General features: G+C 39.5%; 3 protein-coding genes across 16 annotated transcripts in view; 2 read left to right on the forward strand and 1 right to left on the reverse strand.

The window, feature by feature from the left end:
- Nucleotides 1-2,938: 2,938 nt before the first annotated feature.
- Nucleotides 2,939-36,358, reverse strand: LOC111862699 (phosphoglucomutase-2). Of its 10 annotated transcripts, none has more exons than XM_023848303.1 (11): nucleotides 36,275-36,358; nucleotides 34,518-34,617; nucleotides 28,727-28,986; nucleotides 27,217-27,409; nucleotides 25,057-25,326; nucleotides 21,238-21,425; nucleotides 18,665-18,845; nucleotides 16,616-16,839; nucleotides 16,069-16,174; nucleotides 11,061-11,287; nucleotides 2,939-5,248 (listed from the first exon to the last, which is right to left on the reverse strand). In XM_023848303.1, exons 2-11 carry the CDS (start codon nucleotides 34,602-34,604, stop codon nucleotides 5,146-5,148), a joined length of 1,839 nt encoding a protein of 612 aa, XP_023704071.1. In that variant the 5' UTR covers nucleotides 34,605-34,617; nucleotides 36,275-36,358; the 3' UTR covers nucleotides 2,939-5,145. The 10 variants fall into 10 exon arrangements, with proteins under 10 accessions (XP_023704071.1, XP_023704075.1, XP_033606652.1 ...); XM_023848307.1 differs by having other exon boundaries at nucleotides 34,518-34,610; nucleotides 36,275-36,310; XM_033750761.1 differs by having other exon boundaries at nucleotides 36,270-36,298.
- On the forward strand, nucleotides 36,317-57,554 carry LOC111862700 (START domain-containing protein 10). Of its 5 annotated transcripts, none has more exons than XM_023848310.2 (7): nucleotides 36,317-36,742; nucleotides 43,714-43,874; nucleotides 45,097-45,244; nucleotides 48,035-48,217; nucleotides 51,249-51,370; nucleotides 52,865-52,987; nucleotides 56,552-57,554. In XM_023848310.2, exons 1-7 carry the CDS (start codon nucleotides 36,610-36,612, stop codon nucleotides 56,654-56,656), a joined length of 975 nt encoding a protein of 324 aa, XP_023704078.1. In that variant the 5' UTR covers nucleotides 36,317-36,609; the 3' UTR covers nucleotides 56,657-57,554. The 5 variants fall into 5 exon arrangements, with proteins under 5 accessions (XP_023704078.1, XP_023704081.1, XP_023704083.1 ...); XM_023848313.2 differs by having other exon boundaries at nucleotides 36,319-36,677; XM_023848315.2 differs by having other exon boundaries at nucleotides 36,319-36,592.
- Nucleotides 57,555-70,113: 12,559 nt separating this feature from the next.
- The window catches only part of LOC111862652 (protein mothers against dpp), a 29,896-nt gene continuing 27,920 nt past the window's right edge, over nucleotides 70,114-72,089 (forward strand). The window contains exons 1-2 of the mRNA XM_023848185.2: nucleotides 70,114-70,292; nucleotides 70,895-71,221. Coding sequence (XP_023703953.1) covers nucleotides 70,949-71,221 — 273 coding nt within the window. The 5' untranslated portion in view covers nucleotides 70,114-70,292; nucleotides 70,895-70,948. The remainder of the gene's footprint in view (nucleotides 70,293-70,894; nucleotides 71,222-72,089) is intronic.

The raw sequence follows: 72,089 nt of genomic DNA on the forward strand, positions 1-72,089 counted from the left end.
ACATAGTAATGACAGTTATAAAATGTTATCAACATAAATACAACAGAATGGTCAGCCTTTCAGAAATTAAATAATCCACAGTTGTGTTATATTTTAGCGTCCTGTTGCACTGATTTATGTCCATGATTTAGTCTGACCGTCTTACAGTGCATACATTTATTCACCTTACTCTCCTTTCTTGCACTACATGTTTCAGCACCAGAGTGCCATCTTCAGGTACGTTGAACTACTTCATTGCATGCCCTGTTGTCCTTACACTAAAATAACTAAAATATATGTTCATCATATATAATGATAAATTTAAATATTAAAATTATCATATATGACGAATATATATTTTAGTATAAGGACAACAGGGCATGCAATAAAGTAGTTCAACGTACATAGAAAAGCACCTGAAGATGGCACTCTGGTGCTGAAACATGTAGTGCAAGAGAGGAGAGTAAGGTGAATAAATGTATGCACTGTAAGACGGTCAGAATAAATCATGGACAATCCACAATTGTTTCAGTGCCGTGCCAAGTCCTAAGTAACCGTATATCATCCTTTCCTGTTGCACAGTTAATACCTGTTCATAAAGAAACAGTGGTTGGTTTCTAAAACTACCATTTAAAAGGATTTATTTATTAATTTGACTCTGCTTTAATAATCATATGTGCTGTATAAATTTTCAAAACTAAGCCATAAGAACGCCACATACAGGCATCTTCAAATGTAACACAGTTTCAGATTGAATTAATTTTGCATTAATATGTTTTCATATGATTTTCTGTTGCTGTCAATTTAACTTTTCTAGTGAATATCACAAAGTAACATAATATTTGTATAAGGTAAAGCAATCCCTGTGACAGGCCACTGAGGCCCATAGGGTTCTGAGATAGCGATGCTCCCACATTCTCTAGACCAAGGGTCTCCAAACTACGGCCCGCGGGCCACATCCAGCCCGCGATGTGATTTTATCCGGCCCGCGAAAGAATTGTGCAGAAGTGGACCAATTGAACTAATTTTCCAATGAGTACTGGTAAAAAAGTACTTGTTCATAGATTTCAAATTCATTAATTAAGATTGTATTTAAAATATATTGATATTCCATATTATGTTAATATTAATATTGTAACATGTTTCGTCACTGAAGACGCCGTAGAGATTGTTAATTGGTTTATTTAACAACCCACCGATCTCGGCTACAATTAATTATAACAATATTGCGGGGTTTCACAATTTATAACCCTATTCGCAAATCAAATCACGCTATTGTCAGTAGACTACACGTTTCACAGTACGGGAGCTATACAAGTGTCACTGTGTTACACACTCCCAATTAATTCTCAGTTATCACAAACTGTCACTGATTATCATACTTTTATCGTTCACTGCTAACTGGAGAACTGTTGATCACACACTGGCTCTCGCTTGCCACTCAGCCGGCTTATATTCCGTTCGCTGTTACCTGTTGCCCGCGTCAACAGCGTCGTTGCGTGCCACGTAACAGTGTCTGTGTATAGCCTAGCAACGCTGTTACCTCACGCCGTCTTATGTCACCGCTGTTGACTCGCGTTGCATAGCTACCAGGATGCTGGGACTCGGCTAACTTCGACTCCGCTCGGCGCGTCAGCTCCGGGGGGGGGTCCAGCTAGCGCGACACGTCACGATATGTAATGGGTCTTAAGGAACCGATTCTCTTCAATAAGAAAATCCAGCTCTCCAGCGATGTCAAGTGCCTTGGTCTAATATTAGACAAGGGAGTGACATGGAANTGTTACTAGCTATCTTGTGCACAGGACTTCTTGTAGTGGTGCAGTGTAATTGTAACAGATCATCATCACCTCAATTTAATCAGATTTAAAAATGCAAAAAGAGTTCTATCATTCACATTAATTGTTTTACGAGTATTATAATTCGCGATGAAAATATGAGCATTTGCTGCTACTATCTGTTGTCATTAATATATGATAATTTATTCTCACGTACTTTGTATTTAGTTTATGAAATTCTGTGCTGTCAATAAAATTCATATACCTACGTTATTAATTTCTCATTTTATCCGGCCCATTGAAAGTGCTGAATTACCTAATGTTGCCCGCGTTTCAAAAAGTTTGGAGACCCCTGCTCTAGACAGTCAGCTCACAGATGGCAGTGAGGTTGTCAGCCTTACTCGACAGCTGCCGTTTACCCCCAAGAGGATTCCTGGTACTCATTTCTATTAGAGGCTTAGTTGATCCCAGGGCCATAGTGTGGTTGAAAGGATTAGGTCAATTGGAAAATCCAATGACCTCATCAGGAATCGAACCTGCAATCTTCCAGCTTGTAGCAGTGCTTCAACCATGCTACCATGTGCCCCAGTATTTTTGTAAAGAGAAAAAAAATACTATCCATAAGTGACTAAAATGAATGATGTTGAGGTCATATCCATTATATATTTCTGAATCAAAATTAAGGGTGTTTAAACTAATTGAGTAACAAAAATGAGCATCACATCTGGGAAGACCTCTTGAGAAATTAAAACCCTATGATACCATGCTGCTGTTGACATAAATATGACCCTCATTTTTCATCACACTTTTCCCATGAACTAAACTGAGTTATAACTTTTTCTTTTTTTTTTTTTACACGAGAAACAAGTGTAAGTCCATTTTCACCCAATGTGGCCCTGATCACAGATACTTCTCAAAGTTCTTAAGAGAATGTATGCAATATCTGAAATATCACAGGCAGTCATCTAGATGAAGAGTACAGTCTCCTGGATCGTAATGCCATGCAGTTCAGAGAAAGCACGCTAACTTGCCACCTGCTTCTGCTAGTTTCTTGCCTGACTTACTCTTCTATCTTGAAGATGGAGGCAAGGGGTTCCTCCAAAACATCAGGCTATCTCTCAATTGAATGGTGTTACAACCCAGAAGACTGTTCTCTTCACACCAACAACCATGAAAACATCAAATTCATCATTGTTTTTCAGATTTATTAAGATAAGAGCCATAACCAGTTCTGTTTAATTTAGTTTCTCATATATATTACACTGTATGTAATCTAAATGTGCATTGTGAATACTGAACTACAGACATATAATTTACAATGTACCTGGAAACTAATTCCAAAACAAAAGGCTGCTCCATTGAGGAAAAACTAGAATTTGAAAGATAACCTGCTACATGCTACTAGAGATGTGGATACTATCATTTCTAAATATGTAATCTTGATGTGCTAAATAAGTGTGGAACTTTATAATAACTGCCACTTGAAATGAGGCAGTAGTTTCTACATTGTGTTTGATGTCAGATCTTAGTGCTGTTGTAGTTGTAGCACAATTGAGACAGCCTTCTGCCCACTGAGAATAAGATAAGAATCATGGGAAAGTACTCCAACACCACAAAAGACAGATGGCAGGCTTCACCAAACTAATGTCTTATACTTCAGTGTGAAGAAATACATCACATAATATGTTCACTTTGGATTTTTTACAAGATTTCTTATAAATTATAGTGTTTGTCAATACATAGTGTATTTGGTACTTCCGTAGGCCAGATAAAATATTTAAATTGTTTCAGATACAGTAACAAGTGACTCACTGGCTGAAACCGAAAATCTCTGTTCTAAACTCTTATCTTTTGGTAATGATCTGCCATAACTGAAGTTCCATTTTATTTGTTTTTGCACATTTTGATGATCTCATAACAAAAACATGATTCATCTTGTATATCAAATATTTAAAATATTACAAAATTTGAAGATCTTTAACTTACATGATTTAATTCAGCCTTCAAATTAACAAATGCAGTATTAGGAATGTGAATACTTTAATTAACATACAATGACACATATGCCTATACAAACCCTTTTCGGAGTAAACTGGTGTATAAAATGATTCTTTAAAATGAAAGCTCAAAATAATATTCATATTCACTGTTCATTACAATAGTTTGTATGTAATAATAAAACAATGACTGACTGCTGCAATATCCTTCATATTGTTGTCTTCTGGGTTATGACATCATGTAATCTTGTACCCACCCTCCTAGGCTACAGTATCAACCCAGAAGACAACCGTATGTATCATAACCGCCCTGAAGGCCTCAAATCTCGTATGTATATAATATCCATGCTCAAAATGCCTGTTTTCATTGTAATATCAAGCAAAATAAAAAAACTATTGAGCATATACTCGATGAAGAAGAAGGTGTAAATGATGGATGTTACCTACCACAAAGTCTAAAACAAGGGGCAGTGCAAATGGCCACAGTTTAGAAACTGTGTTGCCAAATGGAATAATAAAACAGCTGTAGTTGGTAAATGTGAATGAAAATGCGCAAGTACAACCATATTTTGACAGAAAACTGTGGCACTGAATATTTGCGGTTTGGCAGAACCATGAAATAGATTCAAGTTTTTTCTTCCTGTTGGTGGAATATTACCACATAAATAAGTGTGCTTATTACCTTTGTATGGGCAATGACACTACAGATGTGTGTGTGCGCACACAGTGATGTTTATTCTTCTTGATAGTACTTCTCTTTAACTTGGTGAAAATTGTTATTAAGTTAAAAATAATAATCCAGAAATATCTTAAATTTGGGATCAACAGTAGTCCGCTGAAAGTCAACTGACTTGCTGCCTGCCACATGCTGGATTCTTACTTAGCTAACTCTTCACCCCCTGAAGAGGGAGGTGGTATGTTCTTACAAAATGGTGATTGAATATCAGTGGACTACACAGCATTATATCCCATAAGACAGAGCTCTTCAGATTTATAAAATGTTCATCAGAAATACAGAAAATGTCTGACTGCATAGGTTTAGCTCCTTTTCTACACCAGCAAAGTGTGAGAGACAAGCTGTCACATGTGACTGACCCTCAAGCTCCAGTCAGTTTAAGATGTGTGAAGTGGGTAAATTTTGTAATGAATGAGTCTGCTTGGGAAAAAGTAACTACACAGAAATAGACACTAAATTTATAAAATGTTATTTCATAACATTAGGCTGATGCTTCTTATGTGGGCAACACACTAAGTGCATTGAAAATACATTAGCCCTACTGGGAAATCTTTGTGACTAAAAGTGTGAATCTTGGGCACTAAAACATATTAAGCAGGTTCCACTGCACATTTAGAGAACAGAAAATGACATTTTCAGTCAATATGACATAATATGACTAGCTGCTCCTTGATATAAGTCCATTTATATCAGGCTGAAGGAATTCACTGATGATTTCTGTCACCATTTCATTGAGTGTATCTTGTATCACTTTCAGGTTTCTGTAACCAGAAAATAGAGTAACTAATAATAAACTTCATTCACTGACAGGGACACAGGGCTATGTTACATATGCAATTTTTGTTAAAACTAAATGTCACAGTTAAGTGTTAGCACTTCTTCATGTTATAGATGATCCAGGTTCAAATCTTGACCTAGAAATTCGCTATCCTGACTGGTTTTCATGATTTTACCCAGCCCTTCCAAGTTAATGTCAAGACAGTATCTCAGATTAGATCATGATTAATTCCTACCATATCCCATCCAATTCACTGTCACCAATCATCATGCCATAAGAGGTCCTGACAGCTTTGCTAAATTAACCCATGAATACATAAACAAATAAAGGATCAGTTACATCACCCACACATCTTGTAGTTCCTATTAATTAACCGAACACAAGCTTCATTCATTCAGCTTGACACAGCACTGGTACCAGTACAGGGTATAGGGGCCACAGTCTGTTAGGCACAACAGTAGTACAGGGTGCAAGGGCTGCAGTCTGTCAGGAGCAACGCTAGTATAGGTATAGCATACAAGGGCTGCAGTCTGTTAGGCACAACAGTAGTACAGGGTGCAAGGGCTGCAGTCTGTCAGGAGCAACGCTAGTATAGGTATAGCATACAAGGGCTGCAGTCTGTTAGGCACAACAGTAGTACAGGGTGCAAGGGCTGCAGTCTGTCAGGAGCAACGCTAGTATAGGTATAGCATACAAGGGCTGCAGTCTGTTAGGCACAACAGTAGTACAGGGTGCAAGGGCTGCAGTCTGTCAGGAGCAACGCTAGTATAGGTATAGCATACAAGGGCTGCAGTCTGTTAGGCACAACAGTAGTACAGGGTGCAAGGGCTGCAGTCTGTCAGGAGCAACGCTAGTATAGGTATAGCATACAAGGGCTGCAGTCTGTTAGGCACAACAGTAGTACAGGGTGCAAGGGCTGCAGTCTGTCAGGAGCAACGCTAGTATAGGTATAGCATACAAGGGCTGCAGTCTGTTAGGCACAACAGTAGTACAGGGTGCAAGGGCTGCAGTCTGTCAGGAGCAACGCTAGTATAGGTATAGCATACAAGGGCTGCAGTCTGTTAGGCACAACAGTAGTACAGGGTGCAAGGGCTGCAGTCTGTCGGGAGCAACACTAGTATAGGTATAGCATACAAGGGCTGCAGTCTGTTAGGCACAACAGTAGTACAGGGTGCAAGGACTGCAGTCTGTCGAGAGCAACACTAGTATAGGTATAGCATACAAGGGCTGCAGTCTGTCAGGATCAACGCTAGTACAGGTATAGCATACAAGGGCTGCAGTCTGTTAGGCACAACAGTAGTACAGGGTGCAAGGGCTGCAGTCTGTCGGGAGCAACACTAGTATAGGTATAGCATACAAGGGCTGCAGTCTGTTAGGCACAACAGTAGTACAGGGTGCAAGGGCTGCAGTCTGTCGGGAGCAACGCTAGTATAGGTATAGCATACAAGGGCTGCAGTCTGTTAGGCACAACAGTAGTACAGGGTGCAAGGGCTGTAGTCTGTCGGGAGCAACACTAGTATAGGTATAGCATACAAGGGCTGCAGCCTGTCAGACCCAACATGTTCTGGGCCACTGCTGCAATTATGTTTGTGATGCATCTGAAAACTGCATAATGAGCTCATTACTTGTACTCTTTGCCATATATAATGAGAATGATCAAGTTAAGGACTAGATGAACAGTGCATGTAGGACACATGGGGCAGGAAAGAATATATGCAGGGTTTTAGTGGTAAATTCTGAAGTAAAGAGACCACTAGGAAGACCTAGACAGCGGGAGAATATTAAAATCGATCTTAGAGAAATAGGATGGGGTGCTATGGACTGGATTCATCTGGGTCAGGACAGGGACCAGTGGTAGGCTCTTGTAAGCATGACAGTTAACGTTTTGGATCCATAAAATGTTGGGAACTTCTTGAACAGCTGAGTGAATGGTGGTATTTCATGAAGGACTCAGCTCCATATAGTTAGTTGGTTATGGAACTCTACACAAAGATCAGAATAGTCAGGACACATCAAACACCAACTTGTACATCATGGAGTGGAATTTCATGTGTAAAATGGTCCAGTAACCATTGTTATCTGTCTCCATGTCCATTACAATAAAATCAAAGTGTGCCAAGGCACAGCCTAAAACACCCTACCTGTAGAAGTGCCATGTAACAGTCACTATGCAGTCCCACATAGTCTGATCATAAAGAATCTAGATTGTTTCACTGTTCATGGTCTCAATGCCATGATGATGTGTTTACAGTTCACTGCATTGCTTCCTTCGGCCTTCTGTAGTCAGCGTTTAGAATTAGAGTCTTTTTGTAACATGTTAAATGATGTCTGACTTACTTACCCATAGAACTGAGCTCTTTTTGAGGAGCCGCCAATTCTGCAGCTACTCAAGAATTTCCCAGCATTTTATGGAACCCAAGGGTTCATTACCGTGTTCACAAGAGCCTTCCCCTGGTCCCTATCCTGAGCCAGATCAATCTAATCAATACCATCCCATCCTGTCTCTCTAAGATCCATTTTAATATTGTCCACCCACCTATGTCTTGGTCTTCCTAGTGGTTCTCTCCTTCTGGCTATCCCACCAATATCCTATATATATTCCTCTTCTCCCCATTTGTGCTCTATGCCCTGCCCACCTCATCCTCCTTGACTTTATCATTTTAATTATACTTAGAGAAGAGTACAAGTTAGGAAGCTCCTCATTATATAGTTTTCTCCAACTTCCTGTTACATCTTCTCTCTTTGGTCAAAATATTATCCTCAACACCCTCAGTCTATGTTCCTGCCTTAATGTCAGAGACCAAGTTTCACACCCATACAGAGCCACAGGCAAAATTATAGTTTTCTATATTCTAATTTTTATGTTTTGGGACAGCAGACAAGAAGACAAAAGGTTCTTGACTGAATGGTAGCAAGCATTACCCAAATTCAATCTCCTCTTAATTTCCTCCAGAATCAGGTTTTGATTTGTCATCCTCATTCCAAAATATCTGAACTGTGCCACATTTTCAAAAGATCTGTTTCCTATCTTTATATCATGATCTTGCCCTGCATTCTGGTGATGAGACAGCAACATATGCTTAGTTTTCTCAGTTTACTTCTAGACCAACCTCTTTACTTGTGTCATTTAAAGTCTGTGTGTTTTTCTTTATGGTATCTACATTATCACCCAGTAGATTCACATCATCAGCACAGGCCAATGGCTGATGTTTTCCATTTAATTTCAGTCCTACCTGGTATTCCTGGACCTTCCTAATGGTATGTTCTAAAGCAAATTTGAAAAGGAGTGGCAATAAAGCATCCCCTTGTTTTACACCATTCTGGATAGGGAAATTATCAGACAATTCTTTATCTATATGGACTTTACCATACGTTTCGTTTAACTACATTTTAATCAGCCTAACTGGTTTCATGGCTACCCCAAACTCTAACAGAATATTGTTCAACACTTCCTTCCTAACTGAATCATAGGCTTTCTTGAAGTCTACAAATAGCTGATGTACTGTCTCACTGTACTCTCATTTTTTTCCAGTATCTGACAAATGCAAAAGATCTGATCAGTAGTTGATCTGTTACGTCAAAACCCACACTGATGATCCCCATTAATTTCATCTATGTATGGACTTAACTTTATGAGAAAAATATTGGATAAAATGTTGTATGAAGTTGATAACAATGATATCCCTCGATAATTACTACAGTCAGTTTTATCACCCTGGTACAATAATACACTCCTTCCACTGATCAGGCAATTTTTCCTTATGCCAAATAGAAGTAATTAGATTGTGGATCTTAGAATGTAATATTTCGCCTCCTGCTTGAATAAGTTCTGCCAGAATTTGATCACTACCTGGCGATTTATACCGTTTCAATTTTGCAATAGCACTTTCAACCTCAAAAGGGCCAGGATCAAGTATTAACGTCTCAGCTGTATCGATTTCTGTCTGCCTAACATCACTGACCCTATGTACATTCAATAACTGAGAGAAGTAGTTCCTCCACCTGTTCAAAATGTGGGAATCTGCAAGCAATCACCATTCTTATCCTTCACTAAGTTACTGCTAGGCTGGTAACCCCTCTTAAAGTCATTTATTTCTCTATACATGTCTCTAATGTCCTTCTTCTTACTGTTCATTGCAAGCTCATCAATTTTGTCTTTCAGATATTCCCTCTCTTTGTTCCTGAAATGCCTGCTGGTTACACGTCTTATATTGTTCAGATTATCCCCATTTAACTTGCTTGGATCCTGTAACCATTGCAGTTTGACCTGCTTTCTTTGATCTAATAATTTTGAGCATCCTTCATCGAACCATGGCTTATGCTTCTTTGGTTCATAATAACCTAGACTCTCTTTGGCAGACATTTTTATATTCTCTCTGATAGTTTCCCCAGCCTTATTAACATCCACCTTAGTTTCCAAGTTTTCCAAAGCCACAAACCTATTTGAAATTTCAACACAATACTGCTCTTTACCCTCTACGTCATTTAATTTCTTGAGACTGAACCTCTCCATATGAACTCTGTGTGTTATTTGTTTGCTCACTGGTGGCCTTTCCCTATCCTTTGCCACCACCAGGTAGTGGTCAGTATCACAATCTGCTGCCCTGAATGATCGGACATGAAGTATACTTGAGTGCTGTCTCCTGTGTATCAAAACATGGTCTATTTGATTGTGTATCTTCCCATCAGGAGATGTCCAAGTAAATTTATGAATGTTACAATGTGGGAACATTGTACATTTTGCCATGTTAGGTGGGTCCCTTGTCACCACGGCATGGTGCGTCCTCAGGGTGTGGATGGAGGAGATGCCCTCCAGTCAGTGTATTCAATGAACATACAGTTCAACTGAACAATATGGTGTGAAGTGGCAGAAGACAAACCAATGGCTGAAAATTAAATCTGAATACTTTCTGACCAAGTCTCGTGTTACTATACAGCAGTATCATGGGATGCTAATAAATTAAATGTTATTCCACCTAGACACAGTAACAAATTTCAGAGCTTGAGGATAATAAGAATTTCCATTATCAGTTTCTTTTAAGTATGCCAATACTTTACATATTTGTAGACATCTTTGAAATGTTATTGCAAGTGGAGTAAAACACCATCTAGAGGCCAGGCCACAATATTTCTGTGGTGCTAATGAGGAAGATGGCCGGTCATGGTAGCCGAGCGGCCTAAGGCATGCACTGTCTTCGCTTGCTTGGAAGCTGGGATCGTGGGTTCAAATCCCACTCAGGGCATGGTTTGTGTGCATTTTTCTGTGTTTGTCTACAGGTAGAGGCCTTGCAACGAGCTGATCACTCTCCCAAGGAGTCCTACCCAATGTGTAAGATCTAGAAAAACCGAAGTGAACAGAGTTCATGGAGGTAGGCCTAGGCCCACTGGGGCTGTAGTGCCAAGGGGAAAAAAAATGAGGAAGATGAGGAATTCAGAAATGTACAATGTCTGATGAGGAAAAATAAAATAAAATACAAGATTTTAAACAGAATAGGAACACTGAAGTGAGCATGCAACAACGCCATGAACTCCATACTGCAGCTGTGCCAACCTAATGTCTAGAATTACTTGTAGTTTTGTAAGGTCCTGCACATCCCACAATTATAACAGAAAAGAAATGTTATAGTCTTCTTGGATGTGACAATATGTCATTTGGTAGATAAGTGCTCATGTTTAGGAAGACAACAGTTCACACAATCCTAATATTCACTGCTGTGACAACCTCAGCCTGCAGTTCCTGGACCTGTTCCTCTTCATGAAGCTCAAGTTAGATAAGTTATCAGAATCTGACTTACTTTTCTGTAAGTGGTGCACAAAGTTCAGTGTAGTACTTTATTTTCGGTTCTGTACCACTAGTACGCAGAGTTGCCACTAATCCATTGTCAAATGTGAAAGTGATCATCTGACTGGATCGAGAAACAGGCAGAACTGCCTTTCTGTCAGGCTGTGAAGAATCATAGCCACTTGTTAGATCACGTACAGATGTCACTTTGTATTTTCCACCCAGCAGCAATTGGGGATACTGCAAATATATCAGAACTATGATCATGATGATGATGATGATGATGTTATGTATATAATACATAATCAACAACAGTAGAAGAAAATATATATAAAATTTTCTGGAGTGCTCCAGTCATAATTAGTAGAAAAATTGATCACAAACTGGAATGATAAGGAAAATACAATGTATTTGACTGACACGGTCATATCATTAAACAAACTGTGAAGATGAATTTTGGGAAAGATCACAAAATATACACAAGTAATGCAAGAGATAAAGAATATCTAATGTAAGTGTAAAATGTAACTTCTGTTTCCTGTTTCTTTCCACAAGTAAAAGAGGACACCCAGAGACACTGTCACATGTTTGTGACTAGACATGGGCTTTGGACTGATAGTTGTATTTACTGAACACTTATATCTCATAACTACAAATCATTATAATGCCCTCACTAATTTACACACTGTAAAGATCAATGTAACTACAGCATACATAAAGATTTCTACATCTTCACTAGTTGCTGCTTGGTAATGACTCCTAATAATATATATTCTTCTGCTTCCATGCTCATTATCTTACCAGATGGTGACTGACTCACAACTAATGACTGTCCACTCAACTGCAACTGACTCTTAGTCAGTCAGTTAAATTGCTCCTGGACTTCCCAGCATAGTCCTGGCATGGGTCCTGTCAGGACCGATGACCATATTTTTGTTATTTTGAAGCCCTTTATGTCTTCTGAAGTGGGGCCTCCGCTTCAGTGAGAGGAGGGTCTGCCTACTACTAGTCACTCCTTTTCTACTGAGGAATGACTCTGCTGGCTCTCACTCTCACTCATCACTGGCTATCACTTGCTAACTTTCCCTGATGACCCTTGCAATAACCTCTGGACAGTCCACACAGAAGACACAGCTTCCAACAGTGTCCCTATTGTTGCGTGCATATCCACTGCCATGACGCACAGCAGCAAGTGATGTTTCAGTCATCATGTCACAAAATTATTGTAATATTAATCAAAAGACTAGCAACATCAAATCTGATGAAGCTATCTAGACTTTGAAGAGTAATGGATTTCAACAGCTGTATGTAGTGAGCACAGAAATCTTCAAATTATTTCAAGCACTTGTGTTTTTGGATTTTGTTTGTTGCATATATGCATGTGGGAACATCCCACATTATCACGCATTTTCTGCAACGCACTCTTCACATCAGTTTTCACCATCACGCGCGCTAACCAATCAAATTGCTCCAAACATTCGCATTTATACTGTGCTTGCTGCTAGCCCCGCATCTATATCATCACACACGCTGGCCAATCAGCGCCCTGCAAATTCTTCCTCCTCAATTTCAAGTTTCGCTCCGCCCACCGAGCAGTATATAAAAAGGAGCAGCCGCAAACCGGCATGATCAGTCATCAGTCGATCATCAGTCTACGATCAAGCCACACCAAGCAACATCAGCCAGCAGGCTTCGTCGCCAGCGCTCGGTCTTCTGAGGCATCGGCAAGCTGCCGATGCCGACTGCCTCGGCCCTCCGGCTCTCACACCTGACGCACTGGGGCACCTCACCTGGACTCGCCGGTGGTCGTGTCCCTGTCCGACCCACTGGGCATCTGGCGTAGCCACTGCCTCATCACTTCTCCGACTGCGCTGCGCGACCACGCAACTTCAACTCACCTGCCACACAGCGATCAAGCAACCTCCAGCAACGGCCGCGCTATGGCCAGTCAAACCACCGCAACTAACCTCTCTCCCTACGGCGCACGCCGCGCTACCTCACCAGTCAAACATCTCAGCAACCACGGTCCTTTTCAGGACCAACAAACTGTTCCGAAGAAGTGGGTTGTCATCGGAGTAATGACGAACAACAAAGACATAAAACCCCACATGCACTTCCTTTTCCATCTTAGTTTCATGACTGTTGAACCGTGCAACGGTTCTTCTCCGTGAAGTTCCTTGGAGTCCCCCCCCTGAAATGCCAGGATGCGAGCCGTTCCTCCTTCTTTCCACTTAAAGTCTTAGCTGACGTCAGGTCAGCTGACCTTGTCCCCCACCCTCCTGGACGAAATGCGAGGTTTCTTGCTTATGCAGAATGAATGCGTTGTCCTCTCTCTCCCGTAACTTCAGCAAGGTAACATCGCTGCTTCTAAATTCAGTTTCGTTTATGTTGAATGGATCTTCTGAAATTCTGTTTCGGCCTATGCAGTGTCTGAAGGGGGAAGAGTGCCCTCACGACGTGATCGAGGTTGCATCAAGTCGTGAGGTTAATCTTGTGTTTGTAATTTCGGAAACACCAGTAAGCGACTTACTGTTGTAGATGGTTTCCTTTTCATCACGACGCCATGTGGCGTAAGTTAATTACTTTGCTTGAAGTTGAGTTGGCTTGAATAGCCGATCGCCCCTCAGGCGTGCAAGTAACCTGTGTATATTTCCTTGTGCCCTTAAGGCTTGCCGAAGTACAGGCTTGTGTGCCCTTAAGGCTTGCCGAAGTACAGGTTTTCTTCTAGAGAAGTCGAACGATGCCATGAGGCGTGCCTATATTTGAGTCTGTGCGGCTAGGCACAGAGTAGTTCTGCATCAACTGTCTATTATGTTCTGACCAGTCCCTGCCCATCAGGCAGAGTACACTTGTATACTCATGTTATCAATATATACATTTATTTATATGTTTGGAAACGCCAGTCGTATTTGTGTATACTTGGGTTGTGTATTCCCTACCAGTTCGGACTAGCAGATCCGTCCAGCTTGACCCATAGTGCCGTCAGCGGTTTTCCTCTCCCGAGATCCCCTACTCGACCTTGGGGAGGCATAGTACATCACGTGCAAGCAAGTCGTTCTTATGAGCCTGTCCCTTACCCATATTGAACAGGAGTTCACGGGTCTAAGTGGGTAGGAGAACTGGGTTCTCGACCCACAGGGTGAAGGGACACGGCTCACTGTACATGCATTATCACAATTCTTATTATACATTTTCCTATTATCTCCTATTATAAAACCCTGACCTCAGGTGTATATGCAGCTGTAGTTATACTGACATAGGTTGTCCAGTGATTGAGGACCTGACAAAGCAGATGTCTTCAATCCCCCTCATCTCAGGATGGAGACTGCTCCTCCTTCCAAAATGTTCTGTTCTTTACAATACTGGATGACGAACAAGTCCAAAAACTCAGTAGTCCTCAATTTATCACTGTTATTCTCTCTCTAAAGTTTTAGCTACTGTTTATTGCGATATGAAGAAGGAAAGTGACCAGGTACTTCTGTTGTATGATACAAAACTGAACAATAATCCTAAGAAGTCATATCAAAATATTAATATTTAATTATGTTAGAACAACAAGTGAATAAATACAGGGTGGGGTGCAGAAGCTTCCTTTTTGTGAAGATGCATTGTGAAGGGAGGGGAGGTTGCAGAAAAGTCGGGATAGGCTCGGCGAACGCAGCAGTCGTGGAAGTTTCTGTCTAATACCCCTCAGTAGGAAACATGAGGTGGACAAGTGAGCAGCGTGCATTTTCTGTCGAAGCCTATTTTTCGAACAACCATTCCTATGTGTCGGTGCAGCATGCATTCCATATTCACTTCGGAATTAAGCCCAGAGGTCCGGTTCCTGACTGGAAAGCGATTGTTTTGTGGGTAAAGAACTTTAGGACAACCGGGAGTGTGGTGAAAAAATCATCAGGACGACAACGGACCGTTATGACGCCAGAAAATGTGGAGGCAGTTTGACAGTCGATTTTGAAATCTCCAAGACGCTCCGCTCGCAAACATGCAGTCACCCTAGGCATATCCAATCGTTCAATGCACCGAATTCTTCACGAACATCTTCATTTCTATCCCTGTAAGATGCTTATTGTGCAAGAATTGTTACTGGAAACTTTACCCCCTGACGCACTTGTTTTCTTTAGTGATGAGGCACATTTTCACCTATCCGGATATGTCAACAAGCAGAATATGCGCTATTGGAGTAGTAACAATCCGAGAGAGCTCCATGAGAGGCCACTTCACAGTGCTAAGGTGACAGTATGCTGTGTGTTGTTGAGAGTTGGAGTTATTGGCCCTTATTTTTTTTAAGAAGACAATCATGCAGTACTGTCAATTCACAGCGGTATGTGGACATGACTAAAAACTTTTTCAAACCAGCTCTTGAAGAAATGCATCTAGGAAATGTCTGGTTCCAACAGGATGGTGCCACAGCGCACACAGCCCAAGCTTCGATGACAGTTTTGAGGGCAAAGTTCCCCGGACAGCTCATCTCGCTTTGAGGTGACATCCCGTGGGCACCGCACTCACCTGATCTAACGCCCTGTGATTTTTTTTATGGGGACACCTCAAGGCAGAGGTTTTTAAACATTACCCCACAAACCTACTTCAGCTGAAGAATGTTATTCGGCAGGAAGTAGCCCAAATTGTGATGCACATGCAGGAATGTGCAGAGGCGAACTTCAGAAAACGGTTGCATCAGTGCATAGAGAACGGGGCCACCACCTTCAAGATATTTTGTTTAAAACTACATGATTTAAAACTTTAAAGTATGTTCTTCATTAGCTAAACATAAATTTTGTCTATCAGCAATAATTTTTCTTTTATTCACCTTCAAAAAAAGGAAATTTCTGTGCCCCACCCTGTATTAACAAAACTTGCTATTTTCACAGTACATTTTTCATTTCTGGAGAACAATTCAACAAACACACTAACAGCAGCTATACTTGAAACATGTCAGTGTACACACTTCATGTTATGTTACAAAGGCTTGTCAGTTATCATCATTGTCACCATGCCAAAATATTTTGGTGCATACATACCGTGTTTGGTGAACCTGAAAATGTACGTAATCTTCCAAACAAACGCTCAATGACAGGCTGCTCATAGCACAAGAAATATGAATTATCACTGATGTGGTACCCATACCTAAGAAAGAGAAAATGTTTTCTTAAAGCTAACAGAATTTGAGTTTCTCATGGCGGTGAACATGAAGATCACTGTCTTCTGGGATGTCACTACATGGAGTCTCACAGAAAGGTACCAGCACTTCAAAGAAACCTGCTGCCTCCATCTTCACAGCAGAAAATGGAGATAACAGGTTCCCTGAAACTGTATCTTTCTACAAGACTGCATGGAGGCACATCTTGTAATAAGAGGCAAATAAAATTTTATTGCAGGTATTTTTGGAGTGATAGTATGAGGAACTTCTACCATGTTTCTTGTTTAGACATAAAACAACTACTTTTATATATTTATGCCCATATCAAATTCCTTTCATTATAGTGAAATGTATCTAATGCAGAAACCCATGACACCAGGAGATCTTCCCTATTTTGCAGATTCTCAGTTCAGTTTTTCTGTACTCACATTGAGAATAATTCATGTAGTTTGCCCTTTAATGTCATTCCTTTGTTGCTGAGAAATGCTGCCATTTCTGCTACTCGAATGGCGGCAGAAACCCCATCTTTGTCTAGGACCTCAGTTCCACACATGAAACCTATTGCTTCTTCGAATGCGAACAGAACTGTCTTGCCTTGCCCCTGCAGCTCTGCAGCCATATTGCCCATCCATTTGAAGCCTGTCAGGGTCTCCTGGACACACAAGAGCATGTATAAGTGAAACAGCTAAAAACATTTTAGTCTTTCAAAGAATGGCAGTCATTGTACTCGCCCTATTTAATACTCAGAAATTCTACCTGCATTATGTATTTGTGAGTTTTATATGATTTTCAGAATGAACGGTGATTACTTCCCTAAACAGCATTAATTGGTTGGCCTCTGTGATGAAGTAACTGAATTTTTAAATATTGTTTATATGAAGTTATGCTTCAAAGGATTAACAGGAGACAGCATTAGTTTTTTGGCAACATTCTCACAAAGGACAGTGCTCAGTGACAGTATTGAACAGATATCTGCACTACAGGGCAGGACTGCAGCCTTTGGACACTGCATCTTGTCCATAGTGGGTGTGCTGCTTATCACGTATCAATGTTTCCAAAGTCATAAAGACTTCCCCATCCTTTGATGTGTTGACAGAATTACTGCAGAAAGCACTGATCACTTTTATTCAATAGTAGCAAATTGCTCAACCTTCACCCATATGGATAGGACAGCAAGGATACTGAGAAGGGCATCTATGGGATAAGAGAAGTTCTGGAATACAGCAAGAGAGGAAAGAGCTGGCAAGGAGTTGAGAAGGAAAGACTGTAGGAAGAAAGAAAAGATTGGAGACAATTTGTCTATTCTCATATAAAATAGGAAAAGAACAAAATAGTGTAGGTATTGAAGTCAGTGTTCCCATTTCTGCTCAGACATATGATTGCACAACATCTCCACAAAGAAAGACAAAAACATTATCCTCAGCTTGCCAAGATACTGGCACTACCTCCTTGGACATACACATGCTGACACCATGCATGCATGACAACCCTCAATGGAACTCACTGCACTGAAACCCTCTCGCACATTGAACATGTACGCTGCACACACAGTCCAAGTGAAGTCTTGTCGAACAGCTGCGGACTGCTCCATGTGCTGACCCCTCACATGCACTAATCATGAAGGTGTGCTACAGTCCCTGTCCCTATCAATATGCAGTGATACTGTGTTTTTAAAGAGGGGAACACTTTTTCTGCTTCTGTTTATGTGTTCTGCATTGAGGCCATGGAAAGACGTTTTGTGGATATTGTGAACAGCAAAGGTGCATTCCCATCCAGCTTCCTCTGGCTTATGTCAGTCAACATGCTGAAACTGCCTGTCTCTAGAAAAGTATCACTGCCAACACATGATAGAACAGAATGGCTACACAGCTGCAGGGTAATATGGCGAGACATGCTGGAGGGCAAGAGAGATGCATACCGGGTCGGTCCATAGGCCTTCTTTCAGTGTCCACAGTACAGGTATTTCAATTTCTTGTCATCTCTTTTATGCACAACTTAACTGGTCAGATTTATTCCTCTGCTAAAATGTATATATATATGCTATATTAACTCATTGTGTACTGACTATGAGCCACATTTGTGGGCACAAAGACCTAGCACAGGTGTGAGGCTTTGCCCTTTCCCAGTAGTTTTACCTGTCTGATCACTTAAATTGGTTTCCAAGGCCAGGAAGTGTGCCACTTCAGTGTGAGAACATGGCATTGAACAAGCTGTCAGGTTACTGACACTGAGGGTGCCTTGTAAGGAACAACATGGCAAACAGAAGTATGGTTGGTCTACATACTAACAGTAAAGGCAATATGAAGGATAAAGAGGATAGTGATGGTAGGTGAATAGGATATCCGAGTGTATTCATCATCCTGCATTGTGTTAGTGAAAACTACATCTGTAAAAACTGTGGTGCCGGAAATATTGAATGTAACTGACTTAAAGGAACAAAATGACCTTGATTATGTGAAACAATCCAATACACGTACAATGAAATTGAAGCCTTCAGCAGCTGCTATGGTCTTGAGAATCTTGGAGGAGACTGTACTAGCCATCATATAAAGTTGAGAGGGATTCTCATCAGGATTGCGCCTACGATGGCTATACCAGGACCACCAGCCCAGAAGAGCTCCCAGCTCATTTCCAGAAAATACATACCACTCATTATCCCTGCAACAATTGGAAAGTTAGATTGATTTCTGATCTGCTGTTACCAACATCTCATATTTTAACAAAAAAACTGTTCCTGTTTTGAGCCAAATGCACACAAGAAAAATTTTCAGTTAACTGAATTTGTGCTTTCTTAAATTCACGCTTTTCCCTATTTTCCATTTCAATCTTTGAGTTCTGGAAATTGAATTTATGTTTGCAAAATTTGATTTCAGAAAATACAAAGAAATGCCAAAGCCCTTCAACTCACATTCATGTTTGTTCTAGTATAACAGGAATATCTTTGCATTGACAGTTTCTGAACCTCATGTGACAGGGTTAAACAGGCTGAGAGCTAAGAAAAATGAAACAGTGGACCACCTGAAAGGTTGAGGAAATAACATGGCATGTACATAGGTTAATGTATATGCATGTACACTGTTGTCTTCAAATGTATATTTTAAATGGCTTAGCAAATTTATGGTAGAAAGCAACCCTCACATTTCTTTACATTTCTAATTTCACACTTTCCTTGACTGTACATCCCCTTCAAAAGCGTAGAATCAAGGTTTCACTGACCAGAAATATTACACTCCTGCTAAATGCTTGGAAACGTGTCAGTATAGTATCTCATCCACAAACATACATCTTTCAGATCAATCGCTAATCCAGAGTAACTTGGGGAGAGGTCATGTGGATTAAGCAATAATCCAGATTAGTGAAACAAAAGGTAGACCTAGAAGACAAAAACTTACAACACAAATAAAAGGAAAACATTTAATGATATAAGTAGTGCTAATGAAATAAATAAAAAAATATCACTGTAGAGCCTTTATTTAAAACTATAAAAAGACAATATATTTATTCATTTATAGAAGACTCAGAAGTTGTACTATTTGAATGTAATGATGCTGGTTTGAAGAAACTGTCTCAAGTTTTGTCTGAACAGACAAGTGACGCATCTGCCTTCCTAAACGCCATATGTCTTTCAACAGCATTTTTCATATTTTGATCTGGATTAACTGTAACCAGAATATCAAGGGTAGCAATTAAATATCCACATGGCCAGCTAAGATGACAATGAATCACAACCAGGCTTGCCTTCTTTGATTGTAAGGTTAATTTTATAGTGCATTTTGTAAGTCCAGTTGCAAAGGCTTTAACCTTTAACCTCTGAAGTGCCCCAATTGGGCCAGTGATGATTATGGTCATCGTGGACAAAGTACCCCATTTTGGCCAGTCGGGCATTTAAACGCCACTAGTGGAAGTGCGTGCACACACCGCTAGTAGAAGTGCATGCACAGTCCTAAATATTTATTTTTAAATGTAGTAATTACAAGACAGACTTGAGTAAAACCCTAATAGAGGAATTAAAATGATACCGAAGTGAACAACAGCAAAAAGGAGTATACGTATGAGTTATGCCCAAACTTATCCACGAGCCAGTACTTTTATTGCAGATTCTGCAGATTAATGTATTAAAAATATATAGTAAAATTCGATGTGCATAGCCTTTTTGTTGTTATCTGCTTGATGTATATAGAGGTTGAAATGAAACTACAGTACTTGATTTCACTATGAATGCACAGAAAACAGATCACACTCTGTATCTCAGCCACAATGCAACTGTCTGTTCAGGCCCATAGGAAGGGTAATAATCTCTTGCAGCTATAACGAAAGGTCTTAGCACTGAAGAAGAGACCCCTCTAGCTCTGTTTCTTGAATAGCCATGCTTTCATTCTTGTCCTTTAGTCAAAAGATTTGAAAATCTGAAGGGTGTAACAAAGTTGTAAGGTTTTCCAGCAGAGAACAAAATGATTTTATTGCTTCCATCTGTTTTATGACACCAGGGACTACTAAAATGTGTCAAGGGTTACAAACAGAAATGAATTTATAATGCAGTACAACTCTGTGAAGAACTGGGAAACCATTTTTTCAGTACGCATCAAAATAAAAGAAAATATTCAAAATAGCGTATAACTCTTTGTATAAAAATTTTCAAATCTTCCGTTATAATATGCAACACTATGTTCTTTGCTGATACAATCAAAGTTAATTCCATCCATTTATCATAAAAATTGTGTTAGATACAGCATTTTTAAACACAATGCTTAAAATTGTTTAAGCGCCCTAACAGGAACGGACATTTAAACCCAGAGTAGCAACGGGCATTTAAATGCACACTAGCAGTGGGCATTTAAATAAACTCTGGCCAGCTCAAGCTTACCATCATTTCAAAATTCTAGTGTTTGAAGGTTAATTTTCACAATGTGCAATTGACATTAGCCTTCAAATGAAGATTTGTATTGACATTAGCCTTCAAATGAAGATTTGTACATGTCTGTACGTGTTTCTGTTGACTCACAAGGTCAGTCAGCAAAAGAACATTACAGACACTATCTCTACAACTCACCCCTCTGACTGCTTCTCAGCCACTGCAAGCCGGTCGGCATCAGGGTCATTTGCTAAGATGACCGTTGAGTTGTTCATATTGGCTGTCTCTATGGACAGATCAAGAGCACTCTTTTCTTCAGGATTTGGAAATCTTACAGTTGGAAAATCTGCATCTGGTTCTTTCTGTTCTTCTACGGCCACAAATGGCTGAAAGTTTTTTCTGTGATTAATATTATTTTCCAGCTCTACCAAAGTTATAATCAAACATTTAGAAGAAGTAGATTCTAAGGGGTTTGGAGGGAAGTATTATACAATATGCCCTCAGAGTTTGGGGAATCCATGAAACTAGTTAAGACTGATTAAAATATGTTTAAATGAAACCTATAATAAAGTCCGTATAGGTAAACATTTGATAAGTTTCCAATCTAAAATGGTCTAAAACAAGATGCTTTAGTGCCACTGCTTTTCAACTGTGTTTTAAAATATGCCACTAGGAAGTTCCAGGAAAACCATGTGGGACTGAAATCAAATGGGACACATCAGCTGCTGGTCTGTGCTGATGATGTGAATCTACTGGGAGATAACATATATTCCGTAAAGAAAAACATAGAATCTTTGACACTAGTAAAGAATTTGGTCTAAAAGTAAATGCAGAGAAAACTGAGTATATGTCTGTCTTTTCACCGGAATGCAGGGCAGAATCATGATATGTAGATAGCTAACAGATCCTTTGAAAATGTGGCACAGCTGAAATATTTGGGAACATCAGTAATAAATCAAAATTTGATTCAGAAGGGAATTAAAAGGAGATTGAATTCAGGTAATGCTTGCTACCGTTCTGTCCAGAACGTTTTGTTTTCTCGTCTGCTAACAAAACGTAAATATTAGAATATACAGGACTATAATTTTGCCTGTGATTCTGTATGAGTGTGAAACTTGGTCTCTGATATCAAGGGAGGAACATAAACTGAAGCTGTTTGAGAACAGGGTTCTGAGGAGAGTATTTGGACCAAAGGAGATGAAATGACAGGAGGCTGTAGAAACTGCATAATAAGGAGCTTCATACCTTGTACTCTTTGCCATCATAATTAGAATGATTAGATGGGCAGGGCATCTAGCAGGAATGGGGAGAAGAGGGACACATATAGGATATTGGTGGGAAAGCCAGAAGAACAGAGACGACTAGGAAGACAAAGATGTAGGTGGGTGGAAAATATTAAAATGGATCTTACAGATATGGGATGGGGTGATATGGACTGGATTGATGTGGCACAAGATAGGGACCAGTGGAGTGCTCTTGTGAACATGGTAATGAACCTTCGGGTTCCATAAAATTTTGGGAAATTTGTGAGTAGTTGCACAGCTGGTGGCTTCTTGAGGAGGGCTCATCCACAAGGAGTTCTGAAGATGATAACACTACTAAGTTTTTGGACTTCGTCCATCTTCTGTTCTTCAAAAGAATGCAACATTTCAGACACTGGATCTGTTTCCATCCCCAGGCGAGAGGATGGGAGACACACTCTGTTGGGTTAGGTTCTACAGTAATTGAGATTAGCTCTTTCTAATGGACCCAAGACAGTGCCTCCCACCCCCTCGCCTGAGGATGGAAACAGGTTCAGTTTCTGAATTGTTAAGTTCTTTTGAATACTAGACAACTGACAAAGTCCAGATACCCAGTAATCACAAGGGATTTAAAAGTAATGTATGTGATCTGATGTTACACAATAAGAATTTGCCTTACTATTGAAGTCCTAAGGAAGGAACACTGCTTGCAATCCATCTCTTGACTTTGGAATAGAGCATGTGATTTAAAGGCTGCATAATCAAACACAATAAAAATATATATGAAGTGTTTTAGTCAACTGGTAGTGTCACAGTGCTATCTACTTCAATAATGAAGAAGAACGTTAGGAAACTAATTCAGTCAGCTATCTCATGCTGAGCTTTCTATTGTAATATGATCAATAAATCCCTTTAATGATAATTCTAGATTAGCTATTATTTACTGATTAAAACATTCATTCATTCATTCATTCATCCATTCATGACCTTGGAAATTCAAGATCCCTATTTTTAGAGAGACAACTTTAGAAAAAATAATGTCATTGCTGTATTCACTTAGATGTATTTCTTTGGTAGAATTCTCCTACACAATCTGTTCATCTCTTCACAGTGAACACAATTTGTACCTCACCTTGACAAAACGGTTTTCAACACTGATGTTCTGAATAGTTCATGTTCTGTTTTCCATAAATATTCACTGACTTCCGAAATGCTTAACTTAACATTACAGTTTCTGCTGCATACCCAACAACAAGCATTAATTTAGAACTGGCATCATAAGTAGCTCACAGGAATAAAGAAATCTGCACAGTGAAAATCACTCTTACTTTTATGTGGTCTCCAACTGACTTAGTAAACCTCTGTTTCATAAGTCATCAGTGGCATCACATGTCTTCATCCTAGTGGCCTGTTACAATCTCATACCTACATTCACAGGATCTCCCCAAAGATCTTTGTATTTTCAGTTAGTAATGAGGCATTTCAAATGTGATTCTTGAGTTCGGCATTTAAATAACATGGAATTTCTGGTTAGGTCTTAATGTTCTATTAAATCTGTGACTGGCTTCATTATCTCTGTATTCTTTCATTACATGTAAAGTTTGGTGATCCAAATGAGTGCAGCCTGTTGCCATGCCATCTGTGTGCAGTTGAAGTGTTGCTGCCCTAAGTCAACAAAGATCATTCTAGTGTCTTGTACTTACAAGTATAATATTTGTATATTTTTAATTAGGTACAATGATCATAAATAATCAGAAAAATATGTAACATAAGTTATGTATAATATTTGATATTAGCACTAGTACTATAAAATGTACCTTAAATCATTTCTCAAGAACAAACACAGAAAGATCACTGTGTATTCCAAACTAAGAAACATTTGGCAATCTAATGTACCTCAGAACAGTGATGTGCACAGAGTATTGAAATGAAAATTTCCAAAGCCAGTGTTCTGCTCTTTGTTTGAGCAACTCATTCCTAATGGCTCCCAAAGCAAGGAATCCATATAAGATCTCAAGTTTTAGCACCAGCTGTATTTGATAGAGTCTTCTTGGGCTATCAGCCATGTCAGTTGGTTAAAGATCGCCGATCTTTCGGGGACCATCTCTGTCTCCATCATCAGTCTGATCTTGGGGACATGGATAGTCCCTGAAATGAAGGTGATTTTAACTAAGTGACACAGCTGACAGCCTGAGAATATTTTATCAGCTAAAGAATCAATGCATGGTGATAACAGTAATGGAAACATAATGGCTATGAGTTCAGAAGTATGCCACACTTGCCAGGTATCACTGAATCACCTTCGATTTTCTTTCCACATTTTGCTCATTTCTGAATATAAGATGATTTATAAATGTTCACTGAAATAACAGGACACACATCTTGCTTTCCAGTCAGTTATATAGAGTTTACTCACATAACATCTTGAGAAGTAACTTGTATAAACAGCAATGCAAAATGCAATAGGAAATACCATGGACAGTGATTCAGCTAACTGTCAATTAACATTATTTCTGAGATGTGGACAGCTGGTGTACCCAGACAGCAACACCACATCTCTGAGACATTTCTTAAATATGCACTTAGATTGTGGTTTTTGTCTTGTCATCAACAGTTGGCACTTCTTCTGTGGTCTTTAAATTTGACCAAAGAATGAATTAACTTTGTCAAGAGACTATAACACTATAATGGGGGGGAGGGAGGGGGCTTTCTGCCATGCAAATGTCACTGCAAGGGCAAGCAGAATGCCACTTGTAGTATTGAAGTACTACCGTACCTTAAAATTTGCAGCCTTGAATGCCTGTACCATGTATGGGTAACCTACACCATGCATTGCAGAATATGTAATCTCAATTTTGCTGCTCAAATTCAGCTCTGGTTCAAGCATATCCCGTGCGAGGGCTCTCATGTAGCAGTCCATAGCCTCATGAAGAGGATCTATTAGACGCTCACTGGTGCTCAGAATGGATGTGTCCCATGACTTGTCCCATGGATGCAAGTTCTTCAAAATTGTTTCCTGGATGCCTTTGTCATGTGGTGGAATTATCTGAATAGAAATAATTGGAAATATGTTCTCTTGTAGTATGCTGAAATAGTGCATTAAAGGCAATGCATACCAACAAATTCATAATCTAACAATCTAAAAACTGAAGTTTCTGTATTCTGGGAGGTACATCCCTTATGTTATGTGTGACCACTATGTCAGTTTCCACCTTTCCCAGTGTCAGCTTCAGTGACAGTACCACTGCAGCAACTTGACAGAGTGAAGCTTACTGACCCACTTGAATACCTCTCAGAATTAATTGTATCTGCACAGAACCCATGGCCACTAACATTTCCCATGCTCAGGACATACCAAACACCAACTTGAACATCACAGAGTAGAGTGTTATATAAGATGTGCATTTCCTGCGTTCCAGTACCGTTTTACACGTAACTTCATGCATTTATATTATATTGAATGATCCTGTCAGTGGCTCAGACTGTACGGTACTAAATAGTGGCATTATTAGAGAATAATAAATTGGAAATTATGTTGAAGGAAGCAGTTGTGGCTTCTGGTATTGTATTGTATTGTATTTGATGGACTGAGGAAAACCACAAAGCAATTTAGTCAGAATAGCTGGTCTCTGCAATGAGACTTGATCTGCTGGAACCATTCTCTCTAAGAATAATGTTAAACTGTTTTAAGTGCATGAACTGTGTTGCAGTTTAACTTTTAATGTGTAATTTCAACTTTCAGTGTTTATTTGCAACATATATTAAAGCAGTTTCAGTGTACACAGCAGCTGCCATCTTCATAGTTATGTTTAAATGTGTCTCATGAATGAGGTCTGATTGCTAGATTATAACAGCATGTTCACTACTGTAACTAGAGAGCTGGTTATTATCTACAAAACTGGACTGTCTCACAAGTTCAGCACTGTTTTGTACAGAATCAACTTTCTGGTATAATCATGCTTACAAGAGTGTTTGATGAACCGCACAGTGTGAAAATGTCCAAGCAAGGATTCCTGTGTATGTGTTCCATACACCTTCCCATATCACAGATGGCTGTGCCATAACTGAGGCAGATCATCACTGCCTTCCCTCCACAGTGGCATGGGTTTGATCCCAAGTCAGGACATTTGGAATTTATGTTGCACAGAGATGCAACAGAGTGGCTTCTTGGATTCTTGATACTCATTTCTGTTAGAGGCTGAGTTGACCTCAGGGTCATAGTGCAGCTGGAAGGATTAGGTCAATTGAAAAATCCAATGATATCATCAGGAATCGAACCTTCGACCTTCCAGCTTGGAGAATAGTGTCTGAACCAGTAGTTCTAAAAATAGTACAAGGGCTATAACAGTTATTACTGGATTGTGCCTTGTGTGGGGACAAATATAAAGAATTATTGACCAAGACAGTAAATGCAATGATAATGAACAATGCAGTCTGATCACAGCTGTGAAGACCACCTAACAAATTGTTATCAGCTTTATTATGGTTTGTCTGCTAAAGTGAAAAATAAAATGATTTTGATATATTTGTGGCCCATCTGAATGTTTCCCATGACCCAATTTTGGGTCGTGATCCATAGCATGCAATGAAATATTGTCAGGTTATCAGCCATGTCAACATGGAGCTGTATATTAACTCTATAGTGACATGGCTGATCACCCAAGAAGCATCTATTGCAGATGAACCTGGTCAAAACCCTCTCACCATACTTTACTGCAATACATTTTAATATTATCCTCCCATCTATAGCTTGTTCTTACATAAGGTCTTTGCCTTTCAGTTTTCTGACCCAAATTTTGTATACAACTGTGATGTGCTACATGTCATGCCCATCAAATTATTTTTGTTCATTTGATCACTTTAACAGTGTCTGGTATTGACAGAAATAGGTACTGCTGCCTCTCAGTTTACTGCGTGTCCAGTGTTGGCCACTGACCTGAGCACCGTTCTGCCAGTAAACTTTGTAGCCATTATCTTCCTTTGGATTGTGTGATGCCGTCACCATGACACCAGCTGCACACTTGTAATGCAGGACAGTGAACGGTACAAATGGTGTTGGGCACAGTTTCGAGAACAAGTACACAGGAATGTTATGGTTCAATAGAATAGCCGCAGTCAACTCAGCCCACCTGCAAGTTATAAGCAAAGTGCACCCATGAATGCTCACTCCAATCAATATGGCTGTTCACTGTATATTTTGACAAATATTTAACTGTCATGTGACATTTCACTCATCCCATCTGACAAGTGTTGTCAGGGGCATGTAATTTACAGCTGTTCTTGGAAATTACATGCTATTGAAAACAGCTCTTTGATCAAATGAGTAACATCTCAACATGATAACTGCTCATTTTCATCAAGACAGCAGAGGATAGTCATACGTTTCTTGAAGTGAGTGCTCGCTGACTACAGCTACACAACACCACACAGGGGTAATATTGCTTCAATTAGCATTATGAGTTCATTCTCAGTTTTCAACCATACTACACGCAGGCTGCAGGTTCCCCTGAATTTTAACTTTGTGGCTGTGTTCAGCCACTTTATGGATTTGCATACAAAACGCAATTTGAGAGTATCTGTGCTAAATATCGGTAATAAAATTAACTATATATGCATGTTCTCCATTTCTGAGATTTGAGGTTCTCGCAGCAGTGAATATAAAGATGACAGATTTCTGGGGTATGATGCAGTGTAGTCTGGTAAATGGTTACTGATGCTTCAGAAGAACCTGCTGCCTCCACTTTCAGAGTAGATGAACATGAAGACACAAGTTACGCTGAGGAAAACATGGTGGAAAATGAATGTATCAATAACTATGAGAGGGTTAACTACCCTCATAAGATGGTAGCACATCTATCAAGAGTTTATATAAGCTGAAACTTTGAGCAAGAACTCACTCTTTGGTTTACTTATTTATTCATCTTTCGTTATGAATAAAGAAATATCCATTGAGTTTACCAGCTGAGTCCTCTATGACAACAACCTGTTCAGCCACTGTGCAATGTACAGAATATTAACCAAGTACAGGGATTCAATAACGAATGTATGCGAAGAGAAAACTACAAGACTTGATCTCTATCACGAATGATCTCACTGAGAGGTCTGAGATTCTTGTGGCTGTGCAGTTGCAACTTAGGCAGGCATTATATTGCTCTCATTTAATTGTTGCTGTAAGTAGACAGAGAGGCTTAGCCTTTCTCCGTTCTGAATTTGATGTTCCTGCTCCCCACTGAACTTTCATCACAGCAGTATATAAATGAGAGTGACACAAGTGCTCCTTAAGTCTTGGTCCAACAACAAAACTCTGAAAACCTAGCTCAGCGGCTTAAATCTGCTAATAAAACTGAGCTCCTTGATTATCTTCCTGAAATGTCTGAGAAATCGATCCTTTCATGCAAATAATATTCAAGCATATACCTAGTAATGAAAAGTTTCTTTAAACGCACCTCCTACTGTTGTGTCTGCCATCATAGCCAATTACAACACCGTTACTGTGGGTCACATCCCTGAGAGTTTCTTCAAGGTAAACCACCAATCCCTGTGCTGTCTGAATGATGACAAGGTCATTCATTTGGGAGTAGCCAGGTCCCATCTGACCACGCAACCCTGCTGTTCCAAACTTTAGTCGAGACAGTAACAGTTTTCTCAGCTTATCCATGTCCTTGGACAAGCAAAGGGAATATATGTCTCCTCTTGTCTTCTCATTCTACAGAACACAGAGATATTCACACTCTTCAGCCACTGTTACATTAGACTGAAGGGTTCAAATTCCACTACCAACTGATGAATAAGACATTAACAGAAATGTCTCATGCAACAAACATCACTGTCAGTGTAGTTAGTTATTGGAGAGGGTGGGTTTCCCCATGCACTGAGACCTATATTGGTCCATTATGCTTCCCTCTATGATTTCTACCAGTCTCTATATCCTACCGGTACTGGTGCTTACCATCAGTCCTGCCCAGCCAGCGAGACCGGCTCTACTAGCTGAGAGGTATCTATAATGCTTCCCCCATCTACCAGAGGTATTAGAGACTGCTGTTGGGCGGGAAACGTCTGTTAATTTGGCTCAGTGACCTCCTTTGGAGATATGAGGTTCTTTTACGTGCCGTAAAGCTATGATATGGGATCCACGGCTTAAAGTCCCTCCCGGAGGACTTGTTCCCTGAATTTTTCCGCCCTTAAAAATTCGACAACCGCATTCTACGAGACTGTCAGTGTAACAAATCAGTGTCTTTCTAACAAAGCAACTGACTGTTTGGAAGCAGAACCTGCTCACCAAAGTCTGCAATCTCATTTTACCTTGAGTCACTTTCAACCCATCTCCATAAGGCCCTTCTATCTTTCTTGTTGCTCTGTTTTTGAACAGGTATCCCAACCAAAATTCTGTATGCATTTGTGTCCCCCACCCAAGCTGACTGCTCAGTGCACTGTAACCTTGTAGAGTACCCCACTCTAATAGTGGGTGATCTGTACACGTCGTAAGTTCTTTGTGATAACATATACTAAAATACACACTTTATCCTTGTTGAGCTAAAGAAGTTGACTGACTTTTTCAACATTAACCATTATCCTGTTTCTTATTTAAAAACGACATTTGAGACCACACTATGCCTCTGCTCTTATGTATAAAAACTTACTCATTTGGGCCCTATCGATAGAGCTAGCCCCTATCTCTGGATGATAGGGGCTAACTCTATTAACTGGGCCCAACTGGATAGGCTTTCTGCCTGAAGATGGGCAGGGTCCAGTCTCTGAAATATTTTAAAGAGAAAACAGGACAATGAGTACTGTCAAAGAAGTCAGTAACTGTATTAATATACCACTGTCATTCATTTCTAAATTGTAAAACTTTTAAATGAGTCATAATATTAGGCACGTTTATAAAAAGTTATCACACAAACGTGACATGTCGGTTAACCTATCACATCACAATACAACACAATATTGTATACAGAGTAGACACCATGTTTTAGTTTCAACTGTCCCTACAAAATTACACTATTGAAAGTTACATACACTTCAAAGTGCCATCACCATACAAAATTTCAAGATCCTACATTGATGACACAGAGCTAGGATAGAGCAGTTGGTATAGCAACTGGCTATGTGCTTCACAATTGAGGGGTTGGAGTTCAAGTCCTGGAAGGGTCAAGAATTTTCATGCCTTGATCTTGTCCAGACTGGCTCTGGAGTCCACCCAACCCCCTGTTCAATGGGTACCTTGGACTCTTTCCCCAGGGGTAAAACGGCCGGGGCGTGAAGCTGACCACTCACTTCCAACTACTGTCATGGTCAAGAAAACGTGGACCTGTACATCCACTCCCCCATCCACCTTCATGGCATAGTAATTAATTAGTTAAGCTCAGGGACAACTACCTTTTACATTGATGACACTCATCTCGTTTCCACCTCATTACTGATAGTGATGTTGATGATAAATGGTACCTAGACATTCAGAGTCTATGAATATTGCTGTCTTCTGGGATGCAATTCTGTGTAGCTTGGTAGACAGGTACCATTATTTAAGATGAAACTGCTGCCTTTGTCAGGGTATAAGAATCTACCAGACCACACATCACATACTCAAAGAGAGTAATCATCAGAGTCACTTCATGAGAACACCTATATCACATTAGGACTTCTGTTTGTGTTTATTTCTCAGTGCTGTATCTAGACTAACTGCCTCTGCAGTCTAGTGGTCAGAGTTCCTGGCTACAGATCCAGAGGTCTGGTTTCGATTCCTGTCGCTACCAGATTTCTTCTGAGAAGTAGTGGGTCTGGAATGGGGCCATTCAGCCTCATGATGATAACTGAGGAGCTATTTCAAGGAATAGTGGCTCCGGTCTAGAAAACCGAAATAAATGGCTTGGGGATTCGTTGAACTGACCACGCGACACCCTCTATCTGCAAAAGTTGGCACTAACTTCTCCAACAAGCGGTGGTTGCTCAGTCGGTATAGTTCGCTTGCGGACTAAAACTATGGAGTTTGTTTGTTTGTATCTAGACCAGGGGTCTCCAAACTTTTCGAAACGCGGGCCACATTAGGTAATTCAGCACTTTCAATGGGCCGGATAAAATGAGAAATTAATAACTCTAGGTATATGAGTTTTATTGAAAGCACAGAATTTCATAAACTAAATACAAAGTACATGAGAATAAATTATCGTATATTAATGACAACAGACAGTAGCAGCAAATGCTCATACTTTCATCACAAATTATAATTAAACAATTAATGTGAATGATGGAAATCTTTTTGTATTCTTAAAATCTGATTAAATTGAGGTTCAAATTTTGAAACGCTAATCACAAGTAGCGACTTTAAATGTTCATCAGATAAATTTTCCCTGTATTTCGACTTGATGTACTTCATCTGGGAAAATGGTTGTTCACACAGATATGTCGTCCAAAAAATGGAGATAAATTTACAAGCAAATTTCTTTAAATTTGGAAATTGCTCAGAGTTCAGAAATTTATAAAATTCGATCAAATTTCCTTCCTTGTATTTGTCTTTAATATGATAATTTTCCTGAAGTTCAATAATTTCCATTTGAATTTGGCTTGGGACATCTGCAGCATCACAGTCAAACGGATTTTGAAACAATCTAATTTCCTGAGCGCTGGCATCCAAATTAGCAAATCGCTTCCAAAATTGTTCTTTCAAATCTGAAATGACTAAATTTGCAAACGAGGAAAGAAATTCTGCTTCGCCCTTTTTATGCAACTCTGCACAGTATAGCATATGAACAAAGTTACAATTTTTCACTTGGCTTTCCAGAAGTATCAACTTTGCTCTGAATGCCTTGATAAGTGTAAATAAATCACAGAATAAGTTATTTTCACGCTGCAACTTTAAATTCAAATTGTTCATATGGTTCACAAGATCAGCAAGAAATGCTAATTTCCAAAGCCACTCGGTATCTGATAAAAGTGGTTCATGATGGTTTTTCTCAGTAATAAATATATCAATTTCATTCCTGAGCTGAAAGAAGCGCGAAAGAACCTTTCCACAGCTAAGCCATCGAACTGCAGTATAATATGTCTGGTCAATAAGCTTGGAATCACATTCCTCGAGAAAAGACCGAAACTGGCGATGGTTAAGTGCATGAGAGTGAATGAAATTAACGACAGAAATAACAAGTTTTAAAACAGAGCTCATATCAACGTGTTTTCCACAAAGTGTTTATTGGTGGATAACACAGTGAAGAAACATTGGCTTTGATATTCCTGCATCCTCACATGCTTTTGTGATTTGGCCAACCAAACCTATTTTTATACCAGACATGTTTTTTCCTCCATCAACTGTCACGCACTGCAGATGGTTCCAGCCCAAATTATATTCTGTTAGTGTTTTTGTATTTCTTTGAAGATATCATCTCCTTTTGTAGTGCCATGCATACTGTGAAGTGACACTAATTCCTGTGTGACATTAAGTTCACTGTTGACGCCACGAAAAAATACTAATAGTTGAGAGGTATTACAAACACCAGTTGATTCATCCAGCGCGAGAGAATACCGACTGAAACACTGTGCTTTGTCTACAATTTGCTGGACAATATTATTTCCCATATTTTCAATCTGACAAGCAACAGTATTTGGCGCAAGACTTATCATTTTAAAAAGATTAAGTTTTTCTGGGCACAACTCAGTCACTGCTTCCATCATACACTCTTTGATGATATTGCCATCAGTGAATGGTTTTCCTTTTTTAGCCAACACATAAGCAACCTTATAGCTTACCAAGGTTAAGACTTCATTTTCTGATATTTCTTTCATAAATAAGTCTTGCTGACAACGCAGACGACATAATGATTCAAATTTATCTGAACGCTGCTTTTCTTTAAATTGTGAAAACGTTGAAGCATGCTTTGCGTCATAGTGACGACGTATATTGTATTCTTTCAACACAGCAACAGTATCTTTACATATCAGACATAAGCTTCATCCTTTGAATTCGATTGTATGAAGAAATATTTTATGCCCCATTCGTCATTAAACGCACAAAATTCATCGTCAATTTTTCTTTTCTTTTTTCCATCCATGTTAAAACTTGAAAACAGAATAATAATACAAAAATTAATAATAAAATGAATACTAAATAAAAACAACAAATATTCTAGTAATTTTACTATGTACACTCTTGTTAATTTAAAATGTTTAAATAAATAAATGTATATATAATTATGAAATTATTAAAATTACAAGATCTCTGTACAAGCAAATATATGAATAAATTTATTCAGTTACAAATTGAATATTATGTAACTGTAACCACTGACTTTTAATAATCACTTACTTTATTACACATCAACTACACTACACACAGTGCTCTTTGTACACTTATGTACAGACCGGCACATTTCTGCACAATTCTTTCACGGGCTGGATGTGGCCCGCGGGCTGTAGTTTGGAGACCCTTGATTTAGACTAATAGTGTATACAGTGTGACTATCTTGGGGGAGATAAGCTCTTATTCTTGTGGATTTCAAGTTGACAGTACTGCACAGTAGGATGACTGATGAATTCAAAATGATTTGGAACGAAGCAGTCTTGGCCTAATTGAAGTACATTCCCAGAATTTGCCTGGAGGGACTGAGGAAAACCACATAATACCACAGGACAGTCAGCATCCCTGTTGAGATAAGAATTGGGCACATTCAGAGTACAAATCCAGAGCATTATCCCTACACCAATCCGCCTGGTACATTCAAATTCTGTTCCCAGGGAGAGAGAGTTGCTAATTCCTCAACCTTTATGCAACTGTTGACTCCACAGCGAAGCCACGCATTTTCAGTTCAACACTCAACTTTGTTTGTCACTTTCACTGACATGGTTTTCTGGGTTATGACACTGAGCTGTAGGTAGGTACAAGTGCTTCAGAGGAACATAGTGCCTGCATCTTCAGAGTGGTACCCACATACCGAAATTACATGTGTGAAAACTCAGATGGCCACAAAATGAAAACCATATATCTTACATATTAAGCACCTGTTCATTAATTTTTGCTATTTACAAATATCTATACATTAGTAAGTGCAGAATACAAATAATCATACATTTCTTTACTAGAAGACTTTGCAGTGTACTAAGAAATATCTTTACACATTTCCACTTATGAGTTGTCAGTTTGATGAAAGTATCAAGATCAAGGTTGAAAAGCACAACATGCCACATACGTGTATTTGTGAGGAAGCTTGGGAACTAATAAACATAACTGACAAATCTGTATAATACCTTATCCCACTGCTGCCATTCGTTAACTTTTTTATCAATCTCTGCATCACCAACCAGTGGAAACTCAACATTCATTGCACCCTGCATGTTGCCCTGTTAACTGAAATAAACACGAGGTAAAAATATACCATTACAAACTGCAAGACATTTCTAAATGTTGGCTCTCAATTTTTAGCTGTATACTGAGGTTGTTTCAGTGTTTCACATATATTTTTCATTCATTCATTTGCTTTTCTGTTTTATGACTGACTATCTTTCCCTCTTTTTCCCCTTTTGGTTTGGAGTGTTTCAACATACACTGCAGTCATCATCTTCAGAATGAATGTGGTGGAAGAAGAAAATTGACCTCATATAGGTCTTGCAGTGGGAGTGGGAGGTGTGAAGTGTGGTGCTATCCAGTGCAAGAGGCCAGGTAATTAGGAAGAAGGGTTGAAGGTGAAGAGGTGCAACCAGTCTTTTCTTAGTTTATATACATCATCACAGTTAAAACTGTGCAGATGCATAATTATTTTGACTTTTTCTTTCATAATACAGGTATGGTTATGTGAAGTGTGGTCATAGGTTGTTTCTTTGGTATACTGTAGCTTTTAAGTGATGGTTGTGACACTTTCCTCAGGGTAATTAGTTTTTTGTTTTTTTTTTTATACTTCATGTTAAAGTCATTGTTGAATACATATGTTACTGGTACTTTTAATTTATGGTTTTATCTTATTGTATTTAAATGAAATTTTAATAATGTGTGTACTGTATCATATATCGTTCTTATCGGGTATTTTGACTCTGTTCCAATGATTGGGAACTTAGACTAGTATTTACTTTGTGACACGTTCTATATCCAACAGTTTGTACTTTCAACTCATGTATGGATCAACTGAACTTGAAATAAATATGAATATGAATATGAATATGGTTAAGTGTGAATGTTTGCTAGGGTTTGAATTTATTGATGCCATATGCTTGGTGTCAGTGAGCATTCATCTACCGCACATTCTACAGAGGCCATGAAAGGCTATGGCCAGGAATTACCAATCTTGCAGCATCTATAAGATGGTACCAATAGAACCCATATTTGACATTCACTTTGTCCAGGGGTCAGAAAAGCTGACTACCATGTTTGGTATAGAGATAAAATTGATTATCCGAAAGTCATTCTTTCTGTAACGAATGGAATATAAAACCTTGGGCTTACTACAGTAACCTAACTGAATAAAATACGTTACCACAGATTACGTATTATTCCTGGCTATTGTTTGTTTTCGGGATAAGTACAGCGAATAAAGCATATACTTCTGTTCAGAACAGACAGACTGCAAGTCATAAGAAGATTGATGCGAGTTAAATTACAACGACAAGACATTTTATCAGTAAACTGGAAGGATGGGTAACAAGAAGATAACAGATAAAGCGTTTGTGGCAAAATGTAAACGTGTCATCGACGTTACCTCCGTTTCTCGACAACAGATCAGAATATATAAGTTAACGTGAACCACTGGATATAAAAAAAAATTTAACTTGGAAAACTTGAAAAGAGAGGAAGAGGGCAGTTTAAATAGGTCAGTTAAAACCGGCACCTCTGAACCTCTGAAGTACACCAAAGCGTACCAACATTTTTATGTAAGCTATATTACGCGACGCAATGCTTTGATAATGTAATAATTGTAAACTATTTCTTCTTTTATCCAGTATTTAATTTGTTATGTTTGTAGCCGTATACTGGTGAATTACACTCTACCGCACGCGTTACCACGTTACCTTACCGTAACCTCGATCACATGGGAAACTTCAGTCAGCTGATTCGGCTGATTCGGAGTAATGATTTAATGCAACTGCTCGTGAGCGAAAATTGTGTGGACAGCATACTATAATAAAATAATTAAGTTAATATTATACGAGTCTTTTACTGATGTTGAAATTTCGTATAAAATGAGTGTAGTTTAGAGTGAAAGTGTATGATCAGAATTGACAGACTTCATAAAGAGTTATCTGAATTTTAAATGAACTATCAGCATTGTATCCTGAAAAAGCTTTTCAAAATGAGGTATGACCAAAGGCCGACGGTTCTTACCGCATACAATGTAGGTGTATACGACTCATGTTAGTAAAGAGAAGAATTAGTGTTGTAGCTGTGGACACGAATTGGATTTTGAATCATGTTATATGGTATGTAATCTGCAATATGCCCAAAAGTGAGAATATCAAGGACACTATTAGAAAGGACTGCAGAAGTGAGTTTTGTTATAGGGGTAATATTTTAAAATATTTCTGATTATTGTCGTGTTTCCGCCCCTATGTATAATTTCTTATAAAATTGTGCGCATAGTTCAATGTGACACGTGTTGGTTAATTTTGACATTATTTAATGCATTAGTAAATACTGTTGCATTAACATAAGGGAAGTCACTTTATGATTCATGCGGGGTCGTAATGAAATATCGTATGTTTCTGAATAAACTTAGGAATTTTGCAGCTTCTTGTCAGAACACAGTAGGCGTAGCCAATATGTGTAATATAATATGTTAAAAGACAAATCAGACTTTTGATTTCCCCTATCACTGACTGCTCTCCCAAAAATATTACAGAATATTAAACAATAAAAGAGGGAAGGGGAATTGGTTAGTATAGTGTAGTTCACAGTATAGTTTTAAATATTTGGATTACTGGAGTTTCTGATATTTTTCATCAGATATTTGAAAGAACACTGTTTTAGAAACTGTGTGCTTCCATCCAAAGGGGGAAGGGGGAGACACTGGTCACAGACAAGGAAAGAATATTGTGTTCTTTTAGAATACTAGATGGTGGAAGAAGACCAGAAACTCAGTAGTCCCAAGTGTAATATACCATTTATTTATTTATTTATTTATTTTGTCTCTATAGATCATTGTTACATGATATAGGACAAGTCAGTTACTGTACTTTGGCTGATTACAATAAGAGAATAAAGTTACAATACTTACAGTTGTTTACAATAGGTTGTCAGAACCCTGTAGAAGATTTTCATATAATTAATCAATCTTACAATCACACAATTTACAATCTGACAATTACTGCCATTGGTAGTATCACAAATACTCCGATGAAAGATAGACAGCTAATGACTGGTTAAGTGACTCACTGCTGGCTAACTTGTAACTCGTAACTGCTGCCTTGAGAACTGTCATTGGCGGCTGTGTAGTTCTCTTATAAACCCTCAGCCGGACAACGGGAAAACAGTTACGTAATAGGCACCACTGTTGTCTGGCGCCATGTTTACAGGTGTTACTGGCAACGCTGCCTAGAGTTGTTTACAGCTGCATAGCAACCGCGGCATCCCTTGGCCACGTCACCGATGGCGGGGTAGGGGAAGGAGTGTTGACTTGGCTATTACCCTAGTAATGACAGCGCTCCGATGGTGTTACGTCACCGCTGGCAGGGGGGGAGGGGTGTCCTGCATAGCGCAACACGTCACACTGCTCCCTCCTTACGGCTGTTCGTCCCGAATAGCCTAATGGTGCACCCTCATTCCTTTTCTTCCAAGGATGTGCTTGGTGGGTCTCCTGTTGTTTCGGCTACTCCTTGCAGTGACTATTCTCCTTCTGTTACAATATTTATGGGTATAGATCATGTGATATGATAATTACATGCTGGTCTAAGTTTTTACCATGTGATGCTGGATGAAGGTGCCTTCAGTGATCCATACTTGATGTGAAGGAATTGTACTGAAATGTTTGTATCCCATCAAGGTTTTATGGTCTATCAGTGGCCCTTCTATCTGGAATTGTCTTATCTTTCTCAAAAGTGTAAAATTGCTCCCCGAATTGTGCCATGGCATGTGAATGCAGATAGAGTTGTCCAGGTTTTCAAGAAATGTTAGTAAGAATTATTGGAGCCAGTCTTTTACAATCTGCAGTTTTCTCTTTCATTTTACAAGCTGTTCCCTAGTAGAAGATAAACTTTCAGGGCTGAAAATGTCATATATATTTAAATCATTGGAATGGAAGGGCATAAAATGGCTATATTTACCCTTTGTGTAGTAACACGTTTTCAATTTTGCTAAAGGGGTGGTTTCAGATAATTTCAAGACATTTTAAGTTTCTTTCAAACACTGTTCATTCCATATTAAATTATCTGCAATAACGGTAGAGTTTAAAATTCAGTTTAGCCATGCACATTTTTCTGTGTGCAAGACACGGTTGTTTTTCAAACATTTGTTTGATAAAGTGGGGAAACTGTAACTTATAGTTGTTTGTGTAACTCACATTTAACATAATGTTAAACATTTTATGATAGAGTGTGACAGTGCTTCTGTAACTTATCTGTTTAAATTTAGTATGGTTGCCTGTGTTATGCATTCAGTGAAGTGCATAAAAAGTTGTAAAGAGTATGCCATGTAAATAAGGTCAGGCAGCTGCTTGTGCCTGTTGGTAACAACACAACCACACTATTCCTCAGCAGTTCTCTACAGTAATGACAGTAAAATGTTAATAGTCTGCTCAGATTTAAATCAGCCTTTCTTCACTATTAGGGCATTCAGTCATTTCTTATATTTCAGGATAAACTGCTGTTTCAATAATTGTAATTTCATGACATGAACTTTGAGGCACTTAATCAGTGACATGATGCCTCAACCAGAGCATTGGCCAGAGAAGGCATTCATCACTAGGCAGATTCTCAGTAAACATGTTCCTCATCCCTAGACAAGACTAGGAGAACCCTTAAACTGAGGCTGAGCATGGGAAGTGGCATAGACATAGTAAAAGCACCCAGGTTTCACAGTTCGGCTTCTTGGGCCATGTTATGCCACCAGTTCGAGGTCATGACAGGGCACAAACAACTGGGGATCCCTTGAAAAAGCCATACACTTGCTTGCCAACATGGAGGGGTGGGCCAGTATTCTACATGGCATCCCTACAGAAGCACCATATGAGGCACTGGAGAGTCCCTACATGGACCACCAGCTGACTGCAGCACACCTCTCTTGACTCAAAGCAAACACCCAGCTCGGTGAGACCATGCAGTAGTTTGCCACCACCATTAAGCAGGTGGTCCACTGCACCCTTGTAGGACTTCCTGAACATTACATCTGTAAGGATGCAGCCCACGCATTCATGAGTGTGATAAGGGCTCAAGACATGGAACAGCAACTATTCACGGGAGGCCTCAATCAGGCCCTTCAGCTGGAGGCTGCCAAGATGTCAGCTGGAACATTCATCATGCTCCGACAAGTGAAAGCCAGGGCAACCTGGAGGAACCAGGTGACCACAACTGAATGCTGTGGGGATCAGAAACTTACATACTGGCAATGTGGGTGCTTCAGCCATCTGACAAGAGACTGCTGATAACAGTGTTCCCAGAAGCAGATTTACCAAGACCACAGAAAGGAGTGGAAGAAATAAAGACGGCACCAGTGCTATCACTCCTACCTCTTTGGTGCACATTCATCATGCTGGCAAGACAGGGCCATGACAGCTGAATGCCAAGGGATGGACAGGAGACAAGAATACAGGAACATCATATTATTATATTTCAGCATCCTGTTGCATTGAAGTATCATTTGCAGATTTTTGTCCATCAATAATGCAACAATATTAGCATAGTTCTGTATTTAAGCAAACTGTTGAAGCCATATTAAAATGGCTACACTGCATCAGTAATGCAACAACTTGTTCCTTTTTGTTCCACTTATACTTTAATGCAACATGTTTCGGCCTTAGATGGCCATCTTCAGGTGTCTTAATATATTAAAACTGCTACACTGCATTAATATGCACTAAAATCACATGCTATAGTGCACTTAATGAAATAAAATAAAATAAAATAAAATCCAATACAATTTTCTATTAAAATTTTCCTTACTTTGGTGAAATTGTATTCCACCTCACAAGGGGTGACAGAACCTTATAGTTCTAAACAAATGGACGACACCCCTTGTGAGGTGGAACACAATTTCACCAAAGTAATGAAAATTTTAATAGAAAATTGTAATGGATTTTATTTTATTTTATTTCATTAAGTGCACTACAGCATGTGATTTTAGGGCATATTAATGCAGTGTAGCAGTTTTAATATATTAAGACACCTGAAGATGGCCATCAAAGGCCGAAACATGTTGCATTAAAGTATAAGTGGAAGAAAATGATCAATTTGTTGCATTATTGATGGACTGTGTTATACATAGACGTTTTAATATTAATGTAGACTTAGATGACACTAGGCTGCACCATAGCTCAAGCGATTAGTAGCTGGCTTCCCACCGCAGCGGCCCAGGTTCGATCCCGGGTCTGGTCAAGTGGGATTTGTGGTGGACAAAGTGGCACTGGGGCAGGTTTTCTCAGAGTACTTCGGTTTCCCCTGCCAATCTTCAGTCCACAAATTGCTCCACAATCACCATTACTTATCATCTGGGGCTGGTACAATAGGCCAGAAGTGGCTGCACTACAAGCGACTTAGTCCCACCCCACTAGCAATAAAAAAAAATAAAATAGATGACACTAATCCACATTTAACTCACTAAAATGTTTGTCAGAATGTTTAAAATATCATTAATATATATATATTGTGATATTTCAAACTGTTGTTGGGCAACAGGATGTGGATGTGGAACGCCCATGCCCCTCGCACAGTGCGAGGGAGTAGTGATGGCTAGAATGGACAACTCTCTGGGAGTGGAGAATGGTCTAGTAGAACCAAGCCCACAGGCCCATCCGCCTGAAGGAATCTACATAGCCAGGACCCTAGTTCAAGACTGTCATGAGGTACCGGTGAGGGTCATGAATGCTACCCACATGGACCAGAAGCTCAGGAGAGGATCCCCTCTGGTGCACTGTGAGCCAGTAACTCTAGCGACTTTGCCCAATGTGTTGCAGCCACAAATACCAGACCTAAAACCGAAATTAGCAGATGTGACATCAGCGTCCAAGCCACACCTAAACACCAAAGAATTTCAAGAGCTGGAGGAACTCGTGGCTGAGTACGCGGACATCTTCTCAAGAGACGATGAAGATTATGGAAGGACAAACAAAGTGTAATGTGCTTGGACTACTGTGGACACTGTTTGGATTGTTAATTGTTTTTATTAACAACCTACAAGTCATAACTACAATTAATTATAACACTGTTGCAGGTTTACACAATTTACAAACCCTACACACTAATCTATTCACTCTATCTTCAGTAGCCTTCACTTATTTTCAGTATAACATGGGAGCTATACAAGTGTGACTGAATTACACACTCCCAATACCCAGTGCCTTCTCAGTTATCACAAACTATCACTGAAGATCACACATAAAATCTAATCACGCGTTCAGTTCTTCCTGCGGCTGTCTTGACTGACTGCCTGATTTCTGTTCTGCTGTATACTGGTGAATAATGGCTTCTTAGTCAAAGTCAGAGTCACACTGCGACTGACGGTCAGTCAGTCAGTCAGTAAGTCTTGGTGTCTAGCCCCATCTGGGGCTCATGACCAGATATTAATTACTACCATTTGACAGTTATGATCTTGTTTCTCTGGGGCGCCCTCTCTGATGAGAGGATGGGTCTGTCTTTTGTATATGATGCCTACCCTTTGTCAGCGCAATCTTAGTCCCTTGGGATTTGCGACCATATTTTACTGTCTCAGATTTGAGACTTCTCTTTTCATCGCATCCTACGACTTGCAGGGTTGGCTCCTTAGTTATTCCAGTTTCTCTTATAAATCCTCACTCATACAGGCAGAAAATGCAGCTTGCTTCACTGTTGCATGACGCTGTCTTTACAGAGGCATTGCTTGGCAGTGCTACTGAGAATTGTTTACTGCTGCATAGCAACCAATGTTGTTTCGGGTCAGCACAGCACAGAGAAACACTACTTTCCTTATTGTTGCATAACCTCGTTCCACTGTTGCGTAACTTGGCAACCGACTGTTTATCAAGAGTCTGTCTTCATGGTAACTTGTTCCATATCCCGTTGCACAACAACGGTTTGACACATCACACTGCTCCCTCCTTAAGGCTGTTCATCCCGAATAGCTTAACAGTGCATCACTGGTCCTTTCCTTCCGAGGATGTACTTGCAATGTCTTTTTTTGGCTGGCTCAGTGTTTCTTTTCTTCCCATTGTCCGTTCTCCAACCACTACAATATATTATATGTTAGGTGCTACACGTTTGGGTCTCACAGGGCCATCCTCAGGCAACACACTTTTTAAGGAATCTACTGCACTGTACACTTTGTCAGTAGTATTCTTAATGTGCGTCATTATTATTTATATGTTTTGCTTTCTGTTCCTCCTATCCCCGTATTGCAGCTGCTTTGTGCCCCATTGAGCGTGCCACTCCCCCTGGTTGTGAGTATCTTATATAGATTTGTGATGAGATCTTGAAGGAAGTCGTAGTAACTTTAAATCTGAGGCAGCACCCACTGACAGCTTGGGTGTTCATCACCAGTGTCACAAATGAGTTTATCCTGGGACTGGATGTCTTGTACATCCACGATGCATCTGTGGATTTGGGGCACCATATGCTGTGAATGGGCGACGAAGAAGTGCAACCATATTCATTCCCCAATATGAAGAGGCAACAGCAAGGTGGTAGTGACTGGTTTTGGTAGAGTCGTAGCAGTGCTGCTGGAAGGGAGCGGATAGCCTTACAGGAATGGGTTCTGGGGCTTCCCATCAAACTGGAATGTGTAGAGTGAGAATGCCAGTGCAACCCCCACGTCATTAATATATTATGATGATAGGGTTACAGTCTTCTGGTAAGTGACACCCTATGGCAGTGTTTCTCAACTGCTGGGCCCTGGCATCAATTATACCGGACCCTTATAAAAAAATGTACTGGGCCACAGTCTCACAAAGGTTTAGAACCACTGCCTTATAGTTTAGTATGTAAGTACCATGATGATGCCTCCATTTTCAGCGTATAGTTTCTTTATGTAGAACTGTAACATCCTGAAACTGACACCAGAATTTTATCCTTACGTCTGTGCTGAAGTTGGAGGCAATATGTTCATCCAAATGATAGCATCTGTCTACCAAACCACACAATGCCACATTCCATAAGACTACTGTTACTGTTCACTGCTATGAGAATCACAAGTTTCATGTCATGAAGTGCGTTGCGAGTCCTGTCACAGTGTCTCGTTAGTTCCTGGCTGAGTGTCCACAGGCCCTTGCTTTGTAAAGTGATCCATCTTGTTCATTGTTTTACCAAACCAGCTCTTACTTTATAACAATCATTTCAGAACAAATGGATGTTGGAGTAGTTAAAGTTGCTGAGGATCAGGACTTCGAGAAGCTGAAGAAACTAATAGATGATCACACAGGATGGAGGCTTGATTATAACAAGTCATCAACAAAAGTTTGGACAAAATCTATACCGACCACAAGCTTCAAAATGATAAAGGTACCAAACTACTGCATTCATGTGCTGTATATGTGGTAATAATTATACAATGAGTTTTCTGTGAATGTGACCACAAATTGTTGCACGTGGCAAGTGGGAGAGGTTGCGAGTGCTATGGTTGTCTGCATGCTGCTTACTCTTCCATCCTGAAGATGGAGGCAGCTGGTTCCTCCAGAACATTGGTACCCATATATCAAAATACAATCAACTCTGGTTATCTGGTATCCCAGCTTCCGGAATTCTCAACTGACCAGCAGAAATATCAAATAAGTTTTTTATAAATTTATCCAAAAACAAATTCTCTTATGTGCATGTGTACAGTTGCCACACATTAGTTCTCCCAGCTGCCAGTAGAAGTGCCACCCATCATCCTTCCTCATTCAGCTGCCATTACAAAAGAGGCTAATTAAATTTGTGATCACATTATAGCATATGTGTTTGAAATCTTTCATCTGTCAATCCGCTATGTCACCTAGGAAGATTCCAGTGCAAGAACTGAAGTAAAAAAATTGTCTTAACTTTGTATTGGATTTCTGTAAGAGTTGTTCTCTTGCAACCAGCAAATTCATATAACTGGCAGACCCCATTCCCCATACAAGCTGGATAAGAGAGATTTTTATTATTTAAAGTTCTATCTTTTTCTGCAGCCTTCATTAATGATGTGTGATTGTTTTCATCCTCAAACAGCCAACATCAAGTATGCTAATTATATGATGTAAGTTATTTCACTTTGTTTCACTCATGTTGAGAGAAACAAGTGGCTGTAATGTGGCAGTGAGAAGCAGCCACACAACCACTGAACTTCAACAGAAGCTCCAGAAAAAAGACAGAATTTTATGTAAATAATAAATTGTGACTAATTATTTCAGCTGGATGCTGAAACATAATTTTATGCTATATTAGCTATTGAAACCTACAGTAACGTGGAATCTTTTATTTTGCTGTTCCCTTTTTGATGGCATACACTACATTATAAAGTTCCATAATGTAGCCTTATGGGGTATATCACCTTGTAGTCTGGTAGGTGGATGTCACTGTTGAAGAGGACTGTACTGACTCTGGTTTCAGGGTAGAGGAGGTTCTTTCAGATGACATTGTGCCACAGCCCAGAAGAATGAAACCTCACCTCAGCTGCATTTAAAAGTGTTTTGGCATTAGTGCATTTCACAAAGGCTGGCGTATGATGAATTTAATTGTATTAAACTGAGCTTTTGTGTTTCAGGTTCATACTGTGTTTGCTGAAGTAAGTCCTCAGCAAGTGTATGATGTGCTGCATGACCCAGATTACAGGAAAGTGTGGGACCAACATATGATTGAATCACATGACATTGGCTGCCTTAACCCAAACAATGATGTTGGGTATTATGCAAGTAAGATAGCGCCAGAGTCTTAATGAACACCATTTATAGGATTAAGTCACAGTGTTCACAGACCATCAAGTAAAGTAAAGCTATCCCTGCAGCAGGCCGTGGAGGCCCGTAGGGTTGTGAGATGTTGAGGCTCACACATTTTCTAGACAATCGGCTCATAGATGGCAGCAAGGTTGTTAGCCCTATGCACCAGCCGCCGTTTACCCCCTGGAAGATTCCTGGTACTCATTTCTGTTAGAGGCTGAGTCAACCCCAGGGCCATAGTGCAGCTGGAAAAATTGAAAATACCACTACCAGTTTAATGATATTTTTTTCCTCAGCAACTATAAATTTCATATTTGTTGTGAACCTTTTCCATTTGATGTGGGTCACCTACCAGCCACATCTCTGTTTCTGTCTTGTTCTTCTGAAAGCTCCTCACCCTCAGTATTTTCCCATGTTGTTCCTTCTGTGTGATGTCTTCCTTATCCTGTTGTTCCCATTTTGAGCCAGCCTTCCTCATAATCATCTTCCTATTATGCTGGGTTTCACGTTTTCACAGTAATGGCTGTGAAGAGTACAGTGTTCTGGGTTTTAGTGTCATGTCATCATGGAGAGTTCAATATTACATGAAATATAACTTCCATCTTCAAGGTGAAAGTGTAAGCGAAGCTCAGCTTTCTCCCTGCTTTCGTCAATGTCTTGCTTGTCTTACTCTTTGAGCCTGAGAAGGAGATCATATTCTCCAAAATGTTGGACTGTATTCAAATTGTGTAGCATTACAACCCACAAGACTGTACTCTTTGATTTCCTTTTAGTTTCATGTTCGAAACCTATGTGATTATATCTTTATTCATTCTTAAAACATGTCCATTTCTTCTTATTCTGTTATTCTTTTATTTATATTCCAGAGTATATTTGTCTTTCTTAATACTAAACCAGAAGGAAATAGGAGAGTGGGAAGACCAAGATTAAGATGGGAAGAATGTGTGTGGCAGGACATAAGAATTTTGGGTGTAAAGAACTGGAGAAATGTAGCATCGAATGGAGAAGAATGGCGAGCAATCCTGAGGAAGGCCAGGGCTCACAAAGGGCTGTCGTGCCAGTGATGATGATGATATTTGTCTTTAAATTCTGTCTAATTTTTTAGTTTGTATGGTGATCCTTCTGGTCTTACATACAGGGGATGGACAAAAATATGGAAACACCTCGTGAAATGCATGCCTGAATTGAAGTGTTTATTTTAGCGACGTTTGTAGGTCACGCTGTCATATCTGCCCAATACCACTACCTGTACCACCTTCACAATACATTGCAAGCTTCATTTCTTGTTGAGACAGTGTTCTGTGCAGTTTTTAGTGCATCATGTCAGAGCTAACAGAATCCGAACGCAGGCAAATTGTTGGGGCCCATATGGTGGGTGCTTCCATAACCAAGGTAGCCGATGTTTTTGGTGTTTCGCAAGGCACAGTAGCCAAGATTATGACTGCATGCAGGAGGACTGGGAAAACCACATCCGATAAACACCAGCATGGACGGAAATGTGTGTTGAGTGATTGAGACAGACAAACATTGCGTAGGATTATGACGAAAAATAAGAAGACTACCCTGTCAGCACAAAAACAGTACAAAGGGAGCTCCACAAGCAGGGTATTTCTGGAGGAGCTGCAATTCCAAAGCCACTCATCAGTGATCAAAATGCCACTAAGAGGAGAGTATGGTGCTGAAGTCATAAAACCTGGACTATGGAGCAATGGAAGACGGTCATTTGGTTGGATGAGTCCACCTTCACACTGTTTCCGACTTCTGGCCAAGTTTGTTTGGAGAACACCATCCCAAGCTTACAATCCAGATTGTTTGCTGCCAAGAGTGAAACATGGCGGGGGTTCGATCATGGTATGGGCAGCCATATCATGGTATTCTGTCCGACCCATCATTACCCTGCAAGGTCACGTCACTGCCAATGACTATGTAACCATTTTGGGCAACCAGGTCCATCCCATGGTGCAAACTTTATTCCCCAATGGTGATACCATTTACCAAGATGACAGTGCCTGTGTTCACACAGCTCACATCATCCAGGACTGGTTTTCTGAGCACAAAGATGAAGTGTCACATCTGCCATGGCCCCCACAATCAACAGATATCAATATTATTGAGCCTTTGTGGTCTATTTTTAAGAGCAGTCTGTGCGTGCTCTCCACCTCCATCATCATTAACAGAGCTTGCCAATGTTTTGCAGGAAGAATGGCACAAGATTCCCTTACAAATCATACTTGACCTCTGTATATCCATTCCAAGGAGACTGCAAGCCAGAGGTTGTCCTACACCATATTATTCATGGTAATGTGTTTTTTGTTGGGTGTTTCCATAGTTTTGTCCATTTGTTCCTCACCATCTGTAGAGTGGCCTTCTGTAAAGTACGTTGACTCAAATTTTTTGTGATCCCCCCAGAGCATCCCTTTCCAAACAGATTTCATGAACAGATACTGGCTTTCTCATAACATTCTATTCAGTGTATGAGTTTAATCTCTTCAGGGTACAAGAATGGGCTGATCTCAATTCAACATTGTGTTTCAGGTCTAGAACACAATGTGCTGTATTTGATTTTATTGGGGGGGGGGTATTCTTACCAAACTGTATCATTCATTTTCAGTACTTTTTTGTTTCACCCCTGTCAGGTACAGTGAACAGATGGCACAAATATAAGAAGAGAATACATCATGTTATAATAGGTGCAGCCCATCCTATATACACTGAACTCGCTAAAAGTTCTGCCGTTAACCTCATACGTATTTTGTTGTTTTGCAGTGTCCTGCCCAGCACCATTACGGAACAGAGATTTCGTACTACAACGATCATGGTTAGACACAGGGCAAGAACAATTCATCATTAACCATTCTGTGTTTCACCAGGATTTCCCCCCAAGACGAGGCTTTATTCGTGCAACATCCTACCTGACAGGTGAAATTGAATGTCACAGTCCACAGTTCAGTAAGCATTATATATATGTAATGTCTTTTAATGAAATATTTGTCACAAGGATGTGGGTAAACATGTGTCAGTTTGTACTTGAAGAGTTCTGTCTTCTGGGATATATTGCCATGTAGTCTGGTAAAAGTCAACCAATGTTTTGGAGGAACATATTGCTTCCATCTTCAGAGTTGAAGCGTCGTCTAAGCAAGAAACCATCATTAAGCAGGCAGCAAATACAGAAAGTCACTTGCAGAAGAATATGGGATTATACAGAAGCAGTAATACAGGTCTCTCAGGGAGGAAGAGTTAGATAGAAATAGGAGAGTAAATAGTACCCTCCCCTGGACCCTCTTTATTTGCCACTTGAGATGTCCTGTGATTATGAAAGCATAATAGTAAGAAAGATATGGTACTGTAGAAGTAGGGCCCAATGGACATGTAATTAAGAAATAAGTACAACACAAATAACCAGGCCATGGCATTTGAACAAATGTGGTCACTGATATTGGTGTGGTTGATTACAGGGGCTAAGGCTTAAAATAGTAATGAGTAATACAATATTGTCACATGTTGGGTGTTTGTATCGCGACAAATAACTTCACACTGTCTTGGATGTTTCACATTTATTCCACATTCGCTCTTACACTTACACAGTTTACAATTTCACAACTACTGCCATCTGCAGTATCACAATTACTTCCCCTGCTGTAGTCACTGCCATGCACATGATGCAACTCCACTTGGTGACTGCTGGACTTCCACTCATACTGAATACTAGTAACTCAATACTCACTACTCCTGAATAGTGTTCGCTGCTCCTTATTTAGGCTCGGCACAGACCACATAGAGAACACCTTGCTGCTTGGCAAAAGATATCAGGTATTGTTGTCAGGTGTTTCTACCTATGTATAGCCTAGTGATAGTCACTGCATGGAGTGGTCTGTTGCATGACGTCACAGCCTAGTGGGGAGGGGTGTTTACTGAGCGTTGCGTAATGATGGGAGGAGTGGGGTTACGTGACGTCACTCATGGAAACAGAGTTCAAGTCACCCCTACTTCCTGTTGCGCCATCCACATTACAATATGAATAAATGAAGATATGGCAGTCAGCCCAAGAGGTAAGCCTAGATGAAAGATACATATACCAACCAGGGGGACCCACCATAGGTGAGTAAATTAAAGAAAATGTTCAAGACAGAGATTTGGAAAACAGAGGTCAAACCAGATTCAGAAAACACACACTCACCTCATTGTTTATAAGCAAGAAAACGTACATCTATCGACCTGCAAGGACTCTGATGCAACCAAACCAGCAATCAGCTCAAAGTCTAGTTCTTGAATGAATGCCAGAGAAATTACCTGTAATACCCTGACAGGCAAGAAGGAGTGGGGGTGGATAGGAAAACAGTGGGTAGGAAGGGAAGGGGGCAAAAGGACAGTGTGCACAGGAAGGCAGCTTAAGCTGTTTCAGAATATAGTGTTCGTTGAGCCAGGAAAGAACTTGCGAGCCAACCCATCAGTTCCCATTGACTCTCTCTCTGTTTCTCTGAGCAACAGAGTGAACCAGTAGGAGACGAGAAAAGAGTAACCAGGTGGTGCCCTAACAAGGGCTGACTGTGCCGACATTTAAACATGGGGGTAGCACTGGGAAGGAGGTTGTGTGAGGGTTGCTAGCATATGGTGGTGGTAAGAAGAGCAAAAACAGTGGAGGGAGGGAGGAAAGGCTGAAGGCAGGATTGATGCCCTGACAAGAGCAGTGCACACAGACGCATATGGCCCAGTGGACAGCCATCTAGAGAATTCTGTGGGGCAGATGAGATGATTGCATGCTCAGGCAGAAGCAGTCCACCCCATATGTATTATTGGGCTGGAGCTCAACCTCAGTTGCCTCCCTGATGATACGACCCATAGAACTGGATCTGGTAGAGATGATGCTGGTGTTACTTGACTGGATGCCATGCTTTGTGGCAGCTCTCTTGTCCAGGTGGTGCTTCTTCAGTGTTGCACAAATGAATGGTGTGTTTGTCCAATTTAGACCTGACCTCACTCACAGGGGATACTTTGTACAACTGGGGTCCTCACCCGCAGGTCATTCTTAATTAGCCAAAGGAAACGAGATTTCTCTCCACAGGAGACAAACCAACTTAATGTTGTGCTAGGAAAACATATGCTAATGTGATCAAAGTTCAAACTTTTATAGTATATATTTTAGGCATATTTAAGTTATGGCACCATAGTGTCTGAGAAATGTCACCTTGGAAATGTTTATGCCCATTACACTACCATATTTCATGAAAGTGTTCTCCATTGACTGAAGTTTGAAAGGCGGCTGTTCACTTTTCATCTCCACGTTTTCTCTAAATTCTTTGTTATTCAGCAGCCTTCCAGACATATACTCTCATAGAGTCAGAGCAGGTTATAGAGGATTGACAAGATCAGTGGATTAGTTCTTGAGAAGGGCATATCTTTAGATTTACTTATGCTGAGTTTCATGTAGTTAGCAGAAATGCACTAAACCTGTGTAGTATCAGTGACAGACTTAATAGATTGCATTCTTTAGGAGATTTAATGGGACAGTAGACTTTGATAGCATCTGCAGGTAGTAGATACCTAGAGTAGTTAATTGTGTCCCATAAGTCTTATTAAATACACTGAAAAGCAAGGGGCCTAGAACAGTTCCTTCAGAACACTGGAGAATACTTCAAAAGGTAAAGGAATAATTCCAGAAACACAGACCTGGGAGTGTCTCTCGGTTAGGTAACTACAAAACCAGTTTATATAACCCCCTTAAAGTTCAGAAGCACTATAGTTACAAAGGAACAGGTATGAGGCACAAGATCAAATTCATTGCTAAGATCAAAATAATTGGCATCAGCTTGTCTCCAAGAACTGACCAAAGGGGTAATGAAATTTGGGTAAGTTAACCAAATTGGTGATGGCAGATTCAGATTAAATGAAACCATACTGGCAAGGATTTCATTTATACTTTAGGTAATGCCAAACATCATCATAAGTAACGTTTGGTTATCATGGTTTAATATGTTGGCAGGCTTCCTGATCCGTCCTTCAGGCTCTGCAAGCTCCGAGCTTGGTTATGTCTCCCAGACTGATCCTCATGGCACATTACCTCCATGGCTAGTGAACAAAGTTACCCAAATATTTGCTCCAAAAGTAAGTAATTTTAATCTCCCAGTACTGGACACCAATTGGCAACAATTTATATTCTGCCTCCTAATATAGTGTGCGATGGTTGTGGTGTTTCATGTACAGGCCCTTATATGGATTGTAGGATTTTAGGTTCTCACATCGATGGTTATGAAGAGTTCTGTCTTGTGGAAAATAACACTGTATAGTCTGCTGAGAGTTGACCAACATTTTGAACAAACATGTTGCTTCTAAGTTCATGGTTGATGAATAAGGCAAGCAAAAAACCAGCATGAAAGCAGGTGGAAAGCAAGGCAGCAAGGCGTGACTTTTCATGTTACATGGTAGTATATACCATTATGTTCAGAACATTGCTTTAGGAGATTCATGTTTTAAAGTGACTTTCATAGTGATAGTTTGATGTAACAAAGATGCAATATTGCAGCTGCCTCTAACAGTGTGGGTTCAAAAGCGGAAAAAAAGAAAAGGTAAAGCTATCCCTGTAACAGGCTGTGGAAGCCCATAGAGCTGTGAGATGTTGAGGCTGTGACATTTTCTATACAATTGGCCCACAAATGACAGTGAGGTTGTCAGCTTTACGCACTGGACGCCCTTTACCCTCAAGAAGGTTCCTGGTACTCATTTCTCTTAGAGGCTAAGTCGAATCCAGGGTCATAATGCAGCTGGAAGGATTAGGTCAATTGGAAAACCCACTGACTTTGGCAGTTGAACACGTGATCTTCTGGCTTGTAGCATAGTGCCTCAACCAGCTACACTACTGCGTGAGGATATTAAAATATATGTTGAGGTGTCCTCCAGTGGCATAATGTGCTTACTGAGTTTCTTGAAACTTGGCCAACTGTTTTAAAAGTGGGAAGGGGGAAAATAGACACACACAGTGTGGTGATCTCATGAACCTACATTATTCCCTTAAGGAGAGAAAATCATCTGAATATGGCAGACGACTAAGAATTGTGTTTAAGAATTGGCATTTTCTGATTATAGTGTCATTCTCTTTCCTACACTCTGTTCGTATTCTTATCTGATAAGTTAGTACAGTATTTGGATTATGCAGTGTCAGTGATCTGCTTAGCAACCCACAGCTTCCACTTATCATTTTCTGAGATTTCTGACCTGTAGAAATAAGAAAACGGAAGGGTAATTGGATTGGTCATGTTTTATGCAGAAACTGCCTTCTAAAAGAAGTTATTGAAGGAAAGATAGAGGGGCGGATAGAAGTGACAAGAAGACATAAGAAGATGCTGGATGACCTTGGGGACAGAAGAGGATACTGTCATTTGAAGGAGAAAGCTCTAGATCGCATTAAGTGGAGGAATTGTTTTGGAAGAGACTGTGGACCTGTCGTCTGACATTACTGATGATGATGATGATGATGATGATGATGATGATGATGATTATGATGATGATGATGATGATGATGATGATGATGATGATGATGATGATGATGATGATGCTTTCTTATGTTCTGTGCTGTACATAAACATTGCTGTTTTGTTGTAGTTGGTGAAGAAACTGTTGAAGGCTTCCAAGGCATATCCTGAGTGGAAGGAACAAAACAGTCCAGACTGGAAACCATGGCACAACCCTGAACAAATGACTGCTCCACGCATCACTATTCAAGATGTAAGTTTTGACCAGAGACATGTAACATATACTGCCTCTTCATCGTGTGTGGTTCTGTAGCAGCTGGTTTCAGTGTGAGTTAATTTGTTTGCTATTAAACATCAAGGTTCAGTGTAACATTCCTGCTTCATATTTGGTAGGTTTGGGGTTCAAATCTTGCACCAGAGAGCAGCTTTGCTGGCTAATTTTTTTTTTTTTTTAATTTTCTCTTTGTACCTCCACATAAATGATGGGATAGTACTTTGTATTCTGTTATGGCTCCTTAATTCCATATACTTCACGTTCATAATTCACTGACCATTCTATCATTGGGTTCAGTATAATCTGAGATGCTATGTCTTTAAATAAATAAATAAAATTGTTTGAATTTGGTTCAGTTTTGTGAGGAAATTAATCTACCGAAAGGTGAGCATTAAAGGTACCTAGAAATGAAAACTTGTAACTACAAGTACTTATAACCATTGCACTAATTCACACACTTTACAGTTCTCTAGAGCACACGCTCAAGTGTTCCAGGCCTGCTGTGCCTTCACCAGTCTTGGGCTAACAGGTTCCAATGGTGGGCATTCCCTTCCTCTGGATTCCTGAACTATCCCTGGCCTGAGTGTTGCTGTGGGAAGCCAGAAACAGTATAATGACAGTGCATTTACTCTTTGGGAGTATCTAATTTCTGTGACCAGAAGTTGGTATAAATTTTACTGTGAAATATCCAATTTTTGCACGTACACAAAATACGATTTCTGATTGGTGTTGACCCTAAGATACTTCTAACCTGGGATACCATCTTGTCTAGTAATTTGAAACTAACCACAAGATGAGGAAATACTTGAAAGAGGGGCTGTATGTGATACTGACTAGAGTCCACTCAACTCTTGGACCATTTAGGCACAATTCATGGGACTCAGTTTGGAAACATTGTTCTGGATTGATGACCTTTGCCCCTATGCCATTCCTATTTTTTAATTTCTTGTAAGCAGAAAAGTGAAGTCAGTATAGTGACTGGCTACAGGCTGGACAACTGAGAAGCTGGAGTTCGATGTCTGGTAGGGTCAAGAATTTTCTCCTCTTAATGTTGACCAGACTGGCTCTGGAGCCCACCTAGCCTCCTATACTGTGGGTACTGGAGGCTCTTTACTCTGGGTTGAAGTGGCTGTGGCGTGAAGCTGACCGCTCATCTGCAATAAGTGCTGAGGTCAAGTAAATGTGGATGTATACATGGTGTGGTGATTAATTAGTTAAGCATAGGGACAAGTTTACCTTTATCTTAATGCCTGATCTAATTCTTCTATAGTTATAGGATCAACAGTAATGTCTTCCACATTATCTTTTAGTAATGTATTTAGGTCATGCCACAGATTTTTATAGCTTCTTACTTCTCAGTTATATTCATTTGTGCTTTGTCTCTTCTGCCCATATTTAAATACATCATTTTGTGTGCACTGTTTGGTAAACCATGAATAATTTGTTCCAAATTGCTAATACATCTTTGCAGTTGCACATTCTTGCATATACTCTAACACTGTCTGTGTTGTGTCTACTGTAAATCCAACTTGCTTATTACTGTTTTACTTCTGAGCATTGTACTAGCATGTAGACCCATTGCTAAGTAATGACTCTGTAAACAACTGTCGTTGCTCGGTAATAGCTGTAAACACTAACACAGGCATGGTGTTCTCTATGCCTGTGTTAGTGTTTACACAGGCATGGTGTTCTCTATGCGGTCTGAGCAATAGCTACGTGATGCAACTATAGAAAAGATGTTGGGAGAGGTGCTTTCTATGTGGTATGTGTGGAGGCTATATAGTGAGGAGAAGATGCGATTATGAGAATCTAGACCTAGAGTCTTGAGACGTCACTTAGAAAAGTAGGAGTAAGTTATGAGACAGTCGCTGGCCAGTAAGGATGTGAACACAGAAGCTGAGGGTGTTACGGCATTGGAAGCCGTTACCAGGTGACAACCAGTGAAGATACAGCAGACTGAGAAGACATAATGCATGCTGTACTGAACTGCAGAATGTGTGAATTAGCATTAGTGCTATAGTTATTTGTAGTTACATTCTGTAGGTGTTCAGTAAATCAGCCATCAGTCTAAACCCTGTTTATAGGTGCTCATGCACATGACAGTCCTTTTACAGGGGAAGACTGCCATCCTACTGCAAAACCTCCAGCCTAAGTGTCAGGGCTTTTATGTCAGAGGTTTCCATCTCTTGTGCAAGTTGTCTACAGGTCATATGAGCCATGTGTGCCCTTGTTTTCTGTCAGGGGTTCCTCCCCTAGCCAAATGTTCAAGTTTTAAGGTGCTGGAAACTGGCCTTTACCCTTCCCTCTGCTTCAAAACTGTATTGTCTGATGGGCTGCTCTTCTCAAGATTTGTAACACATGTATATTGGAATCTGCATGCTTCTTAGATCATTGCCAGTCATGGCTGCTAGTCTTCTTCCTTTGAGGCTCAGTTCTAGTGCATCTTTTGGTGTCCTTGTTCTGTCACTTTTACATGGCTAAGCCACTGTAGGCATTCTTCTCCCATTTCTGCTGATAATATTTGAATTCCAACTTTTGGTATGTCTGTATTGTAGTTACTGCATTACACTTCTTATATTTTATTATCTGTAAACCTTATTTGGAAGATGGTGGCCTGGTGTGAAATTTGTGTCTATGTATTTGCCCTTGTACAAAGATCAAAGATCAGCCACTACTGTGTATTCAAATATGCTTGAATGTATAAAATACACAGAAATGATATTAGATGCCTTGGAACGTACCTCTACAGGAAACATGAGAATCCCTGGATCTGGTTAGAACAAGTCAGAAGAATTGCTGTGACTTATATGGAATTTCTTGGCTTAGTTCTCTGTAATGTGATTGCAAAGACTAAGGAGGGCTGCAGAACAGCTTGCTTCCAGGTGAATGGAAACTAGCTATGTACATCTATCTGTCTGTGGCTTTAGAGCCCTTGTGGAACTTGGCTGCTTTTTCAGTTTCTTAATATATACACAGTCTGTAGGACTCCTTGGATGGGGGATCAGCCTGTCGCAAGGCTGCTACCTACACACAGAATAAACACACGGAGATATCCATGGCTTGAGTGAATTAGAACACACGATCCTGGTATTCGAGCGGGCAATGACGGTTCATGCCTTAGTCCGCACAGCCACTGGAGCGCTAATTTGTATATCATGATGTTGGTTTCAGTACTTTATTCCATTTATTCATTTAACTGTGTAATGATGCTGTCAGTATTTCAGATTATAACATTCAATTATAGGTTGATTTAATGAATTTGAAAGGATGTGGAAGGAAACACTTCTGTCCCACATTTGAGGCCCTGTCCCAGAATGTTCCTGGAGGAACCAAGGAAGATCATCGATGTCTAGGATGATACTTGAGAGTCACCTCCCAAACACAAATCAGGACTGTTACCACTTTGCTAGCCTGCTCACTGAGTGCTTTATTTAACATCATTTCATGGTACATGTATTGCTTGTTCCTTCAGACTTCTTCCAAAAGTGCAGTTAATATTGATCTATAAATTGTAATGAGTTTAATTATAATTTTATATTCCAGTGTATGAAGACACCAGACAACATCTTCCATGAGCCAGAGGATTTGGGAGTAGATGTGCGGAGTTTTGGTACAAACTTGAATCACTTAGATGAGGACAGTGAGTGATGTTTTAATGGTCAGGTGATAATTATTTTGCAGAATGATATTTGTGTCAGCTGCTCTGAAGAAAACATTTTCTGTGGCTGTGTTTAGAGATTAAACTTATACATTGACCATATAACTTAAAACATATAACTTTTTAAATATGAAGCAAATCTTGTAAAGAGTACTGATTTTTGCTTATAGTTTAAAGCAAAGTGTGAAGAAAATGTGATTTTCTGAGTTTGCAGCAGCTCACTAATTGGAAATATGCTCTCTGCACATTTTTCTACATCAAACAAAAGATGATTTTCATCTGTCAATTTGTTTCAATAGGGGCTACTCATTTCTTAAGAAATAAGTTCAATGAATATGCATTTGTTTAATTTCAACAGTTTTAACAGTTTGGTTTAATGGCAATTGTGAATGCTAATTGCGAGTTCATATATTGTGATATTGGAACAAGCGGCTGAGTTTTGGACAGAGGGGGAATCAAAAACACGACATTTTATAATAAACTACTGAATGGAAATTTCAATCTTCCCTCGCCTAGGAAAGCTGAAGGTGCTACAAATGAACTGCCATACGTGTTTGTTGGGGATGAGGCATTTGCATTACGTAAAGACTTCTTAAAACTTTCAGTAAAGAGAACTTACTAATTAACAAAGAATTTTTAATTACCGTTTGTCATGAGCATGGAGGGTTATAGAAAACACATTTGGAATAATGGCTTCAAGATTCCACATTTTCCACACTGCAGTGAATTTCAGATTAGATCGCTTAGAGATCATTGTCTTGGCTTGTTGTGTTTTACACAATTTTTTTTATGTTGTTTGTGCAATTCCTATGCAGTGGACATAGTGGATGAAATCAAAGAGAACTTAAACCATTTGACACTGTTACAATGTGGACACAATAGGCATTATGATGAAATGGCAGTGTTATGAGCAGCAAGTTTTTGAGTTGCTTTAATGAATAAGGTCAAGTGCCATGGTGAAACACAATCTGCTGATCAGGTGTCCATGACTGCTTATTCAATATGTTCGCAGCTACTCTCCATATGTGGAGAGTCTTTCTCCTCCATTTGCAACTGGAAAACATGCCATGCTAGTAAGCAGGTTGGCCTGGAAGTGAACTCGGAGAAATCTCAATATACGTTGCTGTCTCATCACCAGAATACAGGCCAAAATCATGACATTGGGATAGTTAGATCCTGTGAAAATGTGGCACAATTCAGATATTTTGGAACGACAGTAAGAAATCAAAATTTGATTCAGGATGAAATTAAGAGTAGATTGAATTTGGTTAATGCTTGCTACAATTCAGTCCAGGATATTTTGTCTTCTCATCTGATGTCTAAAAACGTAAAATTTAGAATATACAAAACTATAAATTTGTGTGTGGTTCTGTTTGGGTGTTAAACTTGGTACCTGACAGTAAGGGAGGAACATCGACTGAGGCTGTTTGAGAACAGAATGCTGAGGAGAATAATTGAATCAAAGAGGTTTGATAGCATGTTGGAGAAAACTGTATAATGAGGAGCTTCATAACCTATACTTTTTGCCAAGTACAATTAGAATGATCAAGTCAAGGAAGTATACCCGTCCCCTTCACTGGTGGCCGCAAGCTGTCTTTGCCAAGCGCTATTGGCTGCTTAATGTAACTAGCCCACTTTTGTTGTGACAATTCTCACCTTTCACTGCTGCCTGCCTCCAGATCTCTTCCTCTTAACACTCCAACCACCTTCTGCAGGCTCATTATATAACGGATACGTTAATTTGGGAAGGCAGGGAGTGAAATTTGGGTGCCAATAAGTGTACTTGCGTAGCTTACAACTGGGAGGATAACGGGGCAGGTGAGTATCAAGTTTGTTTGTGTGTTTGTTTGTTTTTTATTCGCCCTTTAGATCAATTACATTGACATAGGACATGTCATTAATATTGTACAGTTATTGAAATGCAGTAATGATTATAAATACAACATATTCTATGTATTCACTTATCAGTAGCTGATATTGAAGAATTCTTCATTGAGACAGGCTGTGTAATAACAGCAGCCTTTAATAAGTCAAGTTCCTTTTTTAAAAATGGATATTATTACATATTTGTTTTATGTTAGCTTGTTGCTGCTGATGGTTTACTGTATATAAAGTTGTATATTATGTACATATTATTATTATTTTTATTATTTCCATGGATCCCCATATGGCTGGAACACTGGTGTATCCAGAAATAGTCAATAAGAACAAGACAAGTCACATTGATTACACAAATACAATCAATTACATAATCACAATTACATCAATTTCTGATTGCGTCATTTAAACCTTATTACTGTCAGGAAAGGTGTATGAAAGATTTAACACCAACATAATTTGACGATTTTTAATAAAAGTTGGAGTTTAAAATCTCATCGACCGAGTAAAAGATATTTGAGATCAACAATGATTTTACCTCCTTTTTAAAGCTTTTGAAATTTTGTAAAATTCTTATTCTTTCCGGTAATTTATTATATAATCTACTTGCCTTGTTTAACACACTATTCTGGAAAAGGGCTGCCCTACATACCTGGATATATAATTTTTTTTTCTCTTAGTATTGTACTTGGACTTCTGGAAATTACATTCCAGATTATCTCTCAATTGTTCCAGCCTGTTTGCTCAGGTAGAGATGGACTCCCTCTTAGGACGTATCGGGCCTCACCCCAGCAGGCCAGGAAGGTGATGTTCACTATTTTGGCGAATGCTTTAGCTACACCAGGACATTTAATTATTTTTTTCATTGTGCTTGTAATAAAAATTGCATGGCTTAGAACCCTACTTAACTTATACCTCCTGGGCTTTATGTTTATTTGGTATCCTCAATTCCTATTATTAACTTTGTTCTTTCTAAAAGTTCCTGTAATCTTAAAAACGGAAGCTCCTTCCTGAAACAAGCCTTATTGGCCCAGTTTAAATTCTGGGAGTTCTGCAGAAATTTACCTTTACCAATGAAAATGACCCTAGTTCTTAATTACATCAACTGTTGATAGTTTGATGATAAATACCTCCCAGTATTGTGGGTGTTTGGACCCCCTTCCACTCGAATGAGAGCTAGCAGTAACTGTCAACCCTCCTTTTCTCAAAGGAATACTGCTCTAGTTCAACAGCACAATTCAGGAAGTGTAGCGAATGCTACCTCCTGTCCATCCATCAAGGATGAACCCATGTCACTCATGAATGTAGCATAGCGAATGCCACATCCTGTCCACTTTTGAGCTCAAAATTCGGACAAAGTCCTAATTTATCTTAAGTATAACTTATACTTCGCTGGTCATGGTAGCCGAGCGGTCTAAGGCATGCACTGTCTTTGCTTGCTCGGAAGCCGGGATCGTGGGTTCAAACCCCACCCAGGGCATGGATGTTTGTGTGTGTTTTTCTGTGTTTGTGTACAGGTAGAGGCCTTGTGACGAGCTGATCACCCGCCCAAGTAGTCCTACCAAATGTCTAAGATCTAGTAAACCGAAGTGAATGGAGAGTTTCATGGAGGTAGGCCTAGGCCAAAATGAGGGCTGTAGCACCAAAAGAAAAAAAAGGAAAAATAACTTATGCTTAATCTTTCTTAATTAAGCTAATTTATAGTATCTTAACTCTAATGAGCAGTTACAGAAAATGAGATGGGTATGGCATCTAGCTCAAATGTTGGTGAAGAGAAATACATATAAGAGATTGGTGGGAAAGCCAGAAGGAAAGAAACCACTTGGAAGACCAGAATGTAGGTGTGTGAATAATATTAAAATGGATCCTTTATGCCATATACCAATGCATATATCATATGTACTGTAAATTCATAATTGATTTGTCATGCACAGTTGAGTTCAGAGATTAGCATGCTGGGCTTGTGTGGCTATAAACATCTGATCATGTGCTAATCTTGGGTCAGAATTGTTTCATTTCTTTCTATTATAAATTCGTTATAGATTATCATCATCATGTTTTTTTATTATATTTATTACTTTGGGGGGGGATAATTTTTGTACATTGAATTTGTTGGATATAATCTCAAAGTTTTGCACTGTCATTTTTTTTTTGTTTTATTGTTAACTTATAAACATTATGTGATGTAGAATTTATAGGAATTTTTATTATCATCACCATACCAGATTTAAAATTCCTAGCTGCATTTACTCAAGTTATTTCCATCAAACAGGAAGCGAAACAGATTTCATGCAGCTGCTGTGCTGTTTTACGCTCTAAAAAATCATGGAAAAGAGTTTAATATCTTTTGAAGATCCATTGCCATACATTGTTTCTGAATCCCACTGAGAGGCAATCCAACAACATGATTTTGTTTGTCCAGCACGTTGTTATTACTAATTGAAGGAAAGGTAAAAAGTATGACGTTTGAGTGGTCATGAATAACATGAATATTCATAGATATTTCATAAACATTACTCACATTGTTCAAAAGCAAATAGATGGGATGCATAGACACATACACGCATGCACTAGATAAATGGAGCAGGTTCCTCTCAAATAGTACCTGTGTACCAAAGAGTATGGTTTCATATCCCAGTTGGTGGGATATGCATGTGTGTGTGGTTGGATGGTTATGGACACACATACACACAGACAGACTTTTTTGGGGGAGTGGCATGTTGAACCCAGAAGACTGACAGCTGTCTAATGTAAGCAATTTTGAATATTGAGAATCATTCACTTTTAATAGAACATTCATCTACTGTCAGACTTTTAAAGTTATAAGATAAAATAAGGTGTGTCCACCATTTTTAAGTACGGTGTTATGTACCGTAATGTAATTTCAGATTCAGTAGTGTAAAATGTTCAACCTGACATCAATATCACTGCTTTTATAATCAGATTTTTAGGACATATTATGGAAAGGACTTTATGTAATTCTTTTCACAGGAAGAATTAATTTTATCTTCCACATATGAATGGATGTTATTTACAAGACTAATTTTATGCACAAATTGTTGACAGTTTTAGTAAGTCTGTTCTTTTGAAACAGTTATATCCAGGTTGTGATTCTATAGATCAAAGCTGAAATTCTGAACTGATAATAGTATCTCAAGTTTAAGGCTTCAAGTGTACTGTGCCCACCATTTGTTATGAATAGCTTTGGGTAATATTCAGTTAACATTTAAAACATAGTGGTAACTATATATACCACTTACTTTAGCATTAAGAGAGTCTGCATTTTGCCCATGGAATGCATTCATGGATTTTATATGATTCTCAGAATAAACAGAAGTTTTTCCATGAACAGAATTAACTGATTGGTTCTTTTAATGCTGACCCATGGTGTTTTTTTGAGATAGGAACTGAAGTTCTCAATATTATTTAAGTGAACATAGCTGCCAGATAGTTATATTGCTGTAAGAAATAATATGAAATGCAGAAGTTGTAGATTAGACTTGCTTGAAGCAGAGGTGTTGCAACATTTTGGAAATCATGCCTCATCATATGTTCATTCTCCTAACATCATTGTGTGGAACATAACACAAAACGATTATACTTAGATCTTTCCATGGTATTTTGGTTTAATAAGTCATTGTAATGGAGAAAATAAATGTTGAACTTTTGTGATGAACTGTACAGAATTATATTACAGTAATAATTTTATTCTGTGATAATGCCTGTAGAAGAGGTGCTAAAATTGTGGCTTCCAAAATATGGTTGATGAAAGTTCAACATTTATGCTTCATATCTGATCATGTGTAGAGTTTTCTGTTGATTTTTTCAGTATTAAGTGCACAATATTGAAGAGTCAGATTGTAAGATTGTAGTGATTCTGTCTTGTTACAAAAGGATTTTGATCTAATTTTAATTGCCAATTTCTTGTTCTATAATTGAAGGTTTTTCTCATACTTCTTTTTTACATTTCATTTCTAGTTTGGATTTGTAATATATAAACTTTAAGAAGGGCATGAATTTGTATATACATATGTGCCCATATTAAACTTTTGTCTGCCTTCAAGGATTCTTTCTCATTCATCTGTAGGCTGTTGTAATAATTTGAAATGTTGCTGCAATTCCACAGAAACAATCTCCATGGGTTGTGGAACTTTTAGTACCCTGGCTACTCATGTATTCTCTTCTAACTCCAGCCAGAAGTGCCTGTCACTACCAACATTTGTGAAATCAGAATGGCTGAACAACTGGAAAGGAATGTAGGGAAATGTGGAGGGGGTCGTTCAGTGGAACTTTTTTGTATAGATTTTAAACTGTAGGCATGCATGAAATATCTGCCTATTATGAGAATACACTTGTCATGTTGTTAGTAAATGATGATGTGTTTCAGGGACAGGCACCTGTAATGAAGAATAGGGAACCTGATGGTTAAGAACAATTGGTTCTGAACTGAGGGTACATGAAGCCCCATCAGTGGCACATGAGAGCTATTTTATACTGTCACGTGTATGAGTGACTGTAGATGGTTTTGGATTGGTAATTGGATTTATTGAACATAATGGATCATCACTACAAGTACTGCAGCGCTGTTGCTAATTCACACACTGAACAGTTCACTACTGCATGTAGTAAGTCTTCTCAGTCTACTGTGCCTTCAGCAGGTGTTGCTTGATGGGATCCCAACAATGTCGTCTGCTTCAGTGCTCATGTCCTTACTGGCTGGCAACTGACGCACAACTGTCAACTCTCAACTCTTCTCAGAGTGACTGGTAATGGCAGCTGGCCCTCACTATATAACCTCAACACAAACCCCACAGAAGACACCTATCCCAACAGTTCTTCTATTTGTTGCGTTCGCTACTCAGCCATTGCCTAGAAATGGCCGTTTACAGAGCCATTACTTAGCAACAGATATTGTATAAGTGCTTACGTTGCGGCTTTTTGCCTAGTAACAGGTCTACATGACGCAATACAATGTCAGAAACAGGTCAAAAGAGCATTGAAACATCTTAGCAGTGTTCCTGTACTCATTTTTTTGTGCATGGAATGTATGAAGTTTGTTTGAAATGATAAGTCTTTGGTATGACTATGTTGTTATATTTACAGTACATGTTAACACACTGTTAGAGGTAAATGTTCGGTCACTACTGGAGAGGGGTGTGTGAAATCTCACTCTGAAACCAAAAAATATGGTGAAAGAAAAGGGTTCACAGCTAGAGACGGCATGCAGACTGTTCGAGTCCCGTTAGATCCACTGCTTTGCCCTCCCTTACTCTTAAAAAGTCAAAACAGAATTTTGTGTGAGGAATAATAGGTGAACATCATGTTATGGATCCCAGCTATGTTGCTTTTGTACCAGCCATATTCATCTCTGTCATCTTAATATGTGTGTGTGTATAGTTGACTTCACAGTCATTGCCTATCAATGGGTCCACATGCCACATTGCTCCTTCCTCAAGGTTATTCATCCTGAATAGCCTACAGACATACCACCATTTCTTCCTTTCTGAGGGCTGTGCTTCTGACATCTGTTATCAGTCTCACCTTCCTTCCTCATGGCTCAGTTCTCATAGTGATTTCTCTCCAACTGCTCCTGCTGCTCCCTCCTTAAGGCCACTTGTCCTGAGCTGCTCCTTGATAAGGTGCCAGTCAGTCCAGATGTGCCACCATCATCTTTGTTCTTATCTGAGGGCTGTCCTTTTGACATCACCTTTTCCACTTTGGAGGGGCCAACTCCTCCACAATGTCGTAACGCTCATTTTTTGAATCCTCATACCACAGTATAGCTAGAGGCAGCAAAGGTGTCCCATAATTTGTCCAAGTGATGGAGGAAACATGAATATCTCAGGGCCAAGAATTCAACTGTGGTTGTGACTGATAACCAAAGGATCTGAGCATTTGAGAAAAACATTATATGCATTTATTGCAACTCTGGGAATGATCATTAACTTTGGGGACACTTGCCATCTTTGTGAGCCAGATAACTCAGTCAGTATAGTGAATAGGTTACAGGGTGGATATACAGAGAATGGAGGGTTTAATTTCTGGCAAGGACAAGACATTTTTCGTCTTAACTGTATCCAGAGTGGCTCTGGGACCACCCAGTCTCCAGGGCATGATGTTGAGTGCGTACCTCCATCATTTTCATCTTCATTAGCAAAACTGCTCTTTTGGAGCCTTCGAAGATTAGACCATCCAGTTTTCACTTCTATGGATTTTGTAATACTAATTTTTTACAGAGCAATGTTATCAGCTTTGCATCCAACCCCCAACCTGGAGAACCAGGTCCCTGTATTTAGTTCCCCCAGTGACAGGGTGGCCCAGTTATACTCTGCGTTTCTTTTGTTGCCTTGTATGACTTGCAGAGTGACAGTGGCGGTACTCTAACCCACCACCTCAGGTGAGAGGTGGACATCAAGGCTTATAGTGGGCTAAAATATCAATCTTTTACATTTTACCATATATATTTAATGGAAGAAATGCCTGTGTTGTACCATGGAGGGTCCTTATCAGTGTAACATATCCTGTAGTGGTTAAAAGAGGCGAATACAGAAATTTGTATCTGTATGAAAGTGTTTTCAGTTGCTTATTTCAGTACAGGAGCTTCAGCTGCAAATAATAACAAATGATAGGTAACAGTCTCAGTATTGTAAAGGAGTGTGTTCAGATTCTTTTGTCTTGCAGTCAGCTCTCTAGAAACTCTGAAGATTAAAGTATGCAGAAGTTTAGTTGCATCTGTGCTTTTGCCTGCATGAGTATTAATGTCTAATATGAGGCTGCGCCATAGCTCAGGCGGTTTCTCACAGCGGCGGCTCGGGTTGAATCCCGGGTCTGATCAAGTGGGATTTGTGGTGGACAAAGTGACGCTGAGGCGGGTTTCTCTGAGTACAGTTGAACCTCGCTAAACGAGCACCTCTCATAGCGAGTAATTCACATAACGAGCAAAACAAATTGTAACGAGCAACGTTTCGCATAATGAGTGACGAGAGGGGAAGTTTAATAACCCTTGCAAAAATGTCCCCAAAGAAAAAGACAGCCATAAGAGAATAAAAATAACCATAGAAATGAAACATAAAATCATTGAAAAGAGAGAACAAGGTGTGAGCGTGGCTGATCTAACATGCACATACAATCGGTCTACATCAACGATTTGCACTATCCCCAAGAACAAGATTAAGGAGATACATGCTTCAAAGGGAGTGACAAGAATATCTACGCAACGGTTACATATTGTCGACAGTGTTGAAAGGTTGCTCCTCATATGGATAATGAAAAGCAATTTCAAGGCGACACTACTAACGAGAACATCATTTGTGAGAAACGAAAGTTAGTTTAGCCGACCTCGTTAAGAAGACGCCAGGATCATCAACGGCCAAAGAAGAAGCATTTAAAGTAAGCCGCGGGTGGTTCAAGAAGTTTAAGAGAAGAACCGGCATCCACAGTGTTGTAAGGCATGGTGAAGCAGCAAGCTCCAACACAAAGGCAGCAGAGAACTTCATCGGCGACTTCAAGAAGCTCGTAGGTTCTGAGGGTTACCTGCCACAACAGGTTTTTAATTGTGACAAGAAGGGTCTCTTCTGGAAAAGATGCCGAAGCAAACCTACATAATAGCAGAGGATAATGCATTGCCTGGCCATAAGCCAATGAAAGACTGTCTCACGCTGCTATTTTGTGCCAATGCAAGCGGCAATTAGAAAATTAAACCTCTGCTTGTTTACCATTCAGAAACTCCATGAGCCTTCAAGAAGTGTAAAGTCCAGAAGACCAGGCTAAATGTGATGTGGAGGTCCAACAACAAGGCTTGGGTGACACATGACCTTCTTACTCATTGGATCAATGAAGTGTTTGGTCCTTCTGTGAAAAAATATTTGCTTGAGATGAATCTGCCACTCCACGTCTTGCTTGTTATGGACAACGCTCCTGCCCATCCTCCAGACCTACAAGATGACCTCCTTGAAGAATTTAAATTCATCAAGATCCAGTTTCTGCCTCCCAACACCACTCCATTACTCCAGCCTATGGACCAGCAGGTTATTTCTGACTTGAAGAAGCTGTACACTAAAGCACTCTTCGGGCATTGTTTTGAGGTGACTGAAGGGACCAATCTCACTCTTGGAGAGTTTTGGAAATATCACTTCCACATCGTTGCCTGCCTCAAGATGATCGAAAAGGCGTGGGAAGGGGTTACCATGAGAACCCTCACTTCTGCTTGGAAGAAGCTTTGGCCGGAGACCGTTGTTGAATGTGATTTTGAGGGGTTTGAGATAGTACCTGTGGAGCCTGTAGTCAACGAGAGTGTGTCTTTGGCCAAGATCATGGGGCTGGAGGTGGATAAAAATGATATCGAGCTTGTGGAATAGCACAGCCAAGAGCTTACCACCGAAGAGCTTATGGAGTTGTATTGTGTTTCACAGCAAGAAGTTGTGGAGGAGAGTTTGTCAGAGGAGGAGGAGGAGGTAACAGCAAAGCAGCAATCTTCTGGCGCAATAAGAGAAATGCTGAAAGCATGGGAAACTGTTGCATCGTACACTGAGAAGCATCACCCTAATAAGGCAGTGGCTGTGCATGCTACAAATTTATTTAATGATAATGCTGTGTCGCATTTTCACCAAATTTTGAAGCATCAGCAAAAACACATGTCTACACAGCTTTCTAGTAAAAAAAGAATTAGATATGTATCATAAACAATAAACTAATTATTTCGATTTTTTTTTTCTTTTTCTGCAAATTGAATTTGCATTCCAGGTTGGTTCATTCCGCATAGAATAAAAGATTAAAATGATTCATGCTCCTTAACAATGTATATATAATTTTCTTTGAATAAACGTTATACATAAAATTTTTTAATGTTTTTTCCGGCATGAAACGCCTTATCGTATTTTACATTAATTTATATGGGAAAAATTGTTTCGCTTAACGAATGTTTCGCAATACGAGTAAGATTCTGGAACGAATTATGCTTGTTAAGCGAGGTTCCACTGTACTTCGGTTTCCCCTGCCAATCTTCATTCCACCAAATTCTCCATCATCATAATCACCTGGGGCAGGCTACATTAGGCCAATCAGTGGCCATCGTGCCGAGTGGACCCACTTTGACTCCACCCCCCACTAAGCGAATTTAAAAAAAAAAAAACTGATATTAAGAGAAGAACATACAAGGGTCAGTCAAAAAGTTCCCGGAATGGTGATACAGCACTCTAATGGTAGGACATATGGCAGCACTTACCTAATCACCTTCAAAGTAGGACTCTTGCATGCGCACACACTTGCTCCATCGATCCTGCCATTATTGGAAGCAGTGGTGGAAGGCTTCTTTTGGAATCTTCCGGAACTCAGCCATCGCATTCGATTTGATGTCCTCCATGGTTGGGAAACGTGTCCCCTTGAGGCCTGATTTTCAGAGTAGGGAACAGCCAAAAGTCACTCAGAGCGAGATCCGGAGAGTACGGTGGTTGAGTGGTGACAGGAATGTTTTTCTCGGCGAGGAATTGCTGCACAACAAGCAATGTGTGGCTCGGTGTGTTATCATGATGCAGAAACCGCTGTCCCTGCCACTTCCTCCGAACTGCATTGCACAACCTCTGCAAAACTTGCACGTAGAAATGGCCAGTAACAGTACCAACTTCTTGCTCCAACTCTGCGATGGTCATTCTTCGATCACATCGAATCAGTTGTCGCACTTTCCAATCATTTCTTCAGTTCTGAATGTCGAAGGTCTCCCGCTGCGCTGGTCATCCCCTAATGCCTCCTGCCCACTCTTAAACTGGGAGAACCAGTTGTAAACTGCAGATTTCTTTAGTACAGTATCACCGTAAATTTGCTGCAGGGCCAATAGCATCTCTGAAGCAGATTTTCCCAATTTGCACATGAACTTGATGTTTGCACGCTGTTCGAACTGCGACATTGCACTGAATGACCAACACTCACGTCTAATTCAAATGGAACAGTAACGACACTGCACACTTAAACCTGTCCAGACATGTTGTGACTCTGAGCAGACATGCTGAGCTTCCCACCACAACAGTGTGTGCCCTATCTTATTGCTCATTCTCCATCTGCAGGGGAATTCCAGGAACTTCTTGACTGACCTACGTAGATAGAGGATATTTGAGAACTGGCAGGTCTTAAGAGGGCTTGAGTAACAGGAGGATGGTGAAAATTGTGTAACAAGAGGCAGAGGCTTCATAATTTGTATACTTCACCAAACTATGATCAGATCTAGGAGGATGAAATGGATGGGGCAGATAGTATATGTCGTGGAATTTTGACAGATATTTGAAATAAGGTGGAAAAGCTGAGGAGAAGAGACCACTCAGGAGACCTAGGCATAGATTGGAGAATAATATTGAAATTAGTACCAGAGAAATAGGGGGGCACACAGTAGCTTGGTTGGTTTAGGCATTAGACTACAAGCCAGAAGGTCATCGGTTGAATTACCATTGGATTTGATTGGATTTCTCAACTGACCTAATCCTTCCAGCCCCACTATGGCCCTGAGGTCAACTCGGCCTCTAACAGAAATGAGTACCAGGAATATTCCAGAGGGTAAAGGGCGGGCGCCATATAAGACTGACAACCTCTATACCATCTGTTAAGCCGATTTGTTTAGAAAATGTGGGAGTCTGTATTAATCTATATACAGTTTGGTATTAAGGGATAAATTGTGCTTAAAAACTGGTATTGAATGTAAGAAATTTATGATAAGCTTTATTGTGTCTGAGGACAGGGTGCTGAGGAGAATATGGGGGGACTGAGAAAGGAGGAAGTGACAGGAGTGTGGAGAAAATTAAACAGTTACAAGCTTTATTATTTGCGTTTTTCATCATATATAGTTACGGTGATCAAACAAGGAGGATGAGATACAGATGGCCTGCAGCATGCAAGGGTAAATGAGAAATACAACTCAATTTTAATGCGGAAACCTGAATGGACTGGATCATTTGGGAGACCAGAGAAGATAATATTAGAACAAAACTTGAAAAGCATAGTGCATGTTGATTCAACTGGCACATTATAAACCATGAACTCTTATAGTGCAATGATGAACCGTTGGGTTCAGTGTGAGAAATATCTTGACCGGCTGAGAGAATATCAGCATCTTAAGAAAAGACCTTGCTAACAGTTATTTGTGATGGCTTCGTGGGCCATTTCCTTGGGGAATGGTTCTAAATACATGCAAAAGGAATGTGACTGAAGAAATAGGGAATCCCAGTAATATTATATGTTAGGAATTACGACTTTTGATCACGTATAGAATTTGCGTTTAAAATGCGATATTCCAAGTGTATACAATAGTATTATTTCATACTACTAGAATTGACATTGTTTCTTTTAAATTATGCCGCCAGTTCCTAGACATCTTGTCGCCAGAGAACGTCGGGTACAGCGGATGACCTGGTCTCTCACCATATTATATAGTTCCACAAACGAGAAATTCTAGATGGTTGCGGATATAATAAACATCGATAATTATAATGATAAAAGTTACCTTGAATATTATTAATTATACTGAGAGATTTGTAAATGCTCGTATTACACCTTGGTGATTGAAATGGACATTTTTACACGAAACATATGTGCGGATGAATATCGGTTGAGATGTGGTCCCCGACTTTTAGTCGCCAGTAAACAGAAGCCATACTATTCAGAGGTACGAACGTAAACATTTGTAACAAAGAATGCGCTAGTTGGATGAAAGGAATTATTATAACTGAAGTAGTGGACGCCACTAATCAAGAAGAACAAAATCTGGTAAGCATATAAGAGCCATATTATGTAACAGAGATGATGGTCTAATTAATACAGTAGACACCCTACATCTTGATCTCACTGATGCTATGCAAGGATGTTTAAATAGTAATCGAAAACTTGAAGAAAATTTGTACCGTATACTAGGCAGATGCACAGAAAGTTTTAACAGTAATAACTATTTTTACTGGCTTGTAAAATTTTAAACCCTAAAGTAATATGTGCAGCGTTCTCTCAGGCATGAATCATACTGAGATCTATAGCCTAGTTATATTTGTTACTGTGAAATAAATTAATATTTGTAGATGGAGGTAATTTCTCCTACAGTTAAGAAATGGCCATAATTATAGATTACAATCTGAGTCCCTTGCAAGAAGTTTATGCATGACAGCTTCCCTTGTACAGATAGGAGTCATGCATTTTTCAATGATTCTGTTATGTGTCACTGTTTTAACATGGTTTGTATTTTATATTTAGGCAGTAACGTGTGGCGTTACTATACTGTTTTACCCATTTTCCAGATATTTGTGCATGATTTCATCCTTAGTACAGACATGAGTGTTATATGTTATCACAGTGTTAACATGGTTTTATTTTATTTGTAGGCAATAACTTACAGAATTGTAAGGACACTTCTCATTTGTTATAAGTGAGTAATAATGGATGCAGATGAAGCAGAGTCCTCTGGATCTGGTGGTCCCATATCATCACTCAACAGCTTATTTTCATTCACTAGTCCTGCTGTAAAGAAACTCTTAGGCTGGAAACAAGGTGATGAGGAGGAGAAGTGGGCAGAAAAAGCTGTTGATTCTTTGGTCAAGAAGCTTAAGAAGAAAAAGGGTGCCATTGAAGAGTTGGAGCGAGCATTGAGTTCACCAGGACAGTCTAGTGATTGCGTCACTATACCTCGCAGCCTGGATGGAAGGTTACAGGTACTTGCAACTTTTATCAGCTTGCAACAGCTGTAGTTTTAGACATTACAAGCTGGGTATTGCATTATTGCAATGGCTATGCATGCAATATCTGTGGTTGAGCAGTGTATTTTTTTGGTAGTAATACTGTTACCCTAGAGTTAGAATAGGACAGCCAACCCTGTAGAACTGAGAGATTTAAAGTCCCTATTCCAAGATAATAAACTGTAGAATTAAAATATTTGCAGGATTCTACATACAGAGACACAAGGAGGTAATATCTTCCTCTTACCTCCTTACAAGGAACAAGGGGCCTCTCCACGCTTGCCAGCAGCTTGCACTTACTATTCCAGTTCCCCCCCCCCAAAAAAAAATTAAAATTTCAAATAAAATAAGTGATTGGATTGCTATAGGAATAATAACATCCTGTAAACATAAACGAGTACTCTATATGGCATGTAGAAACAGTAATAATTCAGAATTTAGAAACTATTATAAAAAATACTGTAAAATTTTATCTAAGGTCATTAAGGAAGCTAAAAAACTAACATATGATAACAAAATTCAAAAAATAAAAATAAAACCTTATGAGATATAGTAAATTTAGAAACTAATAAGGGGCCAAATAATGAAGAAATATGCACATTAAAGGTGGACAGAAAATAGATTAGACAAAAGCAAGTAATTGCGGAAACCTTAAACAATTACTTTTTATCTGTAGCTGAAAATAAAAATGCATAAAATAAACAAAATAATACTAATATTAGTTACCTTCCAGACACTACTCCCATTCAGTATTTAATGAAAACTTTTATAAATACCTTTCCACATATTAAACTTAAATCTTTATCAACTAAGGAAGTTGAAAATATAATTAAATCTCTCAAAG

Source organism: Cryptotermes secundus, unplaced genomic scaffold (assembly GCF_002891405.2).
Source record: "Cryptotermes secundus unplaced genomic scaffold, Csec_1.0 scaffold5, whole genome shotgun sequence".
Classification (NCBI taxonomy): Eukaryota; Metazoa; Arthropoda; class Insecta; order Blattodea; family Kalotermitidae; genus Cryptotermes; species Cryptotermes secundus.

Excerpts from the sequence above, each read along its gene's own strand:
- LOC111862700 (XM_023848310.2), top strand. The coding sequence starts at position 36,610 with ATGTTAGTAAAGAGAAGAATTAGTGTTGTAGCTGTGGACACGAATTGG. Across the intron at positions 36,743-43,713 it reads TATTAGAAAGGACTGCAGAA|AACAAATGGATGTTGGAGTA; the intron begins GTGAGTTTTGTT and ends CAATCATTTCAG. Across the intron at positions 45,245-48,034 it reads TGATGTTGGGTATTATGCAA|TGTCCTGCCCAGCACCATTA; the intron begins GTAAGATAGCGC and ends GTTGTTTTGCAG.
- LOC111862699 (XM_023848303.1), bottom strand. The coding sequence starts at position 34,604 with ATGCAGGGTGCAATGAATGTTGAGTTTCCACTGGTTGGTGATGCAGAG. Across the intron at positions 21,426-25,056 it reads TCAAGGCTGCAAATTTTAAG|CCATTTGTGGCCGTAGAAGA; the intron begins GTACGGTAGTAC and ends AAAAACTTTCAG. Across the intron at positions 5,249-11,060 it reads TGTGCACCACTTACAGAAAA|AAACCTGAAAGTGATACAAG; the intron begins GTAAGTCAGATT and ends TTCTGGTTACAG.